Here is a 72,089-nt window from a genome sequence, read left to right as displayed (position 1 = left end):
CTCTGTCCCATACTTTCTAGGTTGCTGATAATGAGACTCCCATAATTTTCAACAGATGAGGTTCAAGTTGGATAGCCAAGATGATGCAACCAGACAAGCTTGCACCCATGTTTTCAAGTCTGCTCTGCGACAGTATCGGTATAACTTGAGGAAAACTCACTTTGAAGGCAAGGCTAACAGTGAACTTTCCCAAACATCTCCAGTGGAAAATATATCAGATGAAGACTAGAGGGGCCTTGTTAAACACTGGTATGATCCGTAGTATCAGGTACATTATATATATGTGATCAGATCACATGTTGAAGTCCTATTTACGCATGTGCCACACAAATCTATCTTCTTGTAGGTGAACTGTTCAAAGAACAAGGCCAACCGTACGAACGTGAAATTCCAACAGACGACAGGATCTCGTAGCTATATTGCACACTGCGAGGCTCTTGTAATTAGCTGCTGTTTCACTCTTTTCGCTGTACCATATTATCAGATCTATATTGACTTGTTCGAAATGCAGAGGAAAGCCCGCAAGGACCAAAAAGTACCTGAACCAAATGTTGTGGAAATCTTCAAGGACTGTCACACCAGCAAGAAGAAGGGCATGACTACACCAGTCAAAGCCGCTGTTGTAAGTCCTTAATCCTCATGCCTTTTAACTACTACTTACTCTGACTTGTGCCTTGAACTGCATGGTTTGCAGCCAATGTCTATTACTCTTTTCAATTTTATACACAATTGTCTTAGCGTATCATTGCACCTTACAAGGTTTAAAAGAGAGGAGTGATGTTCCTTTGATCTTGACCCGTAATCTAGTTCCGTGCTGGACTTGCCCACACAACGTTACAATTGCATGTTTGTCTGTTCTCAGCTGTTTTGTGATATGAATGATGTCATACTATGCTTACCATATTATAAACTTCATATCTTTATCCTTAGCCCTCAATACAATGTGAAGAAATAGACAATACATTAGCGATGGTACATGGTCATATGTTTGGAACCTGGTTTTATTATGTACTTTGCAATAAAATACAACTAATATTTTACATGGGTTCACCAGAATAAGTTCTGTATATAGACCAAAGCTATTTTGTTTGGTTTTGCTGCCTCCTTAATATCTTCTGTTCTGGTACTACTAATGTAAAACCTCAACTTTTCAGCAAGCTATGGAAAAAAATGGCGGAACCGCCACCTTCTGAAGGTGGCGAGGCAACTATAACCGCAATGTCAGCTCTTGCTGCAGTGGGTCAGTACCTGTCCACTAACAGTGCCAAAAGCACGTTCCTGCGTAATACTGGGTTGATTGTTAAGGCAATATCGTCCAAACTGCCTCATGATCAAGATATGCAAGCTCAAAGCAATGTTGTATCTGCGCTCCAGACACAAGTCCATTCCCTAACAGAGACCCTTTGTGAAACAAGGAGAAACATTGCTCAATGTCCTCAAGATATGCATGGTTCTGAAACCATACTATCAGACATTTGCTATGTTGTTCAGGAGCCTAGGGGAAATGAAGGCGAGGGTTATGGTGCTCCATCGGACAATACAGCATGAAAACGTAACAGTCAGGTCAAATGAACTGAGCTTCTGAACTTCTGGTGGTGCATTTATCTGCTAGACTGTTAAGTTTTATGCCAACCTTCCTTTTGTTATATAGTTGTAATTTGTTTTGGTGCGATACAAAATTTATTCTTAACGTGCAGCCACCGGCTGAAGAAAACAACAAGCCATTTTTGTATAGTGTAGGGTGTTCCCAATATTTGCACTGGTGGCGACCTTTGATGTCGAGTGGATGTAATCTGAGCAATTGCCTTAATAGCCTAGCGTTAGTTTCGGCCTTATTTATTTCCTAGTCTTCTTTTTCCCTGGTTTGCTAGTGGCCGCAACTACCATGGGCCATATACGGGCCGTAGGATCCATGGGTCTCCTACTGGCCGTCGATAAATGGGCCTGTAATCGGTGGGCCTCGGGCCATCGGATAAATGGGTCTACATGGGCCGTAATCAGGCGTAATTGGTATCGGCCCAGCACGGTAACAGGCCATAGGACAGCAAAGGCTTAATTCTATCACAGGCATAACGGGTCGTTAATGGGCCAGAATATAGGACGGGCTGGAAACGGCGCAACGGGTTAACAGGCCAGAAACGGGCCGACTCTTGCCATGGGCCGAATTTGGCCCATCAGGGTAACAGGCCAGTAACGGGCCGACTCTTGCCATGGGCCAAATTTGGCCCATTAGGGGAACAGGCCGGTAACGGGCCGACTCTTGCCATGGGCCGAATTTGGCCCATTAATAAGGGGAACAGGCCAGTAACGGTCCGGAAGTAATCGAGGGCCGAAAAGGAGCCCAAGAACGTATGGGCCGTCAATAGGCAGAAAGCTAACATGGGCTGGAAATGGCCCATGTAAATCACGGGCCGTTAACGGGTATAAAGAAAATTACTGTTCATTATGGGCTAGAGTCACCGTGGGCCTGTAAAGGGCCGAAAGATACGAAGGCCTCATATGGGCCGAAAGACGTCGTGGGCCATACATGGGCCGAAAGTGAAATGGGCTGGTGTTATATTCGACGGCCCACATGACATTGTTGGGCTGATTTCCTTTAGGGCCTAACAGGCCGTAAAATGGGCTATTTGCAAAGAGACCGTTAACAGGCTTTTCATGGGCCAGCCCGTTAACTTTTGACCAAGTCAAACGGGCCGGCTTTGTAAGCTAAATGGGCCAATGGTGGGCCGTGGCATGTGTCGACATATCATAGGCGCCTATCTGACCCACTCACGAGCTGACACGTGTTTCGTCCAGCCAATAAGAATTTTACACGTGGAAATTTCCCGTTGGTCGGGGCTGTTAACGAGTTATCGGATCCAAAACCCGACCCGATAGCTTAACGGCGTTCCGTTACGGTGGATGCCACGTGTCGGTCACCCTTGACGAAAGCACTTCTGTGACGCGCGATTTATCATCATGGAAGTGGACACTTCCGTGATGATAATTTTGGTAATGTCATGGAACACTTCTACGACAGCACAGCTATGACTATCTTGATTCTGTCATAAAATCGTCATGGATGTACATGCATGACAAAAAACGCGACCTACTGTGACAAACACGTATCATCACGGAAGTGTAGTTTTTTGTAGTGAAGGCCGGATGATCCGGATGGGGGTCCGGATGATCCGGGCATGTCCGGATGAGCCGGGACTTCATCTGGATGGTCCGGCTTCACGTGGAGGTTTCACGGGCTCTCTGACTTGTGATCCAGACGGGGGCCCGGTGGATCCGGGCATCGGGATCCGGATGATCCGGACGGAATCCTGAATGATCCGGCTTCAAGTGAAGCCTTCGGGTGTCTTCGACGCAGTTAGTCGGACGATTCGGGGGAGGGTTCGGATGATCCGGCCTTTGACGGCGGTCCGGACGTCCGGCCTGGCTCCAGCAGCCGCTCCGTCTTCTTCTTCTCCTTTCTTCCGTCTTCTCTTCCATGCCTCCCTCGTGGATGGTGTAGTTGTTCCTTGGTGCTTGCACTCCTCCTCGACATCTGTGAAGCTCCGACAATACCTATGCATGCACACGGGAGAAGTGTCAAGTAGTATACCATCCTTGAAGGGGTCAAGTGAGCACGTGTAAAGGAGATGATTCACCTTTGTGTATGTGAAGTAGATGTCGCACGTGTCACTTGCCAAACGGACTCTTGACATGGTGATGTCCGTAGGATGCTCCTCATCACGGGCTAAGGGCTCATTCTATGTCCAAAATCGGATTGCGCAGTGCTCTAGGTAAGTAGTCACGCACCGGTAGTAAGGACATATGGTACTTGGTAGCATTAGGGCATCTCCAATGCCGTACCCCTAATCAAACACAGTAAATGCCTGTGGACACAGATACGGAAGCCGAGCATCCAACCCTATGCACGAAATGTCTGCTTCGGGTTGTATATCTTGAATCAATAGCATTTTTGCATATGTAAAAGGTACAAACACATGCATCACAACCAAAAAATTACCGGATGTTCAACAAGTTTTTACATCCGACGAGTCCTAAAAGTTGCCTGTCCAGCCATCCGTGCAAAAAACGACAATGTTTGCACGAACAGCCTGCTATTCGTTGCAAATTCTTCACTATGCAACAGGCTACTCCTCAACGGTCAGCTCCCAGCTCGTCCGCTGAGCGCTTGAACATCCTTGCAAGGTAGACTTGCACGATCTTTGCCGTATCAGGATCCAAGTCCTCTGTCTTCAACGTCAACATCTTGGTATTGTCCGAGTTGACCGTGAGCTCAACCCTCTTCTCTTTGAGCTTGGTCTTCTTCACCATCGACGTGAACTTGTCAAACCTCTCGACCTTCTTTTCCTCCTTCATGAAGGAAATATGCCCTAGAGGCAATAATAAAGTTGTTATTTATATTTCCTTATATCATGATAAATGTTTATTATTCATGCTAGAATTGTATTAACCGGAAACTTAGTACATGTGTGGATACATAGACAAACAGAGTGTCACTAGTATGCCTCTACATGACTAGCTCGTTGAATCAAAGAAGGTCAAGTTTCCTAGCCATAGACATGAGTTGTCATTTGATTAATGGGATCACATCATTAGTGAATGATGTGATTGACTTGACCCTTTCCGTTAGCTTAGCATTTGATCGTTTAGTATACTGCTATTGCTTTGTTCATGACTTATACATGTTCCTATGACTATGAGATTATGCAACTCCCGAATACCGGAGGAACACTTTGTGTGCTACCAAACGTCACAACGTAACTGGGTGATTATAAAGGTGCTCTACAGGTGTCTCCGATGGTACTTGTTGAGTTGGCATAGATCAAGATTAGGATTTGTCACTCCGATTGTCGGAGAGGTATCTCTGGGCCCTCTCGGTAATGCACATCACTATAAGCCTTGCAAGCAATGTAACTAATGAGTTAGTTGCGGGATGATGCATTACGAAACGAGTAAAAAGACTTGCCGGTAACGAGATTGAACTAGGTATTGAGATACCGACGATCGAATCTCGGGCAAGTAACATACCGATGACAAAGGGAACAACGTATGTTGTTATGCGGTTTGACCGATAAAGATCTTCACAGAATATGTCGGAACCAATATGAGTATCCAGGTTCCGCTATTGGTTATTGACCGGAGACGTGTCTCGGTCATATCTACATAGTTCTCGAACCCGTAGGGTCCGCACGCTTAACGTTCAGTGACGATTTGTATTATGAGTTTATGTGATTTGATGACCGAAGGTAGTTCGGAGTCTCGGATGAGATCGGGGACATGACGAGGAGTCTCGAAATGGTCAAGACATAAAGATTGATATATTGGACGAATATATTTGGACATCGGAAAGGTTCCGAGTGATTCGGGTATTTTTCGGAGTACCGGAGAGTTACGGGAATTCGTATTGGGCCTTAATGGGCCATACGGGAAAGGAGAGAAAGGCCTTGCTGTCACTAGGAAAGGACACCGCAAGATTGAACCCAAAGCTAAGCACTTCTCCCATTGCAAGAAAGATCAATCTAGTAGGCCAAACCAAACTGATAATTCGAAGAGACTTGCAAAGATAACCAATCATACATAAAAGAATTCAGAGGAGATTCAAATATTGTTCATAGATAATCTTGATCATAAACTCACAATTCATCGGATCTCGACAAACACACCGCAAAAGAAGATTACATTGAATAGATCTCCAAGAAAATCGAGGAGAACTTTATATTGAGATCCAAAGAGAGAGAAGAAGCCATCTAGCTAATAACGATGGACCCGAAGGTCTGAGGTAAACTGCTCACACATCATCGGAGAGGCTATGGTGTTGATGTAGAAGCCCTCCGTGATCAGTGCCCCCTCCGGCGGAGCGCCAGAAAAGGCCCAAGATGGGATCTCACGGGTACAGAAGGTTGCGGCGGTGGAAATAGGGTTTTTGGCTCCTCTTCTGATGGTTTGGGGGTACGTAGGTATATATAGGAGGAAGAAGTACGTCGGTGGAGCAACGTGGGCCCCACGAGGGTGGAGGGCGCGCCCCCCTGCCTCATGCTCTCCTCGTTGATTGCTTTACGTAGATCCAAGTCCTCTGGATCACGTTTGTTCCGAAAATCACGTTCCCGAAGGTTTCATTCCGTTCGGACTCCGTTTGATATTCCTTTTCTGTGAAACACTGAAATAGGCAAAAAACAGCAATTTGAGCTGGGCCTCCGGTTAATAGGTTAGTCCCAAAAGTAATATAAAAGTGTATAATAAATCCCATTAAACATCCAAAACAGAATATAATATAGCATGGAACAATCAAAAATTATAGATACGTTGGAGACGTATCAAGCATCCCCAAGCTTAATTCCTGCTCATCCTCGAGTAGGTAAATGATAAAAACAGAATTTTTGATGTGGAATGCTACTTAGCATAATTTTCAATGTAATTCTCTTATTTATGGTATGAATATTCAGATCCGAAAGATTCAAGACAAAAGTTTAATATTGACATAAAAATAATAATACTTCAAGCATACTAACTAAGCAATTATGTCTTCTGAAAATAACATGGCCAAAGAAAGTTATCCCTACAAAATCATATAGTCTGGCTATGCTCTATCTTCATCACACAAAGTATTTAATCATGCACAACCCCGATGACAAGCCAAGCAATTGTTTCATACTTTTGGTGTTCTCAAACTTTTCAATCTTCACGCAATACATGAGCATGAGCCATGGACATAGCACTATATGTGGAATAGAATGGTGGTTGTGGAGAAGACAAAAAAGGAGAAGATAGTCTCACATCAACTAGGCGTATCAACGGGCTATGGAGATGCCCATCAATAGATATCAATGTGAGTGAGTAGGGATTGCCATGCAACGGATGCACTAGATATAAGTATATGAAAGCTCAACAAAAGAAACTAAGTGGGTGTGCATCCAACTCGCTTGCTCACGAAGACCTAGGGCATTTTGAGGAAGCCCATCATTGGAATATACAAGCCAAGTTCTATAATGAAAATTTCCCACTAGTATATGAAAGTGATATCATAGGAGACTCTTTATCATGAAGATCATGGTGCTACTTTGAAGCACAAGTGTGGAAAAAGGATAGTAGCATAGTCCCTTCTCTCTTTTTCTCTCATTTTTTTTCTTTGGGCCTTTTCTCTTTTTTTTATGGCCTCTTTTTTTCCTCCTTTTTTATTTTTCTTACGGGGTCTCATCCCGACTTGTGGGGGAATCATAGTCTCCATCATCCTTTCCTCACTTGGGACAATGCTCTAATAATGATGATCATCACACTTTTATTTACTTTACAACTCAAGAATTATAACTCAAAACTTAGAACAAAATATGACTCTATGTGAATACCTCCAGCGGTGTACCGGGATATGCAATGAATCAAGAGTGACATGTATGAAGAATTATGAATGGTGGCTTTGCCACAAATACGATGTCAACTACATGATCATGCAAGGCAATATGACAATGATGGAGCGTGTCATAGTAAACGGAACGGTGGTAAGTTGCATGGCAATATATCTCAGAATGGCTATGGAAATGCCATGATAGGTAGGTATGGTGGCTGTTTTGAGGAAGGTATATGGTGGGTGTATGATACCGGCGAAAAGTGCACGGTATTAGTGAGGCTAGCAATGGTGGAAGGATGAGAGTGCGTATAATCCATGGACTCAAAATTAGTCGTAAAGAACTCATATACTTGTTGCAAAAATCTGCAAGTTATCAAAGCAAAGTATTATGCGCATGCTCCTAGGGGGATAGATTGGCAGGAAAAGACCATCGCTCATCCCCGACCGCCACTCATAAGGAAGACAATCAATAAATAAATCATGCTCCAACTTCATCACATAACGGTTCACCATACGTGCATGCTACGGGAATCACAAACTTTAACACAAGTATTTCTCAAATTCACAACTACTCAACTAGCATGACTCTAATATCACCATCTTCATATCTCATAGCAATTATCAAGCATCCAACTTCTCATAGTATTCAGCACACTCATAAGATTTTTTTTTACTAATCTTGGATGCCTATCATAATTAAAGCAAATTACCATGCTGTTTTGTAGGACTCTCAAAATAATATAAGTGAAGCATGAGAGAACAATAGTTTCTATAAAACAAATCCACCACCGTGCTCTAAAAGATATAAGTGAAGCACTAGAGCAAAAACTATATAGCTCAAAAGATATAAGTGAAGCACATAGAGTATTCTAATAAATTCCGAATCATGTGTGTCTCTCTCAAAAGGTGTGTACAGCAAGGATGATTGTGGTAAACTAAAAAGAAAAGACTCAAATCATACAAGACGCTCCAAGCAAAACACATATCATGTGGTGAATAAAAATATAGCTCCAAGTAAAGTTACCGATGGACGAAGACGAAAGAGGGGATGCCTTCCGGGGTATCCCCAAGCTTTGGCTTTTTGGTGTCCTTAGATTATCTTGGGGTGCCATGGGCATCCCCAAGCTTAGGCTCTTGCCACTCCTAGCTTGTTCCATAATCCATCAAATCTTTTACCCAAAACTTGAAAACTTCACAACACAAAACTTAACAGAAAATCTCGTGAGCTCCGTTAGCGAAAGAAAACAAAACACCACTTCAAGTTACTGTATTGAACTCATTATTTATTTATATTGGTGTTAAACCTACTGTATTCCAACTTCTCTATGGTTTATAAACTCTTTTACTAGCCATAGATTCATCAAAATAAGCAAACAACACATGAAAAACAGAATCTGTCAAAAACAGAACAGTCTGTAGTAATCTGTAACTAACGCAAACTTCTGAACTCAAAAAAATCTACCAAAATAGGAAGACCTAGAAATTTTTTTGATTGATCTACTGCAATTGGAATCAGTATTTTATCACGTTCTGGTAATTTTAAACAATTGTTTTTGTGAGCAGAAAGTTTCTGGAATTTTCAGCAAGATCAAATAACTATCATCCAAGAAGATCCTATAGGTTTAACTTGGCACAAGCACTAATTAAAACATAAAAACAAATCTAACCAGAGGCTAGATCAAATATTTATTCCTAAACAGAAGCAAAAAGCAAAAAATTAAAATAAAATTGGGTTGCCTCCCAACAAGCGATATCGTTTAACGCCCCTAGCTAGGCATAAAAGCAAGGATAGATCTAGGTCTTGCCATAATAATAGGATAGATCATGAAAAATCATTTCATATTTTCTACGTTCAGCAGCAAGTTTTCTTTGAGGCAAGCAAAAATAATCAAAAGGGCTAAATTTAATGGGACTGTAGTCCCCAAGATCAATTTTGGGAGGTATAGGTTCCTCCTTCGGCCCTTCGTATTGCACAACCAATTCATCATTATAAGCATTCTTCTGACAGAACTTCGTGAGCCTATACTCGAGAGAATATCCTAGCTCATTATTTCGAATAGCAAAATCATTATTAAGTTCGGAAATTCTATCAACTAGAACATTGGTAGGATACAGGAAACAGCTATTTTGCCGTCTGCCACGGCGAACGGCAAAGGCTCGAACGGCGGACGGCAAAGGCCTTTGCCGTCAGCTGCGGACGGCAAAAGGCTCCGGCAAAGTAGGCTACGGTAAACAGGTCCTTTGCCGTCTGCTTTTGATGGCGGACGACAAAGAGTCCTTTGCCTACAGCGGCGGACGGCAAAGAGGAGGGACGGCAAAAATACTGGACGTCCGCCAGCGTTAGTCCGTTAGGCGGCTAACGGCGGCCTTTGCCATCCGCCAACGGACGGCAAATTTGAGCGCCTCTTTGCCGTCCGCCAGTTGACATCAGCAATGCGTCAGCGCTCGTTGTTTTTTGCCGGCGCAGTGAGACGTCCCGTCGGCGGCGGCGGTCCGCGGGCGGCGCCGATTCACACGCCACCGCCCGACACCCGCCTGCGCACGCCACCGCTTGACCGCCCGCGCACGCCGACGCCTGGCCTCCTGCGCCCTTGACAGCTCGGCATTAATCGCCGGCGCCGATTCGCACGCCGCCGCCTGGCCTTCTGCGCCCTTGACCGCTCGGCTGGCCCGGCATTGATCACCGGCGCCGATTCGCACGCTGCCGCCTGGCCTTCTGCGCCCTTGACCGCTCGGCTGGCCCGGCATTGATCACCGGCACCCACCCCGCCCACCACGCCTATAAAAAGCGCCTCGCCCCGCCGTGGCTCTCACACCACCCCTCGTCGCCTTCCCTCTCCTTCTCCCCCTGCCGCCGGCATCGCCCCTCTTGCGCCCTACCTCTCCCTCTCGCCGGCGATGGCCCGCTCCACCTTGACCCTCGAGGAGGCGGAGGAGCTCGCCCACTTCGTCATCCCCGCCGCTCCCGACGTGCGCCTCCCGGCGAGGTGGCGCCTGAGCGTCGACGGCGTGCCGGTGGCGCCGGTGCCCGAGGTCGGCACCCACCTCTTCGCCCGCGCCGTCGGCCTGTACAGGGCGCGCCTCTCGCCGGAGGAACTCGCTGACCCCCGGTACGCCCCCAATAACCCCGGCTGGGCGGACCGCCTCGCCGACGACCACCTGCGCCGCCTCCACGCGTACGCCGGCCCGCGCCCGCCGACGAAACACAACCGCGCGCGGCGGCATCAGCTCTGGGAGGGGTGCACCTTCGAGGAGGTCGTCGCGCCGTACCGCGTGCAGGCAGCCGCCGGCGCCGTGCCCGCTCCGCCGGGGTACCCGCGAAACCGGCGGCGCGCGCATGAACGTCGGCCCGCGCCCGGCGCCGCGCTGGCCCCTCGACGGTGACCGCGGCGCTGACCGCCTCGGCAGCGGCGACCGTCGCACACGCGCGCGGGACGGCGCCGGGTCGTCCAGCCGCGCCCCTCCGCCAGAGCCGGCGCCGGAACCTGAGCCGGCGTTGCTGGCCGAGTACTGGCGGCTGGCGGCGGAGGCTGGCGACCCGGAGGACATGCCGGGCTACCTGACGGCGATCCAGGAGTGGGAGAACGCGTTCGATGCCGCCACCCCTCGTGCAGGAGTACATGCAGCTCGCCCCGGTCGCCGTCCACCCAGAGGACCCGCCGGACTTCCCCGGCTACCACGCCGCTGTGGCCGACTCGATGGCTGCGCCGGTGGTGGACCTGGACGATAGCAGCAGCGACAACGGCGACGACAGCGACGGGCTCTACGACGAGATGGACTTTGGCGGCGTCGAGGACGAGTAGTTTAGTTTAGGTTATTTTTGAAATAACGTTTAGTAATGTTTAATTATTTTCCTAATGTTTTTTAGTTTAGTCAAGTTTAATTTCTAGTATTATGTAAAATATTTATGAAAACTATGATGAAATATCGAGTGTGTTTGCGTGGTTTTAAATTATTGTTTGCAAATTGAATTTTCGAATTAATACTATTATGTTTGCGAAAAAAGTTTGAAAATTAGGATAGAAAATAAAAAAGAAAAAAAGAGGACAGCTAAATAATATTAGCAAAATAGAATGAAAATAAATTTTAAAAACAGAAATAAGTTAAACTTAGAAATAAAAAATTCTAAAAATAGAATGAAAATACTATTATGTCGGGGTGTCGGGTCGGGGTGCCGGGTCGGGGTCGGGGTGTCGGGGTCGGGGTTGGGGTCGGGGTGTCGGGGTCGGGGTCTAGGGGTCGGGGTGTCGTGTCGGGGTGTCGGGTCGGGGTCGGGGTGCCGTGTCGGGTCGGGTTTTTTTCCTCTTTTTTCCTTTTCTTCTTCTTCCTATTCTTCCTTTTCTTCCTCTTCTTCTTTTTTCTTCTCCTCCTCCTCTTCTTCTTCTTCCTTTCCTTTTTCCTCTTCTTCTTCTCCTCCTCTCCTCTTTTTTCTTCTTCTTCTTTCCTCAAACTAAACTAAAACTAAACCTAAAACTACAACTAAAAATAAATCTAAACTAAAACTAAAAAGGAAAAAAACAGAAAAAAAACAGAAAAAAGGGGGGCTCACCTGGGGGTGGAGGAGGCCGGTGAAGGAGGGGGCGGGGCGGTGGAGGAGGCGGCCTGGGGCGACGGGGCCCCTGGGCGGCGGCGAGCCGGGGCGGCGGGGGCGACGGGGCGGCGGCGGCGGCGGGCGGCGGCGGCGGGGTGGGAGGAGAGAAACGGCGAGGGAGAGAAGAAGTGAGTAACGGGCAGGGGGTACGGGCCGTTAGGTAGTGAGCTCTTTGCCGTCCGCCCCTCTTTGCCGTCCGCTTTTTTGCCTCTTTGCCGTCTGCTAGCGGACGGCAAAGAGGTGGCCCGTTAAGTTTTTCCCAAACGGGCGGGGGGTGGGGGCCACCTCACTCTTTGCCGTCCGCCAGCGGACGGCAAAGATTCTTTGCCATTTGCTGGCGGACGGCAAAGAGCTGGCAGATGGCAAAGAGCTTCTTTGTCGTCTGCCCTTTCTTTGCCGTCTGCTTTTGGGTAGCTGATGGCAAAGAGCTTCTTTGCCGTCAGCTAGCAGACGGCAAAGAGCTGGCAGATGGCAAATTAGCTGATTCCAGGAACCCTTTTTCTAAGGTTTTCATTAAAAGCAACATAGTCTAGAGATTGAAAACGCATTATTTCCTCTTGATCAAAGAGGATTGCCTCTATGGGAGGATGGCCAGCGTCCACCCTATAGTGCGCAAAGATTTCTTTGGCCTCTTTTTTTATAAATCTAAACTCATGAGCCAAGAAGATAGTAGGGGCACGCTTAACAGAAGAATGCTCAATATTAGAAAATTATAGGAAAATCCTTTGTATGCAAGGATGCATGTGCATAAATTTCCTTTCAAGTTCAACTACAAGCATGGCGATAGCGTCCGCAAGACTACTAGTTCTATGAAGAATAGAACTACCCATAGAAGGCAAAGCACCGACACAAGTAAAGAAATCTTGGATAACTCTTTTCCAATAATATTACCACTACCGATTCGGAATTTTTTTTTGTATGTAAGATAGGGGGTTCTTCAGCAAGAGCATCAGATTTTTCCATGTTATTATTATTGTCCATATCGACAATAATTTCCCCAATTTCAGACATAACGGCAGAAAGTGCGAGGAGCAAAAGAAAGAAGGAGGTGAACGGAAAAGAGAGGGCGAATAAAACGGCAAGGGTGAAGTGGGGGAGAGGAAAACGAGAGGCAAATGGCAAATAATGTAATGTGAGGGATAAGAGTTTGTGATGGGTACTTGGTTGTAACATCCCAAAATTCTAAATTTTGGAATGCTATATTAAATAAATAATTGTGTCTGTTTGTTTGATTGTTTGTTTGTTTGTGTGTGAAATTGAGTGGAAATTGAAACTTTTGAAGTTGAATGAGAGGGAATAAAAGGACTTTCCCAAACTTTCATCCTTGCATTTTTTTATTTTTTTATCTCCATGAATTCAAAATCATTTCATTACAAAAACCCTAGAGTGAAGATAATATGACTTCTTCCATTTAAAGAAATAAAAAGGGGTTTGAAAATGATTTGAATTCCATTTAAAATATTTCAAAACAGAAACTTTAGGCCACTCAAGGACTTCTTCAAAATATATGAAATAGAGTGGAGAGTGATGAGGAGCACTTTTGAATTTCGTTTGGTTCACTTTTGGAAAATTTTCCGTTTTGAGTTTAAAAAAATTCCATTCATTCAAATAAAATAAAGAGAGAAGGAAATATGACTCCTTCTATTATCAGAAATAAAATGGAAATGGATTATGAAACCAATAGACATTATTTTAAAATAATATTTGAAATCATTTGCCTCTCATGATTTATTGCATTTTGGAGTTTTCTCGAATGATCAAATATTATTTTCCACTCAAGAAAAATAAAGGAGAGGGGATAAGATGACTTCCTCAAAATATAAAAGAGATGGGAATTTCATTTGAATATTAGTTGGAGTTTTTAGAACTTATTTGGTATTTATTCGATTTGCAAAAGGTGCATTAAATGCATTAGGAAAATATTTTCAAATTCTTCTATGCTTGAATAAATGTTCATTGTGCTCTAGATATTCCAAGGTAATTTTAGAAATTATCGTGGTATTTTTTTGGATTTTTTTGGTTTCGTTTTGGCCTCGGAAAGTTTTTCTTGTAAAAAAAACACGCACCCGCGTGCAGGCCCAGCCACCGCTGGCCAGAGCCGGCCCACGGCCACATCAAGCCGCGCCAGGCCAGGAGCACCGCGGCCTGCTCCTAGCGCCCGAAGGCCTCCGCCTCGTTCGCCGCTCCTCGTCTCCCTCTCGCTAGCACGCCGCTGCCAGGAGGGCCCCACCCCCATCGTCCCCAACCTTCTGCCTCTCGCACTCGGGATAGAGCACGAGCCCGCCGCCCGCAACCACCTTACCTTACCTTCGGGGATAAGGCTTATCCCTTGCTCCCGAGCCCTCTCTCCGCGCCTATAAGAAGCCCTCGGCCCCCTCTCTCCATTCTGCGACTTCGTTTCGCCCTCACACCGCTCATAGCCATCGCCCCGTCCATTTGGATCTCACCGGAGCTGAAGCTCTCCGCCGTTGTTTCCGTCGTCGGTGGAAACCCCAAGCCCTCTCCTCTCTGTCAAAAATTTGTTCCCTTGTCGTCCCGCATCCATTTAACATATTTGTTGCCCCTAGGTTTCGCCGGAGACGCCGCCCCGACGACCTGCGTCCTCGCCGGAGCACGGAGCCGCCATCCCCGCGCAGCACGACCTCGACGTCCCCGACGCGAGCCGCCTCCACCACCGGATAGCCCTCGACACGCCGATCCCGTTCGTCTTCTCCCCCGCCGACGCGGACCACTGCAGCCGCCACCCCGTCCGCCGCCTAACGCGAGCGTCGTCGTCTCCTATAGGTCGCCTTCGCTACCATAAGACGAGCCCCCCTCTCATTCGTTTTTATTTATTTATTTTAGTATTAGATCGGTTAACCACAGTTTTGTTAAACTGCGCGGTTTAGTGAAAACCGGTCTTCGGTTTTCTTCTTATTTAGCCGCGGTAGTGTTTTTTTTACTTAGTGGCCATTCATCGTATAGCTGCTGCAATGAACACTCTTCAGCTGTAAGAAATCCGCCACTTGGCCAGGGACCTGGTCGCGAATAAAACTTTCACAGCCAAGTCCCTGAGTTTTCAGTTTAGCCCCTAAACTTAGATTGGCCACAACTTTTTAACCGTAGATCCGAACTCGATGAAACCAGCGGCAAATTCTTCGTCATGATTAGCTCTATCCAGTGATATCATATTTGTAAACTTTTGTCAGATTCGAATTTGAACTTTATTCAGATTTGAATTCAAACTTCAACTGGCCATATCTCCTAAACCGTAGCTCCGATTGAGTTGATTCTTTTTACACTTTGTCACCGTAGCCAAATCCTATAACTTGGACCATTATCACGTATTTTTCACGCAATTAGGATCTGTCCATGATAGTTTTACTACTATGACGTGTATGCACCATAGTTCACATCACATTTTTGAACCTCATGTCACATGTAGTTTTGCACTTAGAATATTTTTGTGTTAGATAAGTGTGTTGTATGTTCATTTGGATTTTTCGAGTCTTTTCATGTGGGATGTTATTTGGTTGTCCGAAATGATTGCTTATGTGAATGCAATGTTTGACTTTATAGATTTTCATCGGAGAGTGACGAATAGTTCTATTAAGTAAATTTCTGAGAGTGATATAATCTTCATCAACTATTACCAGGAAAGTTCACATTTGAGCATTCACCCAATTACCTATGTTTATATTATGCACTTAGTCCTTTTGTGGTAGGATTGCATGGTAGGATTTATTGTTGCCAGATGGCTATGCCGTTACCTAGTAGTTCATTTGAGGTAGGTCTGATCTATACATCCTTGTCACCATCGTGTAAGTTTATTTTTGCCTCGCTAAATGTAGACGCGGTTTGGGAAGCGAACATGGTGAGACATGAGTGACAAAGTAGTAATTAGGACCAAGACTTTTAAATGAACTACCTGGGCGGTATTTGGTTTGAATGGTGGCGAAGTACAGTGGGAGCATGCATGGTTAATCCATGCTGGTGCACCACTAGTGGTCGCCGCCCAGGCTCAAAGAGATCAATCGTATTCTCATGTTTAGAAGCTTACGTGTGCAGCCACAAGCCAATATGGGCTCTGGCTTAGTTGAGTAGTTAGTGTGACCCCTTCCGGGATGGGCTAGCAGATGTAGAATGAGTAGGTGTACCGGCCTATCCGTGGGTTAAGGGGAAATACTTTCGAAAGACTATGTCTCGGTCATCCTGTTCTCAAACACCAGGCAGTGCGAGAATTTCAAGGGAGGCGATCGAGTCTTGTGGGGAAAAGTGCGCAAACCTCTGCAGAGTGTTAAAACCTAATCGATTAGGCGTGTCCCCGGTTACGGACAACTTGAGCATCTAGTAGTGAAAATGCCGGGAGATCTCCTCACCTTTAATTAAACAGTTGGGTTTTAATGAAACTTGGGATTGGATTGAGTTGGGTTTGCCAACTCATCCTATGCTATATTGTAGTGATAGAATAATATCTTTTATTCTAGGGGAAAACTAGCTTTATGCAAAAACTAAATTAGAGCTTTCCACCAGCCAAATTGCATGTACAAAGAGGTTCATTATTCTTATGATGTGACTTGCCAGTACATTCAATGTACTGACCTACACGGCTGCAACGTCTTATGTTGCAGGAATTTCTACGACAGGTAAGAGTTACGTTGTAGGGTTACGGTCTACACTCAACTTGCCGTTGGCGTTGGTGGGACTCCACACCCGTTCGATTATTTCCGCTGAGACTTATGAGGTATATATCAGTTTTACGTTATTTATACATGTGATTGCACTTTGATATACACATTGATGTACTGTGTGTGCCAGCATACCGATCCAGGGATGGCACAGATACACAGAGGCTTGACCGTTTGAGGTCGGGTCGCTACATTGGTATGTCTTGACTTGACTTGGCGCGAATCTCCCCAGCAACGGCGGTAGAAATCCTTCTTGCTACCTCTTGAGCACTGCGTTGGTTTTTCCTTGAAGAGGAAAGGGTGATGCAATAAAGTAGGGTAAGTATTTCCCTCAGTTTTTGAGAACCAAGGTATCAATCCAATAGGAGATCACGCTCAAGTCCCATGCACCTACACAAAGAAATAAGAACCTCGCAACCAATGCGATAAAGGGGTTGTCAATCCCTTCACGGTCACTTACGAGAGTGGGATCTCATAGATATGATAAGATAATATTTTTGGTATTTTTATGATAAAGATGCAAAGTAAAATAAACAGTAATAAAAATAGCTAAGTGTTGGAAGATTAATATGATGGAAAATAGACCCGGGGGCCATAGGTTTCACTAGTGGCTTCTCTCAAGAGCATAAGTATTATGGTGGGTAAACGAATTACTGTCGAGCAATTGATAGAATTGAGCATAGTTATGAGAATATCTAGGTATGATCATGTATATAGGCATCACGTCCGCGACAAGTAGATCGAAACGATTCTGCATCTACTACTATTACTCCACACATCGACCGCTATCCAGCATGCATCTAGAGTATTAAGTTCATAAGAACAGAGTAATGCTTTAAGTAAGATGACATGATGTAGAGAGATAAACTCATGCAATATGATATAAATCCCATCTTTTTATCCTCGATGGCAACAATACAATACGTGCCTTGCTGTCACTAGGAAAGGACACCGCAAGATTGAACCCAAAGCTAAGCACTTCTCCCATTGCAAGAAAGATCAATCTAGTAGGCCAAACCAAACTGATAATTCGAAGATACTTGCAAAGATAACCAATCATACATAAAAGAATTCAGAGGAGATTCAAATATTGTTCATAGATAATCTTGATCCTAAACCCACGATTCATCGGATCTCGACAAACACACCGCAAAAGAAGATTACATCGAATAGATCTCCAAGAGAATCGAGGAGAACTTTGTATTGAGATCCAAAGAGAGAGAAGAAGCCATCTAGCTAATAACTATGGACCCGAAGGTCTGAGGTAAACTACTCACACATCATCGGAGAGGCTATGGTGTTGATGTAGAAGCCCTCCGTGATCAATGCCCCCTCTGGCGGAGCGCCGAAAAAGGCCCCAAGATGGGATGTCACGGGTACAGAAGGTTGCGGCGGTGGAAATAGGGTTTTTGCTCCTACTCTGATGGTTTGGGGGTACGTAGGTATATATAGGAGGAAGAAGTACGTCGTTGGAGCAACGTGGGCCCCACGAGGGTGGAGGGCGCGCCTAGAGGGGGTAGGCGCGCCCCCTGCCTCGTGCTTTCCTCGTCGATTCCTTTACGTAGACTCCAAGTCCTCTGGATCACATTTGTTCCGAAAATCACGTTCCCGAAGGTTTCATTCCGTTTGGACTTCGTTTGATATTCCTTTTTTGCGAAACACTGAAATAGGCAAAAAAACAGCAATTTGGGTTGGGCCTCCGGTTAATAGGTTAGTCCAAAAAATAATATAAAAGTGTATAATAAAGCCCATTAAACATCCAAAACAGAATATAATATAGCATCGAACAATCAAAAATTATAGATACGTTGGAGACGTATCATAATTCGGAGTCCCGGATGAGATCGGGACATGACGAGGAGTCTCGATATGGTTGAGACGTAAAGATCGACATATTGGACGACTATATTCGGACATCGGAAAGGTTCCGAGTGATTCGGGTATTTTTCGAAGTACCGGAGAGTTACGGGAATTCGTATTGGGCCTTAATGGGCCATACAGGAAAGGAGAGAAAGGCCTCAAAGGGTGGCCGCACCCCTCCCCATGGACTGGTCCGAATTGGAGTAGGGAAGGGGGGCGCCCCCTTCCTTCCTTCTCCTTCTCCCTTCCCTTTTTCCTATTCCATGTGGGAGGTGGAATCCTACTAGGACTAGGGAGTCCTAGTAGGACTCCACACTTGGGCGCGCCCTATGAGGGCCAGCCTCCTCCTCCCTCCATCCTTTATATACGTGGCCAGGGGCACCCCTTAGACACACAAGTTGATCCGTTGATCTTTTAGCCGTGTGCGGTGCCCCCTTCCACCATAATCCACCTCGGTCATATCGTAGCGGTGCTTAGGCGAAGCCCTGCATCGGTAGCATCATCATCACCGTCATCACGCCGTCGTGCTGACGGAACTCTCCCTCGAAGCTCTGCTGGATCGTGAGTTCGTGGGACGTCACCGAGCTGAACGTGTGCTGAACTCGGAGGTGCCGTGTGTTCGATACTTGGATCGGTCGGATCATGAAGACGTACGACTACATCAACTGCGTTGTCATAACGCTTCCGCTTACGGTCTACGAGGGTACATAGACAACACTCTTCCCCTCGTTGCCATGCATCATCATGATCTTGCATGTACGTAGGAATTTTTTTGAAATTACTACGTTCCCCAACAGTGGCATCCGAGCCAGGTTTATGCGTAGATGTTATATGCACGAGTAGAACACAAGTGAGTTGTGGGCGATAATAGTCATACTTTGATTCGGCGGTATTGTTGGATGAAGCGGCCCGGACCGACATTACGCGTACGCTTACGCGAGACTGGTTCTACCGACGTGCTTCGCACACAGGTGGCTGGCGGGTGTCAGTTTCTCCAACTTTAGTTGAATCGAGTGTGGCTACGCCCGGTCCTTGTTGAAGGTTAAAACATCACATACTTGACGAAAAATCATTGTGGTTTTGATGCGTAGGTAAGAACGGTTCTTGCTCAGCCCATAGCAGCCACGTAAAACTTGCAACAACAAAGTAGAGGACGTTTAACTTGTTTTTGCGGGGCATGTTGTGATGTGATATGGTCAAGACGTGATGAGATATAAATTGTTGTATGAGATGATCATGTTTTGTTGAAATTATCGGCAACTGGCAGAAGCCTTATGGTTGTCTCTTTATTGCATAAGATGCAAGCGTCAAATAATTGCTTTACTTTATCGCTATACGATAGCAATAGTTGCAAGAGAAATAGTTGGCGAGACGACCATGTGACGACACGTTGATAGAGATCAAGATGATGGAGATCATGGTGTCATGCCGGTGACGATAGAGATCATGACGGTACTTTGGAGATGGAGATCAAAGGCGCAAGATGATCATGGCCATATCATCTCACATATTTTGATTGCATGTGATGTTTATCCTTTATGCATCTTGTCTTGCTTAGTTCGGCGGTAGCATTATAAGATGATCTCTCACTAAATTTCAAGGTATAAGTGTTCTCCCTGAGTATGCACCATTGCGACAGTTCTTCGTGCTGAGACACCACGTGATGATCGGGTGTGATAAGCTCTACGTTCACATACAACGGGTGCAAGCCAGTTTTGCACACGCAACATACTCGGGTTAAACTTGACGAGCCTAGCATATGCAGATATGGCCTCGGAACACTGGAGACCGAAAGGTCGAGCATGAATCATATAGTAGATATGATCAACATAGTGATGTTCACCATTGAAAACTACTCCATCTCACGTGATGATCGGACATGGTTTAGTTGATTTGGATCACGTGATCATTTAGATGACTAGAGGGATGTCTATCTAGGTGGGAGTTCTTAAGTAATATGATCAATTGAACTTTAATTTATCATGAACTTAGTCTTGGTAGTATTAGCATGTCTATGTTGTAGATCAATAGCTCGCGTTTAGCTCCCCTGTTTTATTTTTTGATATGTTCCTAGAGAAAACTAAGTTGAAAGATCTTAGTAGCAATGATGCGGATTGGATCCGTGATCTGAGGATTATCTTCATTGCTGCACAGAAGAATCATGTCCTTGATGCACCGCTAGGTGACAGACCGATTGCAGGAGCAAATGCAGACGTTATGAACGTTTGGCAAGCTCGATATGATGACTACTTGATAGTTTAGTGCACCATACTTTATGGCTTAGAATCGGGGCTTCAAAGACGTTTTTGAAACGCCACGGAGCATATGAGATGTTTCAAGAGTTGAAATTAGTATTTCAGACTCATGCCCATGTCGAAAGGTATGAGACCTTTGACAAGCACTTTGCCTACAAGATGGAGGAGAATTGCTCAGCTAGTGAGCATGTGCTCAGAATGTCTGAGTACTACAATCACTTGAATCAAGTGGGAGTTAATCTTCCAGATAAGATAGTGATTGACAGAGTTCTCTAGTCACTATCACCAAGTTACTAGAACTTCGTGATGAACTATAATATGCAAGGGATAACAGAAACGATTCCCAAGCTCTTCGTGATGTTGAAATCAATGAAGGTAGAAATCAAGAAAAGCATCAAGTGTTGATGGTTGACAAGACCACTAGTTTCAAGAAAAGGGAAAAGGGAAGAAGGGGAACTTCAAAAAAGAACGGCAAGCAAGTTGATGCTCCTGTGAAGAAGCCCAAAGCTAGACCCAAGCCTGAAACTGAGTGCTTCTACTGCAAAGGAAATGGTCAGTGGAAGTGGAACTGCCCTAGATACATGGCGGATAAGAAGGATGGCAAAGTGAACAAAGGTATAATAGATATACATGTTATTGATGTGTACTTTGCTAGTGTTTATAGCAACCCCTCGGCATTTGATACTGGTTCAGTTGCTAAGAGTAGTAACTCGAAACGGGAGTTGCAGAATGAACAGAAACTAGTTAAGGGCGAAGTGACGATGTGTGTAGTTCCAAGATTGATATGATCATCGTCGCACACTCCCTATACTTTCGGGATTAGTGTTGAACCTAAATAAGTGTTATTTGGTGTTTGCATTGAGCATGAATATGATTTGATCATGTTTATTGCAATACGGTTATTCATTTAAGTTAGAGAATAATTGTTGTTCTGTTTACATGAATAAAACCTTCTATGGTCATACACCCAATGAAAATGGTTTGTTGGATCTCGATCATAGTGATACACATATTCATAATATTGAAGCCAAAAGATGCAAAGTTAATAATGATAGTGCAACTTATTTGTGGCACTGCCGTTTAGGTCATATTGGTGTAAAGCGCATTAAAAAACTCCATGTTGATGGGATTTTGGAATCACTTGATTATGAATCACTTGACGCTTTCGAACCATGCCTTATGGGCAAAATGACTAAAACTCCGTTCTTCGGAACAATGGAGCGAGCAACTGGCTTATTGGAAATAATACATACTGATGTACGCGATCCAATGAGTGTTGAGGCTCGTGGCGGGTATCGTTATTTTCTGACCTTCACAGATGATTTGAGCAGATATGGGTATATCTACTTGATGAAACATAAGTCTGAAACATTTGAAAAGTTCATATAATTTCAGAGTGAAGTGGAAAATCATCGTAACAAGAAAATAAAGTTTCTGCGATCTGATCGTGGAGGAGAATATTTGAAGTTACGAGTTTGGTCTTCATTTGAAACAATGCGGAATAGTTTCGCAACTCACGCCACCTGGAACACCACAGCGTAATGGTGTGTCCGAACATGGTAACCGTACTTTATTTGATATGGTGCAATCTATGATGTCTCTTACCGATTTATCACTATCGTTTTGGGGTTATGCATTAGAGACAGCTGCATTCACGTTAAATAGGGCACCATCTAAATCCGTTGAGACAACACCATATGAACTGTGGTTTGGCAAGAAACCAAAGTTGTCGTTTCTTAAAGTTTGGGGTTGCGATGCTTGTGTGAAAAAGTTTCATCCTGATAAGCTCAAACTCAAATCAGAGAAATATGTCTTCATAGGATACCCAAAGGAGACAGTTGGGTACACCTTCTATCACAGATCCGAAGGCAAGACATTCGTTGCTAAGAATGGATCCTTTCTAGAGAAGGAGTTTCTCTCGAAAGAAGTGAGTGGGAGGAAAGTATAACTTGATGAGGTAATTGTACCTGCTCCCTTATTGGAAAGTAGTTCATCACAAAAATCTGTTCCTGTGACTCCTACACCAATTAGTGAGGAAGCTAATGATGATGATCATGTAACTTTAGATCAAGTTACTATCAAACCTCGTAGGTCAACCAGAGTGAGATCTGCACCAGAGTGGTATGGTAATCCTGTTCTGGAGGTCATGTTACATGACCATGACGAACCTACGAACTATGAGGAAGCGATGATGAGCCCAGATTCCATGAAATGGCTTGAGGCCATGAAATCTGAGATGGGATCCATGTATGAGAACAAAGTGTCGACTTTGGTTGACTTGCCCAATGATCGGCAAGCCATAGAAAACAAATGGATCTTCAAGAGGGAGACGGACGTTGATAGTAGTGTTACTATCTACAAAGGCTTGATATGGTCGGACCCCTTAAAGGGGGAAGCCATAAGAAAAAATACCTATTGGTCATGGTGGACAAATTCACCAAATGGATAGAAGCCAAACCAGTTAAAACGGCTGAATCCGGACCAGTGATAGACTTCATATCCGGGGTTGTACACTGTTATGGCGTTCCCCACAGCATCATCACCGATAACGGCTCAAACTTTACAGCCGACGAGGTAAAACTTTGGTTCAGCAACATGGGCATCAAGCTCGATTATGCTTCTGTCTATCACCCACAAACTAACGGTCAAGTCGAGCGAGCAAATGGTCTTATCATGAGCGGCATTAAACCCAGATTAGTGCGATCCTTGAAGGAGTCTGATACGCACTGGGTAGAGGAGCTCGACTCCGTACTATGGGGGCTGCGGACCACGCCGAATCACACTACCGGATACACACCGTTTTTTATGGTGTACGGCGTAGAGGCGGTACTGCCCTGCGACATAATTCATGACTCACCTCGAGTGCGCATGTACGAAGAGAAAGAAGCTGAGCTTGATCGGAAGGACGGTTTGGATGCCCTGGAGGAGGAGCGTGACGTGGCAAAAGCCTATTCCGCATTCTATCAGCAACAGGCTCGAAGGTATCAAAGCAGAGAAGTATGGGCCAAAACTTATAACATTGGCGAACTCGTTCTACGCCTACCGGAGAAGAAAAGGAACAAGCTCAAGCCCAAATGGGAAGGTCCCTTCGTTATTGACCAGGTTCTGACCGGTGGAGCGTACCGTCTGCGGGATGCATCGGACAATCGACTCGAGCCAAACCCATGGAACGCAGCCAGACTCCGAAGGTCTTACGCCTAGTGCTGGACTCTATGTTCGTCTCCTTACCTCCGTCGATTTTTTTATATATCCGTTATCTGTCTTTTCTTTCTTTCTTCCCTTTTTCTTCAAGGCCTTAAAAGGCTAAAATGTGTCTTGACTACACAATCTTGACGCGTCAGCCGCGCTCATTATACCTGGGGGCTTCTTATACAGAAGCTTAATATAACTATTTTTCGGGCTCTATGCCCCACACATGTGTTATTCTTCCACATGTACCTTTTTTCGCCATTATATGCATCGATATGACTTAAGTTTTGGCCAAGCTGGGTTGCCTGGCTCTTGTGTTTATGCCCTACGTTCCCATTAATTCGGCTAGGGCATAAGGGGAGCACCTCTGCGATTGTTACTGCCGGGTCAGCCGGATGTGTACCTCAGACTGGGTGAAGCCGAAAGCTAGCGTTCTTAAGGAAATATTCGGTCGGTGAACAAAAGATGACCTTTATTTATTGTAATACATGCCCCCAGATGTTTGTATCCTGTGTCTCTTTTCACAGTTCGGACATGCACATTAATGCATGTGTACCCAGGGAAAGGAACCCTTAACGGAACTATTCTCCCTGGAAGATGTTTCTTACTATCCATGTAATATAACATAGCTAGTTGGGTACTTGTCTGTTCAAGCACTTATGACCCCTACGCCTGGTTTCCACGCGTACCCCGGTTTTTACATAACTAAGTGGGTATTCGGATACACTCCGGACTGTCGGGTCCAGAGGTCAAAGCGAAAAGGTCCGCCATGACAAATGATTTAAAATCCGGCTAGGGACAATACATGTCACTTGAAGTACACAGTCACTTAGACTGACTAAATTCTTCTTCTATACCATCCAACAGGCTGTCTAGCCTACAATCCTGTTGGGAATACTTTGCGGCTAATTCTACCTGGTCATACACCAAACTGACGGGGATCTCTTTCCCATCGGACCCCACAGGTCCGACCTTGGCCATGTGGTTCGGGTCAGCCTTGGTATATCGCGTCTTCACCATGGCCCAGGCTTCCCTTGCACCTTGTCGGGAGGCTGATATCTTCCATAATTGGAAGCGCCGCCGCGCTCCCTTGAGCTTCTCTACAAGCTCCCCCATGCCTCCTGGCAGGGAGGCGGATGGCCACAGGGCTTGGGCAATGCCCTGCATCACCTGCTGAACTTGTTCATGCAGTTGTGAGAGCTCTGGCAGAAGATCACCCGCAGACCCGGGCATCTCCTCCGCGGGACGACCCATCAGCATACCTGCAGACATAACTCTGTTAGCCGGTTTCTTCGCCGAACTATGTAAAAGTTTGTTCAAGCACTTACTGAAAATGCCGCGTCGAAGCCTCTTATTCTCCTTTACGGAGTCAGCAAGCTGGGCTCGAACATCTTTCAGTTCAACACCTAGCCGGGTATTGGCGTCTTGGAGATCGTTTTTCTCCCGCCTAACCCGTGTAAGCACGCGCTTGCCAGCCTTTAGCTGTCGTTGAGCATGTTGCTCATCCCCTCGCACGACCTCTGGATTCACCCCGGAGTCATCTGCAGAATCTATTGTTAGATTTGCATGTATGCCACATACTACCTGGTACATGTCTTTCTTTGCAATGGAAATAAGTGTTACCAGAAGGGGCCTTATCGGACTCCTTCACTGCGGCAACTGTGGCCTGAAGTTGGGCTTTGCACTCCTCCAGCTCTTGAGACAACCGGGTATTCTTCTCCGTAAGAACCTATGCAAACAATGATCCTTAAATCAGTTGTGCCAACTGTTTCAAGTATCAGGGGCTACTGATATACATAATTATTAGATTTTATTACCCGTATATCCTTCACATACTGGTCCGTGGCTTTGGCAAGACCATTTTGAGCAGCTCGGATGTACGCGTCTCCTGAGTTAAAGGCATCGAACGCCTCTTGGGAGAAACAAGCGTCGCGGAGTACGGCCCGGCGACGCCTGTGATTCATGGCACTCTCCACTTCGGAATTCGTAGCGGACAGCCTATCCGCATCCTCTGTAGGAGGAACATCCGGTGTTGGCCCCATGTTAGCATCCGCCTCTAAGTCCGGCTCTGGAGCCCGGCTGGTGGAGGCGTGGCCGGCAACCTCTCCAGATATAGTCCGGCTAGCGTTTTTCCTACTAGGAAACATGGACGTTACTATACTTTAAAAGACGACAACCACGGAGCGGGGTTCTTTTTCATACCAATGCGACGGCGTCTCAGTCCTGACCGCCTTCCTTTTAAGCCTGCCCGGCTTCGGCGCCCCTTGTTGGTGAGTCACTGCGGGTTCGGCATGGCGTCCCGACGGCCTTTCCTGTAAGACACCATATGTGTGCGGTAGGTGAAGTGCAGAAAAAGGGGATCCTTCTCGGAAGCTGGGACTCCGGTTTTACTTACATGCGATGCAGGGAGCAGCCCAGGGTAATCGGCTATGATGGCCACCATGGCATCGTCACAGCTCAATTGATAGAACGTCCTGTCAATAAGCTCCGCAAATGTGTCCGGATCTTCTTCAAGTCCGGGGTCGAGGGCCCGCTCAGGGTCCTCTGGTTGTGGAGGCGGGCTGTGGACCTCCCTCACAGCTTTTCGCAGTTCCTGCTATGAAATAGCAAGGTAAATATTTATGACAAAGAATGCGGGAAGGTCTGGAGTAAAAAGTAGCAGCTCGCCCAGTTTGGGGGGTTGTACATGGAGAATCCATCCCGTGGCTTGATACGGATGAACTCCTCTTCCTCTCCTTTATATAAATCGGACAGTATCTTCGTTAGAGCAGCGACGGAGTCCGGGCCTTTACAGCCGCAGCGGGTGGCATCGTCTTCCCCATTGAAGTGCCACATGGGTTGTCCCTGATATTGAAGTGGCTGCACCCCCCGCATTATACATATGGACACAACCTCGATTATTGTCAATCCTGATTTGGCCAGCGTTTGTATCCGACCCATCAGGTAAAGGACCTCTCTGTTATCTTCCTCCTGGGGGCTCCGAGGGCGCCAGCTGCGGCATTTCTTCAAAGGGACGTTATTGAACTCAGGAAGGCCCATCCGAACAGGGTCCAGAAGGGGGACGTCCTCCATATAAAACCACTCCAAAGGCCAGTCTTTGGATGTCTTCTTCGGAGTACCGGACAGGTATCCGGTCCCGGCGATGCGCCATATCTCGGCTCCGCCCACTTGATATATTGACCCCTCCTGTGTACGGGGTACGAGACAGAATAGCCTCTTCCATAGCTCGAAATGAGCTTCGCAGCCCAAAAACAGCTCGCAAAGGGCGACATAGCCTGCGATGTGTAATATGGAAGCAGGAGTAAAATTATGCAGCTGGAGGCCATAGAACTCCAGGAGCCCGCAGAGGAACGGATGGATTAGAAATCCAAGTCCCCTTAACAAATATGGGACAAGGCATACTCGCTCCCCCATACATGGGTTGGGAAAGCTCTCCGCTTGTTCCCCGCCATTGTAAGTGGCTAGTCCAGCTCGGACAGGGACCATATACGCAGGAGGAAGAAACCCATGGGTCGGTAAATCTACTAACTGTCTGTGGGAAACGGAACACTTCTTCCAGTTGCCTGGCTTAGGGCTACGGGAGCGAGAGGAGGAGCTGCGACGACCGGCCATGATAGGATGGATTTTTCCAGGCGCGCTCCGATGGATACTCGCTGAGGGAGGATGGTGTGATCTGGATCTGAGGATCCCCGGTCCCTTAAATAGACGATTTACTCACATTGTTAGGGTGGCAAGTGCAAAAATGCCCCGACTTCTCGCATTTGCTCGACACGTGGAGGATAGCCATTATTGGGCGCAGAAGCCGAAGAATGCAACATTTATGGGAAGCCGGACACTACTTGACAGGTACTCAGAATTTGGAGAAGAACCCGCCTTGCAATGCCGAAGACAATCTGCGCGCCGGACTCATCGTCATTGAAGCCTGGTTCGGGGGCTACTGAGGGAGTCCTGGATTAGGGGGTCCTCGGACAGCCGGACTATATCCTTTGGCCGGACTGTTGGACTATGAAGATACAAGATTGAAGACTTCATCCCGTGTCCGGGTGGGACTCTCCTTGGCGTGGAAGGCAAGCTTGGCAATACGGATATGTAGATCTCCTCCCTTTTAACCAACTCTGTGTAACCCTAGCCTCCTCCGGTGTCAATATAAACCGGAGGGTTTAGTCCGTAGGACAACAACAATCGTACCATAGGCTAGCTTCTAGGGTTTAGCCTCTACGATCTCGTGGTAGATCAACTCTTGTAATACTCATATCATCAAGATCAATCAAGCAGGAAGTAGGGTATTACCTCCATCGAGAGGGCCCGAACCTGGATAAACATCATGTCCCCAGCCTCCTGTTACCATCCGCCTTAGACGCACAGTTCGGGACCCCCTACCCGAGATCCGCCGGTTTTGACACCGACAAGGGGGCCCCTTCTTCTTCTTCTTCTTCCTTGACCTCCTCCCTAGATGGGAGAAGGGTTTCCCCTCTGGTCCTTGGCCTCCATGGCATGGGAGGGGCGAAAGCCCCTCCGAGATTGGATTTGTCTTTCTGTCTCTCTCTGTTTCTACATTCTTGTATTCTGCCCTTTCACCGTTTCGTATATATATGGAGATCCGTAACTCCGATTGGACTGAAACCTTCGCCAAGATTTTTTTTTCGAAAATTAGCTTTCTTGCGGCCAAAGAAGAGCAGCAACCGCCTTACGGGGGGGCCATGAGGGGGGCAGGCGCGCCCCCTGCCTCGTGCCCCCCTCGGGCACCGTCTCGCGTTGATTCTTCTTCCCATATTCTCCAAATATTCCAAAAATATTCTCCGTCCGCTTTTATCCCGTTTGGATTCCGTTTGATATGGGGTTTCTGCTAAACATAAAACATGCAACAAACAGGAACTGGCACTGGATAATGTTAGTCCCAAAAATAGTATAAAAAGTTGCCAAAAAGTATATGAAAGTTGTATAATATTGGCATGGAACAATCAAAAATTATAGATACGACGGAGACGTATCAGCACCCCCAAGCTTAATTCATGCTCGTCCTCGAGTAGGTAAATGATAAAAAAGAGAATTTTTAATGTGGAATGCTACCTAGCATAATCTTGATCATGTATCAAATCATGGCATGAATATTAACACACGAGTGATCAAAGCAATAGTCTATCTTTTGACATAAAAACAACAATACTTCAAGCATACTAATAAAGCAATCATGTCTTTTCAAAATAACATGGCCAAAGAAAGTTATCCCTACAAAATCATATGGTCTAGCTATGCTCCATCTTCACCACACAAAATATTCACATCATGCACATCCCCGATGACAAGCCGAGCAATTAATTCATACTTTTTAACGCGCTTCAGCCTTTTCAACCCTCACGCAATACATGAGCGCAAGCCATGGACATAGCACTATGGGTGGAATAGAATATGATGATGGAGGTTGTGTGGAGAAGACAAAAAAGGAGAAAGTCTCACATCGACGCGGCTAATCAAGGGGCTATGGAAATGCCCATCAATTGATGTCAACGTGAGGAGTAGGGATTGCCATGCAATGGATGCACTAGAGCTATAAGTATATGAAAGCTCAAACTGAAACTAAGTGGGTGTGCATCCAACTTGCTTGCTCATGAAGACCTAGGGCATTTGAGGAAGCCCATCGTTGGAATATACAAGCCAAGTTCTATAATGAAAATTCCCACTAGTATATGAAAGTGATAACTCAAGAGACTCTCTATATGAAGAACATGGTGCTAGTCTGAAGCACAAGTGTGGTAAAAGGATATTAACATTGCCCCTTCTCTTTTTTTCTCTCATTTTTTTTTGTTTTTTTTGGTTTGTTTGGGCCTTCTCTTTTTTTTTGCCTTTCTTTTTTCTTCTTCTTTTTTATTTTTTCGTCCGGAGTCTCATCCCGACTTGTGGGGGAATCATAGTCTCCATCATCCTTTCCTCACTGGGGCAATGCTCTAATAATGATGATCATCACACTTTTATTTACTTACAACTCGATATTAGAACAAAGATATGACTCTATATGAATGCATCCGGCAGTGTACCGGGATGTGCAATGATCTAGCGTAGCAATGACATCAAAAACGGACAAGCCATGAAAACATCATGCTAGCTATCTTACGATCATGCAGAGCAATATGACAATAAATGCTCAAGTCATGTATATGATGATGATGGAAGTTGCATGGCAATATATCTCGGAATGGCTATGGAAATGCCATGATAGGTAGGTATGGTGGCTGTTTTGAGGAAGATATAATGAGGCTTATGTGTGACAGAGCGTATCATATCACGGGGTTTGGATGCACCAGCGAAGTTTTCACCAACTCTCGAGGTGAGAAAGGGCAATGCACGGTACTGAAGAGGCTAGCAATGATGGAAGGGTGAGAGTGCGTATAATCCATGGACTCACATTAGTCATAAAGAACTCATATACTTATTGCAAAAGTTTATTAGCCCTCGAAGCAAAGTACTACTACGCATGCCCCTAGGGGGATAGATTGGTAGGAAAAGACCATCGCTCGTCCCCGACCGCCACTCATAAGGAAGACAATCAATAAATAAATCATGCTCCGACTTCGTTACATAACGGTTCACCATACATGCATGCTACGGGAATCACAAACCTCAACACAAGTATTTCTACTAATCCACAACTACCCACTAGCATGACTCTAATATCACCATCTTTATATCGCAAAACTATTGCAAGGAATCAAACATATCATATTCAGTGATCTACAAGTTTTATGTAGGATTTTATGACTAACCATGTGAATGATCAGTTCCTGTCATCTCTCTAAATAGATATAAGTGAAGCAAGAGAGTTTAATTCTTTCTACAAAAGATATGCCCACGCTCTAACAAATATAAGTGAAGCAAAAGAGCATTCTACAAATGGCGGTTTTCTATGTGAAGAGAAACAGGCAATCCAAACTTCAAATGATATAAGCAAAGCACATGAAGCATTCTATAAAGCCATACTCAAAAGATATAAGTGAAGATCGATATATTGGATGACTATATTCGGACATCGGAAAGGTTCCGAGTGATTCGGGTATTTTTCGGAGTACCGGAGAGTTACGGGAATTCATATTGGGCCTTAATGGGCCATACGGGAAAGGAGAGAAAGGCCTCAAAGGGTGGCCGCACCCCTCCCCATGGACTGGTCCGAATTGGACTAGGGAAGGGGGGCGCCCCCTTCCTTCCTTCTCCTTCTCCCTTCCCTTTTTCCTATTCCATGTGGGAGGTGGAATCCTACTAGGACTAGGGAGTCCTAGTAGGACTCCACACTTGGGCGCGATCTATGAGGGCCAGCCTCCTCCTCCCTCCATCCTTTATATACGTGGCCAGGGGGAACCCCATAGACACACAAGTTGATCAGTTGATCTTTTAGCCGTGTGCGGTGCCCCCTTCCACCATAATCCACCCCGGGCATATCGTAGCGGTGCTTAGGCGAAGCCCTGCGTCGGTAGCATCATCATCACCGTCATCACGCCGTCGTGCTGACGAAACTCTCCCTTGAAGCTCTGCTGGATCGTGAGTTCGTGGGACGTCACCGAGCTGAACGTGTGCTGAACTCGGAGGTGCCATGTGTACGGTACTTAGATTGGTCGGATCGTAAAGACGTACAACTACATCAACCGCGTTGTCAAAACGCTTCCGCTTACGGTCCACGAGGGTACGTAGACAACACTCTTCCCCTCGTTGCTATGCATCACCATGATCTTGCGTGTACGTAGGAATTTTTTTTGAAATTACTACGTTCCCCAACACTTCACACCATTACGCTGGACGCAAGTCCTCCATCTTCAACATCAACATTTTGGCATCGTCTGAGTTGACCATGAGCTCAACCCTCTTCTCTTTGAGCTTGATCTTCTTCTCCGTTGCCGCCATGTACTTGTCAAACCTCTCGGCCTTATTTTCCTCCTTCATGCCATTACGTTGAACGGATGCTCCTCCTTCTTCGCTATGATGTCCTCGAACTTCTCTGAATCTTGGCCACCGACCCTTCTCACTTCTCCTTCTTCTCCTCCCACTTCCTCCCCCGAACCCCCCTTTTGACCTTCTTGGTCGGCTTAAGACCCCATTTGTTAGGTTGGTTGGATCACCATCTTTGTCTTCATTGGCGACGTTGGTGGTCTTGACAATGGATAGGAGCCATTTGGGGTGGGCATTCAAATTCAATCAACAATGCATAAAGATGAAGTGCCTTCTCTGCCTTGAAGAACAATGTGCGTGCACGGGGTAACTAGCAAAAAAGGACATGGTCAACAATGTGCGCACATGATATCTGGCCAAATGACAACACATAGAGCATATCTGGCCAAATGACAACATATCTGGCCAAATGACAACATATCCGGCCAACTGACCAATGCATAGAGCATATACGACCGAATGACCAACGCATAAACTACTTACTTGCTCGGAGATTAGCGCACCGCTTGGTCACCGGTTTTGGACTTGTTTGTAATGACGACACCTTGAATGGTGTACCATCCCTGCTGAGTGACTTCAGACCATGTTGCGTGTCGCCGATTTGATCTTGCAGACGGCCACCACCTCCGGATACTCCGACTCCGGTGGCAGTTCAGACACCTCGAACGGGTTCATGCACTGGTGGACGGCAGAAAGGGCAGTAACTGGGGTGGAGGGCGGTTGCGATCAGAGTAGAAAGAGTGGGAAGACGTGAAAACAATGTGTAATGGTCCAAATGCGCGGGCTGTGCCTCGGTTTTCGGTGGGTCTGGGGTATCGGACGCCTACATGGCGGAGGACCGGACACCCGCAAACCTCCCCACAGTTTCGTGCCGCTTTGTGGGAATTTGGACACGCAAATGTGTCCGTGGACGTTTGCGGCATGATGTTGGATGAAAAAAATGGTCTGGACATCGCGGTCCGAACGTTTAGGGGCTACCCTAAGGATCGACAATGAGCATGTGTATTTTTCTCATGAAACATCGTCTTCTAGCCTTTCATGCTACATCAATCGGTCTTATCGTACATATGTTGCATGTTAAAGGTGGTAGCTCGAAGCTTGGCTTCGTGCGACGATAACCCCACGTTTGATTTCTTGCTTCTTAAACATGCTGTCTTCAAAAGCACCCGTGGATTTGATCCACAGTTGGTTTGCAGCGACTAACTCGACGCTGGTGTCGATCTAAATTTTTCCTTTTTCTAAACCAGTTAATTTGACCTTGATACATGGTGTTTTTTTAATGCAAAGGGGTCAAAGCATGTCTTTTGCTAAGCATACATATACACGAAACTAATGGTGCACATCAACTGCAAGTGATTCTTGGCACGAGCTCGCCCTGTGGAGGGGTCAAAGCATGTCACGTCGAGTCCGTCGAGCAAACAGGAACCAGTGAGCTGTGAGCGGCCACTATTCTCACACGTCGCACGGCCTCCCTTGGATTCTTGAGCGACGGGAAGGCTTGGATTCCTATTCCTGTCGATCTGGAGCCACCTGCGGCAACCGTGCATGGCACCGCACCGTGCTGTCCGTGCACGCACGACGCCGCGCAACAGTTATAAAACGGTCTGCTCGTACTCGACTGTTCCCGAGATCCCTGCTGCTTTGCTCAAAGATCTCTGCTTAGCTATAGCCACAAGCAGTACAAACACACTTGAATTTCCTCTGAATTTTGGCGGTAAGAATAAGAATGAAAGTAGAATTTGCTGGCAACTCCAGTAGCTTTACCCAAAAATTGAGCATGGCATCTATAGGTTACAAAAAATTGAGCATCAGGATACAAAACATTGATCTTCTTCTCTGCTTTTATAAAGCATCAGGATACAAAAATTTGAGTATCATAAAGCATCAGAGTATATCTATCAAGCTCCCAACTTCATAAAAACTGCAATGAAATTTAGACAGTGTATACTCCACTGTTTTCAGTGAGTAGTACAATTTTGACAGTACTCCACTATCAAATTTTCAGTGAGCAAAATTCAGTTTTGACAGTTTGGGGACAGATGGAGTAAAATTCAGTCTTGATGTGATAGTGCACATACCAGAGGATGTGTAAAACGTGTATTTTAGGAAACTGCTCGACACCCTAAACGGGTGTGGCTATCTCATATATATATATATATAGGTACCAAGAGGTACAATACAAGGTGTATACAGAGTCTACATATATACAGTCTAACACCCGCTCTCAATCTTAACTATGGCCTGAAGTACAAAGTAAGTTAAGATTGCACCTACAACCTACAAACTGCGGTTGTGGAAGAGGCTTCGTGAAGATGTCAACAAGTTGATCTTTGGAGGAGATGAACTTGATACGGAGTAACTTCTGTGCAACGCGTTCCCGGACAAAGTGATAGTCAACCTCGATGTGTTTCGTTCGAGCATGGAATACCGGATTAGATGAAAGGTATGTAGCACCGATGTTGTCACACCAAAGGACTGGAGACTGACCTGGAGAGACTCTCAACTCTCTAATTAAGGATTGTACCCATATGATCTCAACAGTGGCATCAACAACTGCCTTATACTTAGCTTCGGTACTGTTGCGAGACAGTGTAGCTTGTTTGCGAGCATTCCAGGCGATCAAGTTAGGACCAAAGAATACTGCATAGCCCCCCGTGGATCGCCTGTCATCAGGACTACCAGCCCAATCCGCATCTGAGAAGGCCGAGAGCTCACAAGATGGTGCAGGCTGAAGAAGCAAACCATATGAGGCAGTGAGACAGATATAACGTAGAATACGCTTCACAGCTGACCAATGAGATGTCCTGGGTGCATGGAGATACTGACACACACGGTTCACTTCATAAGAGACATCTGGTCTGGTGATAGTGAGGTATTGCAGACCACCAACGAGACTGCGGTACTCAGTAGCATCAGCAGGTGTAAGAGGGTCTCCATCAAGGGCAGACAACCGATCAGTCGCAGACATCGGAGTTATAGCATGTTTGCACTTCAACATTCCAGCATGGCGCAGCAAGTCCAGAGAATACTTCCTCTGAGTAAGAGTCAACCCAGCAGAGGACCGTGAGACCTCTAGACCAAGGAAGTAGGGTAGAGCACCTAAATCCTTGACAGCAAAATCACCACTCAATGCAGTCACAAGACGATCAACAGCAGCATCTGAGGAACTGATGAGTATGATATCATCAACATAAACCAATAGGTACATCGTAACCTCAGGACGCTGAAGGAGGAATAGGGACGTGTCAGCAGTGGAGGAAACAAACCCAAGAGCCCGGAGAACAGAGCCGAGGCGCGCATGCCACGCACGAGGAGCCTGTTTAAGTCCATACAAAGCCTTAACAAGGCGACAGAGATGCTGAGGACATGCAGGATCAACAAAACCCGGGGGCTAACGCATATAAACCTCCTCCGCCAGGACTCCATGTAGGAAAACATTCTGCACATCAAGCTGACGAAGAAACCACCCTCGAGTAACAGCAAGATAGCAGCAGCAAACGAATGGTAGTAGGCTTGATAACTGGACTAAACGTGTCTTCGTAATCAAGAACATACCTCTGTTTGAAGCCCTTGGCAACAAGCCGTGCCTTGTAGCGTTTAATAGAACCGTCGGCGTGTTTCTTAACCTTGAAGACCCACTTGGAATCAATGACATTAACACCAGAAACAGGAGGAACAAGTTGCCAAGTATCATTCTTCGGTAAAGCCTGAAACTCCTGCTCCATCGCAACGCGCCAGTGAGGAATACCTAGGTCAGCCTCAAAATGACGAGGCTCAGCCGTGGCTTCAGCAACCGCATGAGCCATGCAAGCGGCAGTCCACGCAACAGTCCCATCTTTGCGTTCCTGTCGGGACCCCGATTCTAAGTCACACCGATCTAGCATGTAACACCTCATATCACTTTGCGGCCTCACGCACGGTATTCCCACGGGTGTCGCCTTACCATGGCCCGGGACCGTTTGCGCCTTTTGGCTCACGTATATGACAATGTCGCTAGCATCCATATGACAGAGAACCCGGGCTGACATGGCTAGTCGTGAACCCAAAGCGGCACTAACGTATGGGGACAGGCATACATGAATCAACATCGAACGTGTCGGTCAGCAGCGTGTGAATCCGGGCTGTAGCACTGGGCTAACAGGACTCCGGGAACCCGGGCTGTAGCAGGCTAGGCAGGACTCCGGATGTCATCGCGTGACATTTCCCGAAGGGACAGACACAGGAACGATGTGAAACACATGCCGGCCAGTCAAATGTCCAGAGCAGTAGTGCTGGGCTAGCAGGACTCCGGTGAACCGGGCTGTAGCGGACTACTATGGCTCAAGGAGGCACTAGACTACATTTCCCCATAAGAGAGGCTGCCAAGGATAAACAACTAGATTGTCGGATCCCACACATAGCAATACACGTTACACGTACGCATAACATGCAAGTATGTGCTGTACAACATGGCATCACAACATAACGCGAACTCATATAGATAAACGGCCCAGAAGAGCCACATAGCATTAAGTACAAACAGGGGTCACATGACCCATCATTCAGAGCATACAAGCAACGGAAGCATTACATGTCTGAGTACAGACAACTACAAAAGAAAAAGGCTGAGAAGCCTGACTATCTACAAGACCCTCCCAAGGGTTCAAGATCGTAGCTGAGGTACAAGCTACTCGTCGAAGTCCAAGCGGAGCTACTAGTAAGACTGAAGTCTCCGCTGCAAAAACATGAATAAAGCAACATGAGTACGAAGGTACTCGGCAAGACTTACATCAGATCCTATCATACATGCATTTGTATCAAGAAGGTAGGGTGGGGTTTAGTTGCAGCAAGCCAGCTTTGACTCAGTGGCTATCCTGTTCTACGACTGCGAGAATCTTCTTTGAGGAAAGAAGGCGCACACGAGTCCACTAATCACCACCTCAATACACCACTATGGATTCATTCCCGTCTCACTACGAGAAGCCATCCATAGCACTCACACTTATCTTGAGCATTTTAGAGTATCCACTTCAAGTTGTCTATGTACCACGTAAGCATCCAAGAAGTCCATAACCGAGGACACGGCTATTCGAATAGATCATGATAACCCTGCAGGGGTGTACTGCGTCACACACGCTCTCGCCACTTACCGCCATGTACACGTCATGTACCTCGGCAACCTTCAAGCGGAAGCCTGGCGAGGGTGTCGGCCACGACCTGACTAACCACACAAGAGTCTAGTCCAGGTTTATCGCCTATTCGGGTTCCATCCGCAAGGAGATCCGGCCGGGGTGTCGCTCACGGCCCCAAACGATGTGTACAGGGTTCCCGAGCCCACCATCCGGGTGCCACTCGGTACACCGGGCCACGTGTGCCTAGTCTGTCCCAAGCCCACCCTGCCGGGTGCCACTCGGTAGAAAAATAGCACTACCTACAAACACCAGAAACTAGTTGCAACTCCTGGACAGAGACCAAGTTGGTTAATAAGTCGAGAGGGGCACTTAAGCATTCCAATGTGTGGTAGTAACTAGTCATTGGACAACATACACAGAACTCAGTGCTTAAGGATGGTTCCAGTGAGACAACCCACCATGTACTCCTACATGGCCTCTCACCGCTACCTTTACCAAATCGTGTTCACACGCTTAACTCTCGGCACCAGAACATATCGTAACATTCCCAATGAACCAGACCTGACACAACTCTAAGCAATAGCAAGCAAGGCATGGTAGGAACACAACATGGCTCAATCAACTCCTACACATGCTAGTGGGTTTCAACTATTTACTGTGGCAATGACAGGTCATGCAGAGGAATGGGTTCGACTACCGCAGCATAAAGTAGCAGTTGAATCGCTGTTGTCCTAATGCAGTAAAAGAGAGCAGGAGCGAGAGAGTAGGTTTGTATCGGAATGAACAAAGGGGGTTTGCTTGCCTGGTAGATCAACAGGGTGGCACTGCTCCTCAGACAGGTACTCTGGAACACTCTCCGGAGCAGGACCTATCGAGAGGGAACGGTGTCGACAGTCAAAACACAATCATATGCAACAATATGATGCATGAATATGGCATGAATATGTGATGTATTTTGAGCCAATGCATTTAGCATTCAACTTGGAAGAGATCCATTTGAACCAAAGGTTCAAATGCAACTCTAATTTAAGTCCTTATATATGCCATTTATATGTTTTCACTTATACAGTAGGTATAAGTTGGTTTGTCATGCATGAAACTAGTACAGATGGATAGATTGCATTTTTCTGATAATTTTTCATATATAAATTATTTAAATCTGAGCTACGGTTGAATTTCTATGAATTTTAGAAGTTTTGAACATATTCTGGAATTTCCTGATTTAATTTAAATCCAGAAAGGGTTTGTTGCGTCAGCACTGCGTCATCATGACGTCAGCGGGTTAGCGGCGCTGACCAAGTCAAACCTGACGTGTGGGGTCCACACGTCAGTGACTCAATGTTAACCCGAGGGGTTTTCTAGTTAATCTAAATTATCTAGGGGTGCTGGGGCCCATTGTCAGTGTCAGTGGGGGTAGATTAGAGGGGTAATTAGTGCGGTTTGACCCGGGTTGACCGGCGGTTAGTCGCCGGCGAGGCCGAGCGCGGCGGAGCTCGTCGGGTTCATCGCTCCGGCGACCATTTGGGCCGCGGAGTCCACCTACGCGAAGCCCAGGCTCACGCGCATCCAGTGGGACACGCGGAAGACCGTGGGGTGGTCGGAGCTCGCCGGAGCGAGGCTCGCGGCGGTGGCTGGAGTTCGGCCAAGGCGGGCGCAGTGCTGCGGTGCACGGGGGCGTGAGCGGAGAGGCGCTACGGCCTCCTGGCGTCACCAGAAGCACGGTGACGCGCTCGGTTGCGGGCTGCGGTGGCCAGGGCGGCGGTGGTGACATGGACGGCGGCGAGGAGCTACGGCCATGGTGAGGGTCGGGGCTACAGCGCGGGAACGGAGAAACGGAGAGAGGGGAACGGGGCAGGAGCTCACGGTGGACTCGACGGCGTCGTCGGAGAGCTCGGGGACGCACTGGAGACGGTGGGGCCGCGAAGACGATCTCCGGCGGCCGGAGTTGAGGACGACGGCGATGGAGGCGCTCCAGGGCGTTCCGGCTTGCGTGGCTCAGCGGAGGGGTTCAGCGCGAGGAGGCGGAGCTCTGGGACACGACGGAGGTGCGAGGGGATGGCGGGGAGCGCGGGGCAGCGAACGGCGGCGACCGGCGCGTTCGGGCGTCGCGGGAGAGAGCGGGAGAGAGCGGGGGAGAGGCGCAGGAGAGAGGGAGTGAGGCCTGGAGGGGTCGTGGCGTCGTCCAGGCGACCGAGGCGTCGAGGGAGGGGAGGGCAGGCAGGCAGCTGCCGTGGCGCGCATGCGCGCGGCGTGCGGCGACCACGCGCCCTGTCCCTCTGGCGCGAGGAGGGGGACGACTGGCGCTGGCCAGTCAGCTGGGCTGGCCTGCTGGGCCAGGCCAGGCCGCACAGTGCCAGGCCGCAGGTAAGCTCCCTTTTCCTATTTCTTTTTCTTTTCTAATTTTCTGACATTTGTTTGGTTTAATAAAAATACTAAACCATTTTATTTACTTATGCCAATTTTTATAGGGGCTAGTGGTATTATTCCAGAACTCCTCAACAAATGGCATAATTTTTGGACAATATTTTATATATATAACAATATATATCCAAAGCAAATAATTACTGCATTAATTCCAAATGCCCAACATAAATATTTATGATCTCCTAAAAATATTGGTTTGGTTTTTATCTCTGTCCAATATTTTCAGAGAGCAACATGAACATTTTCTTGGACCCTTTTGGAGCAATTTTTATCTGGGTCATTTCCAGAAATGATTCTGAGGGTTTCACAGATCCCCATTTCAATTTTAAATGAAATTTAGACATGATGCACACATGACTAGCTAGTCTAGGTCATACCAGAACTAGGGACGTGACAACTCGCCCCCACTTGCAAGAATCTCGTCCCGAGATTCAGGGGTCGACGGAAAGAAGGTGGGGTACTCCAGTCGAAGACGATCTTCTCGCTCCCAAGTAGCTTCTCTCTCAGAATGATGAGACCACTGAACCTTGAGAAACTTGATGTTCTGACGTCGGGTGACACGCTCTGCTTGATCAAGAATGCGAATAGGGTACTCTCGGTATGTGAGGTTATCTTGGAGATCAAGCGTTTCATGGTCCACTCCGCGGATGGGATCCGAGAAGCAACGCCTGAGTTGAGAGACGTGGAAGACATCATGGACTCGATATAGATGTGGGGGTAGTTCTAACTGGTAGGCAACCTCTCCTCGTATAGCGAGAATGCGAAAAGGACCAATGTAACGAGGAGCCAACTTGCCCTTGATACCGAATCGATGGGTACCCTTTAGAGGAGTAACCCGAAGGTAAGCCTTGTCGCCAACTTCATAAGCCACTTCCTTATGACGACGGTCATACTGGCTCTTTTGACGAGACTGGGTTGTTTTCAATTTCTCACGAATGATGCGAACTTGCTCTTCTGCTTCCTGGATCATGTCCGGTCCAAAGAATTGTCTTTCACCGGTTTCTGACCAGTTCAAAGGTGTTCGACATCTTCGTCCATACAGAATCTCGAAAGGAGCTTTCTTAAGACTGGATTGGTAGCTATTGTTATAAGCAAACTCGGCGAAAGGTAGGCATTTCTCCCAATCCATACCGAATGAGATAACGCAAGCTCTAAGCATGTCTTCAAGAATTTGGTTGACCCTTTCCACCTGACCACTTGATTGAGGGTGGAAAGCGGTACTGAAGGAAAGATGGGTGCCCATGGCAGTTTGGAAACTCTCCCAGAAATGAGAAGTGAAGAGACTACCACGGTCTGAATTGATCTCTAGTGGAACACCATGAAGTGACACTATTCGAGAAATATATAAGTCAGCGAGCTGACTAGCAGTGATACTCTCTCGAACAGGTAGGAAGTGAGCCACTTTGGAAAGACGATCAATGACTACGAAGATAGCATTATTCCCTTTCTTGGTCCTGGGAAAGCCGGTGATGAAGTCCATACCAACTTTATCCCATTTCCACTCAGGAATGGCTAAAGGTTGAAGGGTGCCAGCAGGCCTTTGATGTTCTGCCTTAACGCGACGACAAACGTCACAGTTAGCAATGAACTGAGCGATTTCTCTCTTCATCCTAGTCCACCAGAACCTCTGGCGTAGGTCCTGATACATCTTAGTACTACCGGGATGAATCGTGAGAGGGGATTCATGTGCCTCCTTAAGGATCAATTGTCGCAGATGTTGATTCTTGGGAACCACCAAACGATTCTTAAAGAAAACAGCACCTCGATCATCCATAGAGAAACATCCACCAACTCCCTTCTTAATGTTTCTCCTGATGCGGGTAACGAAATGATCTGATCCTCAAGGGTAGGTTTCGCCACCAAGGTAGAAAGGAATCCTTGAGGAGCAATGTGAAGGTTAAGCTTACAGAATTCCTCATGGAGAAGTGGTTGGCCCTGCTGCAACATAAGATTGTTGCAATAGGACTTACGACTTAGCGCATCAGCCATGACATTGCCCTTGCCTGGGGTGTAGGTAATCCCTAAGTCGTAATCTGAGATCAACTCCAACCAACGTCTTTGCCTAAGGTTCAAATCTGGTTGGGTGAAAATATACTTGAGACTCTGGTGATTGGTGTAAATCTCGCAACGTTTACCAAGAAGGTAATGTCGCCATGTCTTAAGTGCATAGACTACAGCTGCAAGCTCTAGATCATGTGTAGGATAATTCTCCTCATGTGGATGTAACTGTCGAGATGCATAGGCAATCACATGGCGATCCTGCATAAGAATGCAACCTAGTCCCTGTCGTGAGGCGTCGCAGTAGATAACAAAGTCTTTAGTGAAATCCGGTGGCACCAGTATGGGAGCAGAAGTCAGGCGTCTTTTCAGTTCCTGAAAACTGTATTCACAATGTGGGGACCACTCAAACTTTTTATCCTTCTTGAGAAGTTCCGTGAGGGGTTTGGCTACTTTGGAGAAGTTTTCAACGAAGCGGCGACAATAACTGGCTAGACCAAGGAAACTCCTAACTTGTTTAACTGTTTCAGGTGGAGTCCAATCAAGAATGGCCTGAACTCTCTCAGGATTGACAGCAATGCCCTTACCAGAGATCACGTGGCCTAGGTAGGTCACTTCTGGCAACCAAAATTCGCACTTGGAAAACTTGGCGTAAAGGCGGTGCTCTCTGAGCTTTTCTAACACAAGTCTAAGATGTTCGGCATGCTCTTCCTCGTTCTTCGAGTAGATAAGGATATCATCGAGGTAAACCACGACGAACTTATCTAAGTACTCCATGAAGATCGAGTTCATCAAGCGGGAGAAGGTAGCTGGAGCATTGGTTAGACCAAAAGACATGACGGTGTACTCGTACTGGCCATAACGAGTGACAAAAGCCGTCTTAGGAATGTCCCCGTTTCTAATCTTGATTTGGTGGTAGCCTAATCTCAAATCCATCTTGGAAAAGACTGAGGATCCAGCAAGTTGATCATACAGGTCGTTGATCCTGGGGAGCGGATACTTGTTCTTTATCGTGACCAAATTAACGGGACGATAATCTACAACCATCCGGTCCGTACCATCCTTCTTCTTGACGAAGAGGACGGGGCAAGCCCAAGGAGAAGAACTAGGACGGATGAAACCCTTTTGCAAGGACTCATCAAGTTGTTTCTTAAGCTCACCTAGTTCTAAAGGTGCCATCTTGTAAGGTCTCCTAGAGATTGGGGCGGTTCCTGGGATAAGATCTATGACAAACTCTACATCCCTGTCAGGTGGAATACCTGGCAGTTCTTCTGGAAAGACATCTGGAAAGTCACGGACTACCGGGATATCTTCAAGGTCTGGAAGAGGACTGGCATTAAGAGAATAGAGTTGACGCTTTGCAACTCTGGTGGAGACAGTGACTAACTTGCCAGATGGGTGTGTGAGTTGAACAGACCTGGTGTAACAATCAATCTTGGCATGATGAGCTGTCATCCAGTCCATACCCAAGATGATGTTAATATCTGTAGACTTGAGGGCTATAAGTGAGGCAAGGAATACAAGTCTGTCAACAAGGATTTCATTACCATGGCTTATTCTGGTAGTTTGCCATCTAGACCCTGGAGTTTGGATTTCAAGTGGAGTTGGCATATCACAAAATGACATGTCGTGCAAACGGGCATAGCCTTCAGAGATGAAGGAGTGAGATGCTCCAGTATCGAATAGAACCAAAGCTGGATGGCAATTGACAAGGAGTGTACCAAGAACGACATCCGGATCATCATGAGCGTCTTTAGCTGAGGCGTGATGCACACGTCCACGCTCAGTGGGAGCTGACTTGACACTGATCATCTTGCGTGATGGCTTACCACTGCCAACAGACTTCTCAGGCAGGGGTGGGGCATAGTTAGTTTGAGAGCAGTCACGTGCATAGTGTCCTGGCTTCCCGCATGTGAAGCAAGTCCCTGAAGTTGGATGTGGACCCGCATTGACAAGCGGTCTACCAATAGGCCTGGGTGGAGCATACTGCTGAACTGGGTGAGGCGGCACATAAGATGGCCTCGGTGCATATCCAGGTGGAAGAGCGGAGTTCGGAACCCAAATCCGGCGCTTATGAGAACTAGAACCAGAGGAAGAAACCAAATCACGGGTGTGCTTACGAGACTCCTCGTATGTAAGCTGAGCTGTCTCCGCATTAATGGCCTTGTTCACAAGAGCCTGGAATGTACTGCAATGGTGCAAGTGGAGATCACGACGCAACTTGGGGTTGAGACCCTTCCGGAACCTAGCCTGCTTCTTAGCGTCCGTGGACACTTCTTCTGTAGCATAGCGGGCGAGGTTCTCAAACTCTCTACTGTAAGCATCAACAGCTATCTTACCCTGGGTGAAACTACAGAACTCTTCTCTCTTGCGGTCAATGAGAGCCTGAGGAATGTGATGCTCGCGAAAAGCCTCAGTGAAATCTCTCCAGGTCGGTATCTGGCTAGCTGGAAGCATAGCCTCATAGTTCTGCCACCAAAGACTAGCAGGACCTTCCAGGTGATATGCAGCATAAGTGACCTTGTCACCTTCAGCTACGTTCGCAGAACGCAGCTTGTGTGTGATACTACGGAGCCAGTCATCTGCATCGAGTGGCTCAATAGAATGATGGAAGGTAGGTGGTTTCAGACCAATGAAATCATAGATGGTCGCTGACTCTTTGCACTGGGGTGCGGTGTTCTCCTCGATACGTGCTAACAGGCGGTTAGACTCGTGCTTGTTCCTCTCCATCTCTAACATAAATTCTGCCAACGAAGGCTGGTCGGGAGGATCCTCCTCATCCCTACCACCTCCGTGGTTCAGGCAACGAGCAACAGAACTTCGGTTAACTGACGACATCCTGAGAAGCGGAACCAAGGACGAGGTCAACATCAACTATAGGATGCAACATGTAGCATAAGAAGATTTAGTATCTCTCAAACTCCTAGGACAAATCCGGCAGCATAACGGCAGTAAAATGCTCAAAATGGGACATTCTGCAAAGGACGGGGTAGCACCATACTCAACATCGTCACTCAAGGTTCTGAGATATTACTAAACAGGCTACACTGGAGGTACTCAAACTGGGATATGACTCTGATCAACCAATCCTAAGAGACTACGGAGTAGTAACACGTGATCCTGATAGACAGAAGAGAAAGCCTAGTTCCTTAACCCCATAGGAAAGATAGGATGACTCAGATCAGAAGGCATGAGGTAAAAGGAGTAAAAGAGCCTTACGTTCCCTTCCACAATCAATTCCCTTATATAACTAAAGAATTTCTAGACTCAACTTCGACCAGGTTGGCTTGGAAATCCTACAGGCAGTCAGGCTCTGATACCAAAGCTGTTGGGACCCCGATTCTAAGTCACACCGATCTAGCATGTAACACCTCATATCACTTTGCGGCCTCACGCACGGTATTCCCACGGGTGTCGCCTTACCATGGCCCGGGACCGTTTGCGCCTTTTGGCTCACGTATATGACAATGTCGCTAGCATCCATATGATAGAGAACCCGGGCTGACATGGCTAGTCGTGAACCCAAAGCGGCACTAACGTATGGGGACAGGCATACATGAATCAACATCGAACGTGTCGGTCAGCAGCGTGTGAATCCGGGCTGTAGCACTGGGCTAACAGGACTCCGGGAACCCGGGCTGTAGCAGGCTAGGCAGGACTCCGGATGTCATCGCGTGACATTTCCCGAAGGGACAGACACAGGAACGATGTGAACACATGCCGGCCAGTCAAGTGTCCAGAGCAGTAGTGCTGGGCTAGCAGGACTCCGGTGAACCGGGCTGTAGCGGACTACTATGGCTCAAGGAGGCACTAGACTACATTTCCCCATAAGAGAGGCTGCCAAGGATAAACAACTAGATTGTCGGATCCCACACATAGCAATACACGTCACACGTACGCATAACATGCAAGTATGTGCTGTACAACATGGCATCACAACATAACGCGAACTCATATAGATAAACGGCCCTGAAGAGCCACATAGCATTAAGTACAAACAGGGGTCACATGACCCATCATTCAGAGCATACAAGCAACGGAAGCATTACATGTCTGAGTACAGACAACTACAAAAGAAAAAGGCTGAGAAGCCTGACTATCTACAAGACCCTCCCAAGGGTTCAAGATCGTAGCTGAGGTACAAGCTACTCGTCGAAGTCCAAGCGGAGCTACTAGTAAGACTGAAGTCTCTGCTGCAAAAACATGAATAAAGCAACATGAGTACGAAGGTACTCAGCAAGACTTACATCAGATCCTATCATACATGCATTTGTATCAAGAAGGTAGGGTGGGGTTTAGTTGCAGCAAGCTAGCTTTGACTCAGTGGCTATCCTGTTCTACGACTGCGAGAATCTTCTTTGAGGTAAGAAGGCGCACACGAGTCCACTAATCACCACCTCAATACACCACTATGGATTCATTCCCGTCTCACTACGAGAAGCCATCCATAGCACTCACACTTATCTTGAGCATTTTAGAGTATCCACTTCAAGTTGTCTATGTACCACGTAAGCATCCAAGAAGTCCATAACCGAGGACACGGCTATTCGAATAGATCATGATAACCCTGCAGGGGTGTACTGCGTCACACACGCTCTCGCCACTTACCGCCATGTACACGTCATGTACCTCGGCAACCTTCAAGCGGAAGCCTGGCGAGGGTGTCGGCCACGACCTGACTAACCACACAAGAGTCTAGTCCAGGTTTATCGCCTATTCGGGTTCCATCCGCAAGGAGATCCGGCCGGGGTGTCGCTCACGGCCCCAAACGATGTGTACAGGGTTCCCGAGCCCACCATCCGGGTGCCACTCGGTACACCGGGCCACGTGTGCCTAGTCTGTCCCAAGCCCACCCTGCCGGGTGCCACTCGGTAGAAAAATAGCACTACCTACAAACACCAGAAACTAGTTGCAACTCCTGGACAGAGACCAAGTTGGTTAATAAGTCGAGAGGGGCACTTAAGCATTCCAATGTGTGGTAGTAACTAGTCATTGGACAACATACACAGAACTCAGTGCTTAAGGATGGTTCCAGTGAGACAACCCACCATGTACTCCTACATGGCCTCTCACCGCTACCTTTACCAAATCGTGTTCACACGCTTAACTCTCGGCACCAGAACATATCGTAACATTCCCAATGAACCAGACCTGACACAACTCTAAGCAATAGCAGGCAAGGCATGGTAGGAACACAACATGGCTCAATCAACTCCTACACATGCTAGTGGGTTTCAACTATTTACTGTGGCAATGACAGGTCATGCAGAGGAATGGGTTCGACTACCGCAGCATAAAGTAGCAGTTGAATCGCTGTTGTCCTAATGCAGTAAAAGAGAGCAGGAGCGAGAGAGTAGGTTTGTATCGGAATGAACAAAGGGGGTTTGCTTGCCTGGTAGATCAACAGGGTGGCACTGCTCCTCAGACAGGTACTCTGGAACACTCTCCGGAGCAGGACCTATCGAGAGGGAACGGTGTCGACAGTCAAAACACAATCATATGCAACAATATGATGCATGAATATGGCATGAATATGTGATGTATTTTGAGCCAATGCATTTAGCATTCAACTTGGAAGAGATCCATTTGAACCAAAGGTTCAAATGCAACTCTAATTTAAGTCCTTATATATGCCATTTATATGTTTTCACTTATACAGTAGGTATAAGTTGGTTTGTCATGCATGAAACTAGTACAGATGGATAGATTGCATTTTTCTGATAATTTTTCATATATAAATTGTTTAAATCTGAGCTACGGTTGAATTTCTATGAATTTTAGAAGTTTTGAACATATTCTGGAATTTCCTGATTTAATTTAAATCCAGAAAGGGTTTGTTGCGTCAGCACTGCGTCATCATGACGTCAGCGGGTTAGCGGCGCTGACCAAGTCAAACCTGACGTGTGGGGTCCACACGTCAGTGACTCAATGTTAACCCGAGGGGTTTTCTAGTTAATCTAAATTATCTAGGGGTGCTGGGGCCCATTGTCAGTGTCAGTGGGGGTAGATTAGAGGGGTAATTAGTGCGGTTTGACCCGGGTTGACCGGCGGTTAGTCGCCGGCGAGGCCGAGCGCGGCGGAGCTCGTCGGGTTCGTCGCTCCGGCGACCATTTGGGCCGCGGAGGCCACCTACGCGAAGCCCAGGCTCGCGCGCATCCAGTGGGACACGCGGAAGACCGTGGGATGGTCGGAGCTCGCCGGAGCGAGGCACGCGGCGGTGGCCGGAGTTCGGCCAAGGCGGGCGCAGTGCTGCGGTGCACGGGGGCGTGAGCGGAGAGGCGCTACGGCCTCCTGGCGTCACCAGAAGCACGGTGACGCGCTCGGTTGCGGGCTGCGGTGGTGACATGGACGGCGGCGAGGAGCTACGGCCATGGTGAGGGTCGGGGCTACAGCGCGGGAACGGAGAAACGGAGAGAGGGGAACGGGGCAGGAGCTCACGGTGGACTCGACGGCGTCGTCGGAGAGCTCGGGGACGCACTGGAGACGGTGGGGCCGCGAAGACGATCTCCGGCGGCCGGAGTTGAGGACGACGGCGATGGAGGCGCTCCAGGGCGTTCCGGCTTGCGTGGCTCAGCGGAGGGGTTCAGCGCGAGGAGGCGGAGCTCTGGGACACGACGGAGGTGCGAGGGGATGGCGGGGAGCGCGGGGCAGCGAACGGCGGCGACCGGCGCGTTCGGGCGTCGCGGGAGAGAGCGGGAGAGAGCGGGGGAGAGGCGCAGGAGAGAGGGAGTGAGGCCTGGAGGGGTCGTGGCGTCGTCCAGGCGACCGAGGCGTCGAGGGAGGGGAGGGCAGGCAGGCAGCTGCCGTGGCGCGCATGCGCGCGGCGTGCGGCGACCACGCGCCCTGTCCCTCTGGCGCGAGGAGGGGGACGACTGGCGCTGGCCAGTCAGCTGGGCTGGCCTGCTGGGCCAGGCCAGGCCGCACAGTGCCAGGCCGCAGGTAAGCTCCCTTTTCCTATTTCTTTTTCTTTTCTAATTTTCTGACATTTGTTTGGTTTAATAAAAATACTAAACCATTTTATTTACTTATGCCAATTTTTATAGGGGCTAGTGGTATTATTCCAGAACTCCTCAACAAATGGCATAATTTTTGGACAATATTTTATATATATAACAATATATATCCAAAGCAAATAATTACTGCATTAATTCCAAATGCCCAACATAAATATTTATGATCTCCTAAAAATATTGGTTTGGTTTTTATCTCTGTCCAATATTTTCAGAGAGCAACATGAACATTTTCTTGGACCCTTTTGGAGCAATTTTTATCTGGGTCATTTCCAGAAATGATTCTGAGGGTTTCACAGATCCCCATTTCAAATTTAAATGAAATTTAGACATGATGCACACATGACTAGCTAGTCTAGGTCATACCAGAACTAGGGACGTGACAGTTCCTTCGGACGAAAAATCCCAGACTGACTACGTGTGCGGGGACGAAGAGCGACCACGGCACGTGGTGCTGGCAACGCGGAGCTCGACTCAGGTGACAGAGGCGATGCTGAGCCTGGTGTAGTTGACACAGAGGTCGGCGAGCCCGAGCCAGACTCAGAGACCCCTGGCGATGGAGAGCCAGGCGGCATCAGGCTAGGTGAAGAGTGCCCACTGGGAGCCGAGGCGGGGGCGGCCAGTTCAGGCGCTGGAGCAGGCGAGGTGGCCACTGGGCCAGGCGAGGCGGCTACCAGGCCAGGCGAGGCGGCCACTGGGCCGGGCGAGGCAGGTGCCCGCGGTACAGCAACTGGTGAAGCTGCCACGGGCGCGATAGCAGCGGGCTCACGGGCGCGACCCGCCATGCATGGCACATGCACGGGATCAACGTCCCGGACGTGAGCGTCGTCGGTCGCCTGATCATCAAGGAGCTCAAGGTGAGCGCCGCGGCCGATACCTGCAGTATGATTAGGAAGGAGTACAGGAACATTTGCAACATCCACAAATTGATCAAGCGAAGGTATAGTTGAGTGCACAGGTGGTGTAGGAGTGGTAGAGTTATTCGGAAGTGCATGAAAAGGGAACACATTCACATCAAATACGACATCACGAGATATGTAAATGCGATTGGTGGGAACATGCACGCACTTGTACCCTTTGTGAAGGAAACTATACACAAGAAAAACACACTTTTTAGACCGAAACTCTAGCTTATGCTTGTTATATGGACGCAGGTGAGGCCAACATGCACATCCAAACACTTTAAGAAACGTGTAGTATGGGATTTCATTGAGCAAGAGTTCAACAGGAGTTTTTATTTTGAGAAGTCGTGAGGGAAGCCTATTTATCAAGAAACAAGCTGTGGAAAAAGCATCACTCCAAAACCGAAACGGAATGGAGGCATGAGCTAGTAAGGTAAGGTCAATTTCTACAAGATGACAATGCTTACGTTCAGCGGTGCCATTCTGCTGATGTGTATGAGGACAAGACACAAGGTGCGAAATCCCAAGTTTGTTAAAAAAATGAATTGAGGTTGTGATATTCACCCCCAGTCGGATTGAACATGGAGAATTTTCTGCTTAAGGAGACGCTGAACGTGTGCTTGAAACTGAATGAAAACATCGAACACATCAGATTTGCGCTTAATAAGATACAACCAAGTAAACTGACTATAAGCATCAATAAAGCTGACATCATAATTGTGGCCATTAACAGAAGTTTGGGCATGACCCCATACATCAGAAAACACAAGCTCAAGAGGATGTTTCACAACACGACTCGACTCTGAAAAAGGAAGTTGGTGACTCTTGCCTTGCTGACATGCATCATAGATAGTTTCAGCAATCTTATTGGACACAATTGAAGTTCATGACGATGTAGAATATGACGAACTATGGGAGCAGTAGGGTGACCAAGGCGCGCATGCCAGTGCATAGGCGACACACGAACACCACTGAACGCCCGGGGAGAATGCTACCTCTTGAGCACTGCGTTGGTTTTCCCTTGAAGAGGAAACGGTGATGCAATAAAGTAGCATAAGTATTTCCCTCAGTTTTTGAGAACCAACTATCAGTCCAGTAGGAGATCACGCTCAAAGTCCCATGCACCTACACAAACAAATAAGAACCTCACAACCAACGCGATAAAGGGGTTGTCAATCCCTTCACGGTCACTTACGAGAGTGAGATCTGATAGATATGATAAGATAATATTTTTGGTATTTTTATGATAAAGATGCAAAGTAAAATAAACGGTAATAAAAATAGCTAAGTGTTGGAAGATTAATATGATGGAAAATAGACCCGGGGGCCATAGGTTTCACTAGTGGCTTCTCTCAAGAGCATAAGTATTACGGTGGGTAAACGAATTACTGTCGAGAAATTGATAGAATTGAGCATAGTTATGAGAATATCTAGGTATGATCATGTATATAGGCATCACGTCCGCGACAAGTAGATCGAAACGATTCTGCATCTACTACTATTACTCCACACATCGACCGCTACCCAGCATGCATCTAGAGTATTAAGTTCATAAGAACAGAGTAATGCTTTAAGTAAGATGACATGATGTAGAGGGATAAACTCATGCAATATGATATAAACCCCATCTTTTTATCCTCGATGGCAACAATACAAAATGTGCCTTGCTGTCATTGGGAAAGGACACCGCAAGATTGAACCCAAAGCTAAGCACTTCTCCCATTGCAAGAAAGATCAATCTAGTAGGCCAAACCAAACTGATAATTCGAAGAGACTTGCAAAGATAACTAATCATACATAAAAGAATTCAGAGGAGATTCAAATATTGTACATAGATAATCTTGATAAACCCACAATTCATCGGATCTCGACAAACACACCGCAAAAGAAGATTACATCGAATAGGTCTCCAAGAGAATCGAGGAGAACTTTGTATTGAGATCCAAAGAGAGAGAAGAAGCCATCTAGCTAATAACTATGGACCCGAAGGTCTGAGGTAAACTACTCACACATCATCGGAGAGGCTATGGTGTTGATGTAGAAGCCCTCCGTGATCAATGCCCCCTCCGGCGGAGCGCCGGAAAGGCCCCAAGATGGGATCTCACGGGTACAGAAGGGTGCGGCGGTGGAAATAGGGTTTTTGCTCCTCATCTGATGGTTTGGGGGTACGTAGGTATATATAGGAGGAAGAAGTACGTCGGTGGAGCAACATGGGCCCCACGAGGGTGGAGGGCGCGCCCAGGGGGTAGGCGCCCCCCCTGCCTCGTGCTCTCCTCGTTGATTGCTTTACGTAGACTCCAAGTCCTCTGGATCACGTTTGTTCTCAAAATCACGTTCCCGAAGGTTTCATTCCGTTTGGACTCCGTTTGATATTCCTTTTCTGCGAAACACTGAAATAGGCAAAAAACAGCAATTTGGGTTGGGCCTCCGGTTAATAGGTTAGTCCAAAAAATAATATAAAAGTGTATAATAAAGCCCATTAAACATCCAAAACAGAATATAATATAGCATGGAACAATAAAAAATTATAGATACATTGGAGACGTATCAAGCATCCCCAAGCTTAATTCCTGCTCGTCCTCGAGTAGGTAAATGATAAAAACAGAATTTTTGATGTGGAATGCGACTTAGCATAATTTTCAATGTAATTCTCTTATTTGTGGTATGAATATTCAGATCCGAAAGATTCAAGACAAAAGTTTAATATTGACATAAAAATAATAATACTTCAAGCATACTAACTAAGCAATTATGTCTTCTGAAAATAACATGGCCAAAGAAAGTTATCCCTACAAAATCATATAGTCTGGCTATGCTCTATCTTCATCACACAAAGTATTTAATCATGCACAACCCCGATGACAAGCCAAGCAATTGTTTCATACTTTTGGTGTTCTCAAACTTTTCAATCTTCACGCAATACATGAGCATGAGCCATGGACATAGCACTATATGTGGAATAGAATGGTGGTTGTGGAGAAGACAAAAAAAGGAGAAGATAGTCTCACATCAACTAGGCGTATCAACGGGCTATGGAGATGCCCATCAATAGATATCAATGTGAGTGAGTAGGGATTGCCATGCAACGGATGCACTAGAGCTATAAGTATATGAAAGCTCAACAAAGAAAACTAAGTGGGTGTGCATCCAACTCGCTTGCTCACGAAGACCTAGGGCATTTTGAGGAAGCCCATCATTGGAATATACAAGCCAAGTTCTATAATGAAAATTTCCCACTAGTATATGAAAGTGATATCATAGGAGACTCTCTATCATGAAGATCATGGTGCTACTTTGAAGCACAAGTGTGGAAAAAGGATAGTAGCATTGTCCCTTCTCTCTTTTTCTCTCTTTTTTTCTTTGGGCCTTTTCTCTTTTTTATGGCCTCTTTTCTTTCTCCCTTTTATTTATTTATTTTTCGTCCGGAGTCTCATCCCGACTTGTGGGGGAATCATAGTCTCCATCATCCTTTCCTCACTTGGGACAATGCTCTAATAATGATGATCATCACACTTTTATTTTCTTACAACTCAAGAATTACAACTCAAAACTTAGAACAAAATATGACTCTATGTGAATGCCTCCGGCGGTGTACCGGGATATGCAATGAATCAAGAGTGATATGTATGAAAGAATTATGAACGGTGGCTTTGCCACAAATACGATGTCAACTCCATGATCATGCAAAGCAATATGACAATGATGAAGCGTGTCATAGTAAACGGAACGGTGGTAAGTTGCATGGCAATATATCTCGGAATGGCTATGGAAATGCCATGATAGGTAGGTATGGTGGCTGTTTTGAGGAAGGTATATGGTGTGTGTATGATACCAGCGAAAAGTGCACGGTATTAGAGAGGCTAGCAATGGTGGAAGGATGAGAGTGCGTATAATCCACGGACTCAACATTAGTCATAAAGAACTCATATACTTGTTGCAAAAATCTACATGTTATCAAAGCAAAGTATTATGCGCATGCTCCTAGGGGGATAGATTGGTAGGAAAAGACCATCGCTCGTCCCCGACCGTCACTCATAAGGAAGACAATCAATAAATAAATCATGCTCCGACTTCATCACATAACGGTTCACCATACGTGCATGCTACGGGAATCACAAACTTTAACACAAGTATTCCTCAAATTCACAACTACTCAACTAGCATGACTCTAATATCACCATCTTCATATCTCAAAACAATTATCAAGCATCAAACTTCTCATAGTATTCAACACACTCATAAGATTTTTTTTTACTAATCTTGGATGCCTATCATAATTACCATGCTGTTTTGTAGGACTCTCAAAATAATATAAGTGAAGCATGAGAGAACAATAGTTTCTATAAACAAATCCACCACCGTGCTCTAAAAGATATAAGTGAAGCACTAGAGCAAAAACTATATAGCTCAAAAGATATAAGTGAAGCACATAGAGTATTCTAATAAATTCTGAATCATGTGTGTCTCTCTCAAAAGGTGTGTACAGCAAGGATGATTGTGGTAAACTAAAAACTAAAGACTCAAATCATACAATACGCTCCAAGCAAAACACATATCATGTGGTGAATAAAAATATAGCTCCAAGTAAAGTTACCGATGGACGAAGACGAAAGAGGGGATGCCTTCCGGGGCATCCCCAAGCTTTGGATTTTTGGTGTCCTTAGATTATATTGGGGTGCCATGGGCATCCCCAAGCTTAGGCTATTGCCACTCCTTGTTCCATAATCCATCAAATCTTTACCCAAAACTTGAGAACTTCACAACACAAAACTTAACAGAAAATCTCATGAGCTCCGTTAGCGAAAGAAAACAAAACACCACTTCAAGATACTGTATTGAACTCATTCTTTATTTATATTGGTGTTAAACCTACTGTATTCCAGCTTCTCTATGGTTTATAAACTCTTTTACTAGCCATAGATTCATCAAAATAAGCAAACAACACACGAAAAACAGAATCTGTCAAAAACAGAACAGTCTAGAGTAATCTGTAACTAATGCAAACTTCTGGAACTCAGAAAAATCTACCAAAATAGGACGACCTAGACAATTTTTTTATTGATCTACTGCAATTGGAATCAATATTTTATCACGTTCTTTTGATTTTAAACAATTGTTTTCGTGAACAGAAAGTTTCTGGAATTTTCAGCAAGATCAAATAACTATCATCCAAGAAGATCCTATAGGTTTAACTTGGCACAAGCACTAATTAAAACATAAAAACAAATCCAACCAGAGGCTAGATCAAATATTTATTCCTAAACAGAACCAAAAAAAAAAAAAATTGGGTTGCCTCCCAACAAGCGCTATCGTTTAACGCCCCTAGCTAGGCATAAAAGCAAGGATAGATCTAAGTATTGCCATCTTTGGTGGGTAATTCTTCAATAAGACACCTATAAACCCTAGGAGTTTCTTTATTTTTATTAATCATCAAAATCCTAGGCACAAAATCAAGAAAATCATTTGTAGCAAACGGTTCCTTAAGGATAGCAAAAAATTGGGATGAACAGTTATTGATTTTAAGTCCGCAGTTTCCTTACTAGAGGATTCACCCTTATTTTTAGGAACATAAACAAGCTTGGCAATTTTGGTAGGGGGATTTGGAGTATTTTTAACGGAAGAAAAAGTGGACCCCAAGTTGGTGATAATTCCCTCAAGTTTATCGATTCTAGTGGAATCATGATCTATTCTTTCATTAACTATGGGTTCTTTTTCCTTAAAACTTTTCAGAGTAACTCCCACCTTAGATCCATATTGGGTAATTTGGTTGTGGATCTTTTTATCCAAATTCTCAATCAACTCTACAGTAGCAACTTTATTCTCAATAATTTCAAGCTTTTGCATCACATGTTCCAAAGTTAACATAGTTCCATTAACCAAAAGAGATGGTGAGCCAAACAAATCTATCATAGCATTATAAGAATCAAAAGTATGGCTACCCAAGAAATTCCTCCGGTAATGGTATCAAGAATATATCTGTACCAAGGAGTAGCGCCTACATAAAAATTGCGGAGAAGAACGGAAGTAGATTGCTTCCTGGTAGATCTATTTTGAGCATTGCAAATTCTATACCAAGCGTCTTTTAGATTTTCTCCCTCCCTTTGTTTAAAATTAAGAACTTCATTCTCAGGAGACAACGGAGAAGATAGAGGACTAGCCATAACGACGAAGCAAGCGAGAAACAAACAAACGGAAAAGAGAGGGCGAATAAAACGGCAAAGGTGAAGTGTGGGAGAGGAAAACGAGAGGCAAATGGCAAATAATGTAATGCGAGGGATAAGAGTTTGTGATGGGTACTTGGTATGTCTTGACTTGACTTGGCTTGGCGCGAATCTCCCCAGCAACGGCGCCAGAAATCCTTCTTGCTACCTCTTGAGCACTGCGTTGGTTTTCCCTTGAAGAGGAAAGGGTGATGCAGTAAAGTAGCGTAAGTATTTCCCCCAGTTTTTGAGAACCAAGGTATCAATCCGGTAGGAGATCACGCTCAAGTCCCACGCACCTACACAAACAAATAAGAACCTCGCAACCAACGCGATAAAGGGGTTGTCAATCCCTTCACGGTCACTTACGAGAGTGAGATCTGATAGATATGATAAGATAATATTTTTGGTATTTTTATGATAAAGATGCAAAGTAAAATAAACGGTAATAAAAATAGCTAAGTGTTGGAAGATTAATATGATGGAAAATAGACCCGGGGGCCATATGTTTCACTAGTGGCTTCTCTCAAGAGCATAAGTATTACGGTGGGTAAACGAATTACTTTCGAGCAATTGATAGAATTGAGCATAGTTATGAGAATATCTAGGTATGATCATGTATATAGGCATCACGTCCGCGACAAGTAGATCGAAACAATTCTGCATCTACTACTATTACTCCACACATCGACCGCTATCCAGCATGCATCTAGAGTATTAAGTTCATAAGAACAGAGTAATGCTTTAAGTAAGATGACATGATGTAGAGGGATAAACTCATGCAATATGATATAAACCCCATCTTTTTATCCTCGATGGCAACAATACAAAACGTGCCTTGCTGTCATTGGGAAAGGACACCGCAAGATTGAACCCAAAGCTAAGCACTTCTCCCATTGCAAGAAAGATCAATCTAGTAGGCCAAACCAAACTGATAATTCGAAGAGACTTGCAAAGATAACCAATCATACATAAAAGAATTCAGAGGAGATTCAAATATTGTTCATAGATAATCTTGATTATAAACCCACAATTCATCGGATCTCGACAAACACACCGCAAAAGAAGATTACATCGAATAGATCTCCAAGAGAATTGAGGAGAACTTTGTATTGAGATCCAAAGAGAGAGAAGAAGCCATCTAGCTAAGAACTATGGACCCGAAGGTCTGAGGTAAACTACTCACACATCATCGGAGAGGCTATGGTGTTGATGTAGAAGCCCTCCGTGATCAATGCCCCCTCCGGCGGAGCGCCGGAAAAGGCCCCAAGATGGGATCTCACGGGTACAGAAGGTTGCGGCGGTGGAAATAGGGTTTTTGCTCCTCATCTGATGGTTTGGGGGTACGTAGGTATATATAGGAGGAAGAAGTATGTCGGTGGAGCAACGTGAGCCCCACGAGGGTGGAGGGCGCGCCCAGGGGGTAGGCGCGCCCCCTGCCTCATGCTCTCCTCGTTGATTGCTTTACGTAGACTCCAAGTCCTCTGGATCATGTTTGTTCTGAAAATCACGTTCCCGAAGGTTTCATTCCGTTTGGACCCCGTTTGATATTCCTTTTCTGCGAAACACTGAAATAGGCAAAAAAACAGCAATTTGGGCTGGGCCTCCGGTTAATAGGTTAGTCCCAAAAATAATATAAAAGTGTATAATAAATCCCATTAAACATCCAAACAGAATATAATATAGCATGGAACAATCAAAAATTATAGATACGTTGGAGACGTGTCAGAGAATGCTGCGCAGGAGGTGTGGGCGGCGCGTCAAGCGCGTACAGGCCATGGCGAAGACGACCGCTAAGCAGAACGACCCTCGTGTCCCGATCCTTGATGAAGAAACGAAAAGGATGAAACTCAGCAAGGACATTATTATCATGAGTAAGTTGAGGAATAGACAACAAACTACGCGTAGCAGAAGGAACTCGAAGAACATTAGAAAGATGGAGTTTTCGAAAGTTGTGTGCAAGAAGTGAGGCCTGACCAACATGTGAGATGCGCATACCTACTCCATTGGCGGTGTGAACCCGATCATGACCACGATATGGCTCCTGGGTGGAGAGCTTGCCCATCTCGCTCGTTAGGTGGTTGGTAGCTCCCGTGTCCATATACCACGTAGTATCAATGGAGTAGGACAGAGTGCGCCCGTGCTCATGACTCGTCACTGCAGCGGCGGCCTTCTTGTCATTCCCTTTGCCATTGTTGCCCAGGCCAAGGAAATCTTGCTTGAAGCTTCTATGACAGAGGCAATATGGCCATCAAGGCCACACAGCTGGCAAGCTTGCTGAGCACCGCAGCAGGGACAGCAAGCGTGCGGGGGAGTACCGCCGGTAAGGGATGGCGCGGTGCCCCGCGGAGCCTGCTGAGGTGAGGATGCCAGTTTTCCACCAGGCGATGACGGCTTCTAAGGTTTACTGCGAGTCGCGGTGTTGGCGGAGATGAAGCTCGGGGAGGCACGGCGCGCCTTGATGCGATGTTCGCGGCCGAGGAGGCGCGCATAGAGCTCACGAGGCTGAAGTGCAGCGTCGCAACCATGGACGTTCTCAATGAGATTATCATAGTCGTCATCAAGACCATTAAGGACATGGGTGGTGAAGTCCTCGGGACCAAGGGTCTGACCGACTGAGGCCAACGTGTCGGCGAGGCCGCTCATCTTGTTGAAGTAGTCCGTGATGCTAAGGTCGCCAAGCTTGGTCTCGCCCAGCTCGGTGCGTATAGAATGAGCACGCGCCTGAGACTGAGAGGCGAAGCTGGTGTGAAGCGCCGCCCACACATCCCTAGACGTCGCGGCGAAGATGACCAGCGACGAAACGCTCGGAGTGAGCGAAGACTGGATGGCGAAGAGGATGGCCTGATCCTGGGCCACCCACGTGTGATATGCCAGATGATACGACGGTGGGGACGGGATGGAGCCGTCGACGTACCCCTCCAAGTAGCGGCTCCGGAGAAGAGGCAGCACCTGAGCATGCCACGACAAGTAATTGTCCGGCGTGAGCTTCACCGGAAGAAGGTGCGAGAAGTAAAACGACGATGACGCCGCAGCATGATCAGCGTGAGCCTGCGTCGGTGGCGCATAGAGACCCATCGATGGGGCCTGATCCGGGTGAGCAGCGATCGCCGAAGAGGTGCCATAGCCAGGCACGACACCATCGTACGGTGAAGATGGGTAGGCGCCATGAGGAGCAGTAGCTAGGGCACCGTAGGTAGATGCGACGGGGGCCCCATAAGGCGTAGTAGACGCGGCCCCGTAGGGCAGCGGAGGCGGCGGCACCGCGTAGGGTTGCGGAGGCGGCGGCGCTGCATAGGGTTGCGGAGGCGGCGCATGATGTCTACTACACAACCTTCTTCTTGTAGACATTGTTGGGCCTCCAAGTGCAGAGGTTTGTAGGACAGTAGCAAATTTCCCTTAAGTGGATGACCTAAGGTTTATAAATCCGTGGGAGGCGTAGGATGAAGATGGTCTCTCTCAAACAACCCTGCAACTAAATAACAAAGAGTCTCTTGTGTCCCCAACACACCCAATACAATGGTAAATTGTATAGGTGCACTAGTTCGGCGAAGAGATGGTGATACAAGTGCAATATGGATAGTAGATATAAGTTTTTGTAATCTGAAAATATAAAAACAGCAAGGTAGCAAGTGATAAAAGCGAGCGTAAAACGGTATTGCAATGCTAGGAAACAAGGCATAGGGTTCATACTTTCACTAGTGCAAGTTCTCTCAACAATAATAACATAATTGGATCATATAAATATCCCTCAACATGCAACAAAGAGTCACTCCAAAGTCGCTAATAGCGGAGAACAAACGAAGAGATTATGGTAGGGTACGAAACCACCTCAAAGTTATTCTTTCCGATCAATCCATTGGGCTAATCCTATAAGTGTCACAAACATCCCTAGAGTTCGTAGTAAAATAACACCTTAAGACACACATCAACCAAAACCCTAGTGTCACCTAGATACTCCAATGTCACCTCAAGTATCCGTGGGTATGATTATACGATATGCATCACACAATCTCAAATTCATCTATTCAACCAACACATAGAACCTCAAAGAGTGCCCCAAAGTTTCTACCAGAGAGTCAAGACAAAAACGTGTGCCAACCCCTATGCATAGGTTCATGGGCGAAACCCGCAAGTTGATCACCAAAACATACATCAAGTGGATCAATAGAATACCCCATTGTCACCACGGGTATCCCACGCAAGACATACATCAAGTGTTCTCAAATCCTTTAAAGACTCAATCCGATAATATAACTTCAAAGGGATAACTCAATCCATTACAAGAGAGTAGAGGGGGAGAAATATCATAAGATCCAACTATAATAGCAAAGTTCGCGATACATCAAGATCGTACCACCTCAAGAACACGAGAGAGAGAGATCAAACACATAGCTACTGGTACATACCCTCATCCCCGAGGGTGAACTACTCCCTCCTCGTCATGGAGAGCGCTGGGATGATGAAGATGGCCACCGGTGAGGGATCCCCCTCCGGCAGGGTGCCGGAATAGGGTCCCGATTGGTTTTTGGTGGCTACAGAGGCTTGCGGCGGCGGAACTCCCGATCTATTCTGTTCCCCGAAGGTTTTAGGGTATATGGGAATATATAGGCGAAAGAAGTACGTCAGGGGAGCCACGAGGGGCCCATGAGGGTGGAGGGCGCGCCCAGGGGGTGGGCGCGCCCCCCTGCCTTGTGCCTTCCTCATTGATCCTCTGACGTGCACTCCAAGTCTCTCGGATTGCTTTCTTTCCAAAAATAACTTTCCCAAAGGTTTCATTCCGTTTGGACTCCGTTTGATATTCCTTTTCTGCGAAACAAGGAAAAAAACAGGAACTGGCACTGGGCTCTGGGTTAATAGGTTAGTCCCAAAAATAATATAAAAGTATTTAATAAAGCCCATAAACATCCAAAACAGATAATATAATAGCATGGAACAATCAAAAATTATAGATACGTTGGAGACGTATCAGCATCCCCAAGCTTAATTCCTGCTCGTCCTCGAGTAGGTAAATGATAAAAACATAACTTTTGATGTGGAATGCTACCTAACATATTTCTTAATGTAATTTTCTTTATTGTGGCATGAATATTCAGATCCATAAGATTCAAGACAAAAGTTTAATATTGACATAAAAATAATAATACTTCAAGCATACTAACTACGCAAGTATGTCTTCTCAAAATAACATGGCCAAAGAAAGTTATCCCTACAAAATCATATAGTCTGGCTATGCTCTATCTTCACCACACAAAGTATTTAAATCATGCACAACCCCGATGACAAGCCAAGCAATTGTTTCATACTTTTGGTGTTCTCAAACCTTTTCAATCTTTACGCAATACATGAGCGTGAGCCATGGACATAGCACTATATGTGGAATAGAATGGTGGTTGTGGAGAAGACAAAAAGGAGGGAGAAGATAGTCTCACATCAACCAGGCGTATCAACGGGCTATGGAGATGCCCATTAATAGATATCAATGTGAGTGAGTAGGGATTGCCATGCAACGGATGCACTAGAGCTATAAGTATATGAAAGCTCAAACTGAAACTAAGTGGGTGTGCATCCAACTTGCTTGCTCATGAAGACCTAGGGCATTTGAGGAAGCCCGTCGTTGGAATATACAAGCCAAGTTCTATAATGAAAATTCCCACTACTATATGAAAGTGATAACTCAAGAGACTCTCTATATGAAGAACATGGTGCTACTCTGAAGCACAAGTGTGGTAAAAGGATAGTAGCATTGCCCCTTCTCTCTTTTTCTCTCATTTTTTTTATTTTTTTGTTTTTGTTTTTTTGGGCCTTCTCTTTTTTTGGCCTTTTTTCGTCCAAGTCTCATCCCGACTTGTGGGGGAATCATAGTCTCCATCATCCTTTCCTTACTTGGGACAATGCTCTAATAATGATGATCATCACACTTTTATTTTCTTACAACTCAAGAATTACAACTCAATACTTAGAACAACAATATGACTCTATGTGAATGCCTCCGGCGGTGTACCGGGATATGCAATGACTCATGAGTGACATGTATGAAAGAATTATGAACGGTGGCTTTGCCACAAATACGATGTTAACTACATGATCATGCAAAGCAATATGACAATGATGGAGCGTGTCATAATAAACGGAACGGTGGAAAGGTACATGGCAATATATCTCGGAATGGCTATGGAAATGCCATAATAGGTAGGTATGGTGGCTGTTTTGAGGAAGATATATGGTGGGTGTATGATACCGGCGAAAGGTGCACGGTATTAGAGAGGCTAGCAATGGGTGAAGGGCGAGAGTGCATATAATCCATGGACTCAACTTTAGTCATAAAGAACTCACATACTTATTGCAAAAATCTATTAGTTATTGAAACAAGGTACTACGCGCATGCTCCTAGGGGGATAGATTGGTAGGAAAAGACCATCGCTCGTCCCCGACCGCCACTCATAAGGAAGACAATCAATAAATAAATCATGCTCCGACTTCATCACATAACGGTTCACCATACGTGCATGCTATGAGAATCACAAACTTTAACACAAGTATTTCTCAAATTCATAACCACTAAATTAGCATGACTCTAATATCACCATCTTCATATCTCAAAACAATTATCAAGTATCAAACTTCTCTTAGTATTCAATGCACTTTTTATGATAGTTTTTATTATATCCCTCTTGGATGCCCATCATATTAGGACTAAATTCATAACCAAAGCAAATTACCATGCTGTTCTAGAGACTCCCAAAATAATATAAGTGAAGTATGAGAGTTCATATATTTCTTCAAAATAAAGCCACCGCCGTGCTCTAAAAGATATAAGTGAAGCACTAGAGCAAACAACAAACTACTCCGAAAGATATAAGTGAAGATCAATGAGTAGTCGAATAATTATGCAACTATGTGAAGACTCTCTAACATTTAAGAATTTCAGATCTTGGTATTTTATTCAAACAGCAAGCAAAGCTAAAAAATAAAATGATGCTCCAAGCAAAACACATATCATGTGGTAAATAAAAATATAGCTCCAAGTAAAGTTACCGATGAACGAAGACGAAAGAGGGGATGCCTTCCAGGGCATCCCCAAGCTTAGGCTCTTGGTTATCCTTGAATATTACCTTGGGGTGACTTGGGCATCCCCAAGCTTAGGCTCTTTCCACTCCTTATTCCATAGTCCATCGAATCTTTACCCAAAACTTGAAAACTTCACAACACAAAACATAACAGAAAATCTTGTGAGCTCCGTTAGCGAAAGAAAACAAAACACCACTTCATGTTACTGTAATGAACTCATTATTTATTTATATTGGTGTTAAAACTACTGTATTCCAACTTCTCTATGGTTTATAAACTATATTACTAGCCATAGAGTCATCAAAATAAGCAAACAACACACGAAAAACAGAATCTGTCAAAAACAGAATAGTCTGTAGTAATATGTAACTAACGCAAACTTCTGGAACTCCAAAAATTCTAAAATAAATTGGTGGGCCTGAGGAATTTGTCTAGTAAACATCTGCAAAAAGAATCAACTAAATATCACTCTCCAGTAAAAAGTTTTAGCTAATCTCGTGAGCGCTGAAGTTTCTGTTTTTTACAGCATGATCATAAAGACTTCACCCAAGTCTTCCCAAAGGTTCTACTTGGCACAAACACTAATTAAAACATAAAACCACATCTAAACAGAAGCTAGATGGATTATTTATTACTAAACAGAACCAAAAAGCAAGAAACTAAAATAAAATTGGGTTGCCTCCCAACAAGCGCTAACGTTTAACGCCCCTAGCTAGGCATGATGATTTCAATGATGCTCACATAAGAGATAAGAATTGAAACATAAAGAGAGCATCATGAAGAATATGACTAGCACATTTAAGTCTAACCCACTTTCTATGCATAGGGATTTTGTGAGCAAACAACTTATGGGAACAATAATCAACTACCATAGGAAGGCAAAACAAGCATAACTTCAAAACCTTAAGCACATAGAGAGGAAACTTGATATTATTGCAATTCCTACAAGCATATATTTCTCCCTCATAATAATTTTCAGTAGCATCATGAATGAATTCAACAATATAACCAGCACCTAAAGCATTCTTTTCATGATCTACTTGCATAGAAATTTTACTACTCTCCACATAAGCAAATTTATTCTCATCAATAGTAGTGGGAGCAAACTCAACAAAATAACTATCATGTGAAGCATAATCCAAATGAAAATTAAAATCATGATGACAAGTTTCATGGTTATCTTTATTCTTTATAGCATACGTGTCATCACAATAATCATCATAAATAGGAGGCATGCTTTCATCATAATAAATTTGCTCATCAAAACTTGGGGGACTAAACATATCATCTTCATCAAACATAGCATCCCCAAGCTTGTGGCTTTGCATATCTTTAGCATCATGGGTATTCAAAGAATTCATACTAACAAGATTGTAATCATGCTCATCATTCACATATTTTATGTCAAGCATTCTATGTAATTCTTCTTCTAGTACTTGAGCACAATTTTCCTTCCCATCATTTTCACGAAAGACATTAAAAAGATAAAGCGTATGAGGCAAACTCAATTCCATTTTTTGGTAGTTTTATTTTATAAACTAAACTAGTGCTAAAACAAGAAACAAAAAAGATTCGATTGCAAGATCTAAAGATATACCTTCAAGCACTCACCTCCCCAGCAACGGTGCCAGAAAAGAGCTTAGTTGACGGGGTGTGAGTGACGCTTACCTAGCCTCCCCGGCAACGGCGCCAGAAAAGAGCTTGATCTCTAATACGCAACCTTCTTCTTGTAGACGTTGTTGGGCCTCCAAGTGCAGAGGTTTGTAGGACAGTAGCAAATTTCCCTCAAGTGGATGACCTAAGGTTTATCAATCCGTGGGAGGCGTAGGATGAAGATGGTCTCTCTCAAACAACCCTGCAACCAAATAACAAAGAGTCTCTTGTGTCCCCAACACACCCAATACAATGGTAAATTGTATAGGTGCACTAGTTCGGCGAAGAGATGATGATACAAGTGCAATATGGATAGTAGATATAAGTTTTTGTAATCTGAAAATATAAAAATAGCAAGGTAGCAAGTGATAAAAGCGAGCGTAAATGGTAGTGCAATGCTAGGAAACAAGGCATAGGGTTCATACTTTCACTAGTGCAAGTTCTCTCAACAATAATAACATAATTGGATCATATAAATATCCCTCAACATGCAACAAAGAGTCACTCCAAAGTTGCTAATAGCGAAGAACAAACGAAGAGATTATGGTAGGGTACGAAACCACCTCAAAGTTATTCTTTCCGATCAATCCATTGGGCTATTCCTATAAGTGTCGCAAACAGCCCTAGAGTTCGTAGTAAAATAACACCTTAAGACACACATCAACCAAAACCCTAGTGTCACCTAGATACTCCAATGTCACCTCAAGTATCCGTGGGTATGATTATACGATATGCATCACACAATCTCAAATTCATCTATTCAACCAACACATAGAACCTCAAAGAGTGCCCCAAAGTTTCTACCGGAGAGTCAAGAAGAAAACGTGTGCCAACCCCTATGCATAGGTTCATGGGCGGAACCCGCAAGTTGATCACCAAAACATACATCAAGTGGATCAATAGAATACCCCATTGTCACCACGGGTATCCCACGCAAGACATACATCAAGTGTTCTCAAATCCTTTAAAGACTCAATCTGATAATATAACTTCAAAGGGAAAACTCAATCCATTCACTACAAAAAAGAGACACATCCGTGACATTTTGGGCCGAACGAATTTTTTTTCTGTCATACATATGACACTTCTATGACGACAATTGTGACAAAACCCGGTATCATCATAGATGTGGTGGGCTCCTACTTCTATGACAAAAAATCATGACAGAAAATGGGCTTTTCGTCCTGGGCAGGCTGGAGACGCAGCTGCATGACATTCTTTGGGCCGTCCATGACGGGAAAAACCGTGGTAGAAGCGAAGGCGAGGAAAATTTCGGGGAGTTCCCGGTTATGGTGGGAGGTTGGGGGCCGAGCGATGCGCGTTTCTCTCGTACACGTACGCGCGCGTGTGCGAGGCGTTGGCTCTAACTGAACCCGAGCGAGGCGTTGGGCTCTAACTGAACCGAAGCGATTGCACTGCATGCTACGCGTTACTGAACCCGAGCGATCGATCGATGGCTGTTAACTGAACCCGATCGAGTGATTCCTTCGCTAGTGCTGCTAACTGAAGCCGATCGATGCTGCCTCTGGGATGAACAGTGAGTGTTGCGGTGGGGTTTGGATGAACAGTGAGCGGTGGCGTTGCCTCTGGATGAACAGGACCCCGTGGTGTGGTGGAGGGCTAGATGAACAGTAGACGGTGGAGGGGTGCCCGTGGAGGGGTGGTTGAACAGGACCCCGTGGTGTGGAGGGCTGGATGAATAGTAGACGGTGGAGGGGTGCCCGTGGAGGGGTGGTTGAACAGTAGCCGGTGGAGTAGCGCGCGGTGGAGGCTGGATGAACAGGAGCCCGTGGAGGCTGGAGGAGGTCGACGGTAGCCAGTGGAGGCTGGAGGAGGTCGACGGTGGAGATGAACAGTATCCCGTGGAGTCCTGTTTTGCGGTACGCCACACCCCTCCTGATGAACAGGACCCCCGTTTCGACCGTAGGAGGTCCATTTCGTCCGTTTTGCGGTACGCCACACCCCTCCCGATCAACAGGACCCCCGTTTCGACCGTACGAGGTCCGTTTCGTCCGTTTTGCGGTATGCCACACCCCTCCCGATCAACAGGACTACCGTTTCGACTGTAGGAGGTCTGTTTCCTCCGTTTTGCGGTACGGCAGACCCCTCCCGATCAACAGGACCCCGTTCCGAATGTAGGAGGTCTGTTTCCTCCGTTGTGCGGTACGCCAGGCCTCGTTTCCATCGCTTATTCCGTCCAAGCCCTCCCGATGAACACGACCACGCATTCCGTTCCGACCCAGCCGGTTGGCTCCAACGCGTTCCGTTGCCTCCCAATGAACATGATGCATTCCGTTGCCTCCCCATGAACACGACGCATTCCGTTGCCTCCCCGTGAACACGACGACGACGCTGTTTCTCCGTTCCGACCCAGCCATGGACACGAGCCCTGGCCGTACGTATGCGCAAGTAGACGTTCGAGACCCCGCCCGTATGTACACATACGTGGCCGTATTTTCTTTCTTGCACCCTGGTCGTTGTACATACGTGTACATGCTACGTGCGCGCCTCTACTACGACACGTACGCGCCTCTACTACGACACGTGCGCGCCTCTACATCCACCAGTATATATGTACATACACGTTCGCGAACAGAATGACAACGCTACGTACGCTTCGACCAGGTGGGTCCCGACTGTCAGGTACTTCCTTGCCTGCGAAGAAGTAGCTGGTGGGTCCCAGCAGTCAGGGGGGCAAATCGTTTTTTTTTGCCCGGACGCACTTCCTTGCGTGCGAAGATGTAGCTGGTGGGTCCCAGCAGTCAGGGGCAAACGTTTTTTTCGCGAAATACGGTGGCCTGTCCGGTGGGTCCTTGCTGTCAGATGGAGGAATAATTATTTTGCATGTAATAAGGAGGCACTTCCTTGCTGCGGCCGTGGACCCAGCTGTCAACCTCTCCACGTACAGTCCACGTCCGATGGAAGCCGTTCCTTGACCACGTTGACCACGCCGTGCCGAGAGCACCAGGGCGGTGGACGACGGTGAGGCCTAGGAAGGGGACGACGCGGAGCCGGGGAAGACGCGGCAGTGGATGCCCACGCGTAGAGGAGTACAAGGGTTCACTGGTTCGCTGCGGTGTGAGGCTGCCGTCGCCGCAGAATAACAGGGGGTGTGGGTGAGTAGAGGGATGGCCTGGCCAGCGGTGGGAGTAGTAGGGGGCGGTGAGGCCTCCGCCGCATCGCAGCCGGCCACGGGAGGCAGGAGCACGAGGCACGACCAGTGCTGGTTTGGGCGGCTGGAGCAAGAAGACCAGAGGTTGAAGAAGCACTACGGCCGTTGGATGGACATCGTACGGTCACTGGAGCTAGAATCGTGCATATTGACTAAGTTGACAAAGCCCTCCGTCCCCGTCAACTTAGTAGGCCCACAAGTCAGCCTGCCATAATACTGGGTCCCAGCTAACAGGGGGAGTATTCATTTTTTTGTGCGTAATAAGGAGGCACTTCTGCGTGCGAAGATATAGCTGGTGGGTCCGAGATGTCAGTGGCAGTAACGTTTTTTTCGTGAAATACAGAGGCCCTTTCGGTGGGTCCCTGATGTCAGGTGGAGGAATCATTATTTTGCGCGTAATAAGGAAGCATTTCCTTGCGTGCGGCCGTGGACCCAGCTGTCGGCCTCTCCACGTACAGTCCACTTCAGATGCATGTCGGTCATTGACCACGTTGACCAGGCCGCGCCGAGAGCACCAGGGCGGTGGACGACGGCGAGGCCTAGGAAGGCAACGACACGGAGGCAGGGAAGACTCGGCAGTTGTTTCCCACGCGGAGGGGAGTACGACTGTACGAGGGTTTACTGGTTCGTCTGCCATCGCCGGAGAATAACAGCAGGTGTGGGTGAGTAGAGGGATGGCTAGGCCAGCGATGGGAGTACGGTGGGGCGGTGAGGCCTGCGCGGCAACAGAGCCGGCCGCGGGGAGGAGGGAGCGGGCAGTCCCGCCGGCGCTTGTTTGAGCGGCTGGAGCAGGAAGAGCAGAGATTGAAGAAGCACGACGGCCGTTGGATGGCCATCCAACAGTCACTGCTTGTGCGTCAACCTTTTTTTAGGAAAGCCTCAAATCTGTGGAAAACAGCATACAGCCCATCTGCCATTATTTCTAATAATTTACAGCCCATTTGCTAATTATTAAGGTTTTTTTGGAGCCCATATTCATTTTGTTAGCATTACAGCCCATATTGTGGCCACGGTTAAAAAATTATACGAAATTTTGCATATTTCGGTGCGGTCCGAACTGTTTTTAATCCCGAAATTTCGACTCACATTCAAACTGATTTTAAAAATAAATGTATATCAATATAAAATCCAACAAATTCTCCACGCATAAAAATTAATGTAATTTAAAATCTCGAAATGAAAAAAAAAGATATTTGAAACTAATTGCCGGTTTGATGTGTTCTAAAAATGTACAGCCCATTTCTCATTACTGATGGGCCATTTTCTCGGCCAGCCGAATGAAAGCTCTCCTCGTCTTGAAAGATTTGCAGCCCAACAGGCCTGACAAAGCGACTTACTTGGCAAATCACAAAAAAACTGGGTTGTGGCCGTGGACCCAGTTGTCAGCCTCTCCACGTACAGTACTCTTCTGATGGAAGTCGTTCCTTGACCACGTTGACCACGCCGCGCGGAGAGCACCACGACGGTGGACGACGGTGAAGCCTAGGAAGGGGACGACGCGGAGCCGGGGAAGACGCGGCAGTGGAAGCCCGCGCGGAGAGGCATACGAGGGTTCACTGGTTCGGCTGCAGTGTGAGGCTGCCGTCGCCGCAGGGCCTGGCCAGCGGTGGGAATAGTAGGGGGCGGTGAGGCCTCCGCGGCAGCACAGCCGGCCATGGGAGGTAGGAGCATGCGGCACGACCGGCGCTGCTTTGGGCGGCTGGAGCAAGAAGACAAGAGGTTGAAGAAGCACTACGGCCGTTGGATGGACATCGTACGGTCACTGGAGCTAGAATCGTTCATATTGACTAAGTTGACAAAGCCCTTCGTCCCCGTCAACTTAGTAGGCCCACAAGTCAGCCTCCCACCAAGGTGGGTCCCAGCTAGCCGGGGGAGTATTCATTTTTTGTGCGTAATAAGGAGGCACTTCCGGTGGGTCCGAGCTGACAGCGGGGGGAACATTTTTTTCGCGAGATACGGTGGCCCGTCAGGTGGGTCCCAGTAGTCAGGGGGCAAACATTTTTTCGCAAAATACGGTGGCCCGTCCAGTGGGTCCCTGCTCTCAGTTGGAGCAATCATTATTTTTCGCGTAATAAGGAGGCACTTACTTGCTGCGGCCGTGGACCCAGCTGAGACTCTCCACGTACAGTATACTTCCGATGGAAGTCGTTCCTTGACCACGTTGACCTTGCCGCGTTCCGTTGCATGCATGCGTCCATGGCCGTGGTGCGTCCCCACTGTCAGCCTCTCACGTACAGTCATCTTTCAATGACTCTCAGTTGTTGACCACGTTGACCACACCGTGCCGAGCGCACCCAGACTGGAACGACCCGGAGATGGGGAAGACGGGGCAGTGGAGTCGCAGATGGAGAGGAGTGGGAAACTTCACTGGTTCGGGTGCGCGGTAGCACAGCCGCGGTGCCGCCCACGGGAGACAGGAGCAAGAACAGAGGTTGAAGAAGGAGCACGGCTGTTGGATTAACATCCAACGGTCCAGCTGCTAGAATCATTTGTTGATTAAGTTTACAAAGCCATGTGTACACATCCGCTTAGTAGGCCCACAAGTCAGTCACCAAATCTGATGGGTCCCAGCTGTCAACGGGATGAATAATTTTTTTTCGCAAAACAAGGAGGCACTTCCTTCCGTGCGAAGATACAGCCGGTGGGTCCCAGCTGTCAGGTGGAGGAAACATTTTTTTTCAGCTTAATAAGGAGGAACTTTCCTTGCGTGCAACCATGGACCTCGTGGGTCCCAGCCGTCAGGCTCTCCACATACAGTCCTCTTCCGATGACTCTTGTTTGTTGACCATGCTGCACCGAACGCAGCGAGGCGGTGGACGACGGCGAGGCCCCGGACGGGAACGACTCGGAGATGGGAAAACGCGGGAGTGGAGTCACAGATTGAGAGGAGGAGAAGGGTTATAACTGGTTCTGTTGCGGCGTGGGGCTGTAGTCTGTGGAGAATAAAAGGAGGTGTCGAGGGGTGGAGGGATAGCCTGGCCGGCGGTGGGGTAGCGCTTCGCAGCGATGCGTGCTAAGCAGAGCCGCTAGCCGCCGGAGGCCAGACCAGGCAGTCCCGGCGACGCTTGAGGAAGAAGACGAGAGATTGAAGGTGCATGCCGGCCGTTGGATATAAATCCAATGGCCGTGGATGACACAATCATTTGTTGACCAAGTTGACAACGCCCTGCGTAGGCTTTGACCTATTGGCCCACATGTCAGCCTGCAAAAATGTGGCATATATTTAACCCATGTTTTCTAGAATGTACAGTTCATTTGCTGGGCTGGGTGAACAAATAATTTCGCGTCAATCAGGCCCATTTATATTTTCTAAGAAATCCCAGCCCATTTGCACTTCCTTGAAATACACGTATTAGGTGGGCTCGTTATATATACTGTTATGTTAGAAGGAGCAATTAATATCAAAGAATAAACCGGAGAGGCACATTATATATATATATATATACATATAATTAAGAAATTAGCGAGTTATTGCTCAAAATAAAAATGAGCGCGTTATTATTAAATTGGTCCTTAAAATCTTCGCAAGCTTTTGTACGCAATCACCAGGATTTTCCTTGCCTGTGAGTCAAAAACAACAAGGATTTTCCTTGCCAACTTCCGTTAAACATTTACTTTTATAAGTTAATAACACGTGGGATGTTTTTATAATGTATATATAAGTCTCTATAAAATATACGATAATAGTAATAATATAAATATATATAATGTGGTTAGAAGGGAAAACATAAATTGGACACAACATTACTTTTATAAGAGACCTGCGTTTTATACCCCATAGTAGGCATACTAACAAGTTCACACACAAATACAACAGAAAAGGTAAACATTCATATCAAACTCAGGTTCACAGGACACGTTCATATTCATAGCCAACATTCACTATCAACAACTCAAAAGATTCATAGATACACAAGCTCAGCATATCTATGCATCCAAATGATTGATAGATCACACGACAATATTCATACATAATTCACAAAAAGATTCAGATATACACATGTTCAGTATGTTTATGCATCCAAATGATTGAGATCACAGCCAATATGATCCATGGACAAACTTTAATTACCTAGGGTACAGACTGGTAAATGGTGTTCAATCGGAGGTACTTCTTGCTAAAATTAGTTCTTGTACGAGTAAACTTTCGAGTACATAAGAGGCAGCACAGACAATCTGAACTTTGCTTGTAGGTTTATCCTCAAATAGTGGCCTCGTGCCGAGGGAGGTTTGAGCAACTTGGCCACTACTTTCATCCAACTAGTTTACTGGCTCATCTTGGTCCTGTATCTCGCCAAAATTCTACATTGCAGACGAGAAAGGAGGCGGTTGAGAAAATGAACCACCCAAATTTTTTGTGCAGTTCAACTGAAATGGAGCATCCTTGGCGTGCAGACTGATTAAGTGCCAGATGAATATACGTGTCAACCAACTTGTCTGGAATCTTTAGACTCCATGACATATAGTTCGCTACCATATGTGCCGATAACCAAAAGGCACAAGTTGGGACCAAAGACTGGACTGCGTTTTTCTGGGCTATGCACCAAGCAATATTTTTGGCGTTCACTCTCCTAATACTTGGAGTTTGACAATTGGTTGACGCCGGTTGATACTTGAATGAATATAGGCACTTCTTGTCAACATCGATGCTTGTCTGAGTGAACTTTGGAGTACATAGCAGCAACATAAGTACCTGTCCATCTGATCATTTT

General features: G+C 46.4%; 1 long non-coding RNA gene across 1 annotated transcript; it reads left to right on the top strand.

Annotated features, from left to right (window-relative positions):
• Positions 1-14,163: 14,163 nt before the first annotated feature.
• Positions 14,164-55,931, top strand: LOC141041715 (uncharacterized). Its single transcript, XR_012202954.1, has 4 exons — positions 14,164-14,413; positions 14,498-14,714; positions 15,489-16,653; positions 55,412-55,931. It is a non-coding gene; the product is annotated as an uncharacterized lncRNA (long non-coding RNA).
• The last annotated feature ends 16,158 nt before the right edge of the window (positions 55,932-72,089 follow it).

This window comes from Aegilops tauschii, chromosome 2 (assembly GCF_002575655.3).
Source record: "Aegilops tauschii subsp. strangulata cultivar AL8/78 chromosome 2, Aet v6.0, whole genome shotgun sequence".
Classification (NCBI taxonomy): Eukaryota; Viridiplantae; Streptophyta; class Magnoliopsida; order Poales; family Poaceae; genus Aegilops; species Aegilops tauschii.
Note: the sequence above shows the minus strand (reverse complement) of the source record. Positions and strands in the feature narration are given on the sequence as shown.